Genomic DNA, 72,089 nt, shown 5'->3' on the forward strand with positions numbered 1-72,089 from the left:
GACACATCTGATATTCCACATGCTTTGACCAGAAATGTCTCTGCAGCCAGTTCACATTACACAGCGTTTCATGGAGGCAACACGAAGGGTATGCAAGTCTGTATCCTGGAAAGAGTTAATCCACCGATTAGAGGAGGTGACCATAGGAAGAAACTGCTGAACAGGGAATTATACTGGATCTTTCGAATGGGTTCCTGCATTCCGAGTGGTTTAAATCGCAGACACGATTTAATATTGCATTATTGATTTTTTAAATTTTTTCTGCATACTTGGTTATTTTACCTCTTTTTATACAGTGTTTTTTATTTGTCTTGATGTATTATTAGTCAATTACCTTGTGCGGAGGTGTGGCTATGACTGATTCTGGCCACCTGCCAGTTTTCAGGGGGCCTCTATTTAGTCTTGGTTCACACAATCTCTTTCTTGTCATGAGTAAGGATCTATATTGTCAGATCCGAAATGCGTAGACCTGGATTGTTTATGGTTTTATCACACTGAATTATTAAAAGATTCCACGTTATTTGGAAGCTGGACCTCCTTTCTTTTCTAAAGGCAAAGTCTGCTGGTGTGTTGTCATCAGCGTCTTCATTATGTTTGCTGCTGGACCCACGGCGACGTAATTAGGTCCTTACAGCAATAGGAGGTCTACAATCACCCATCAATTTTCCCCCAAAAAACTGCCTGTTTTACATAAAAAATTTCAACAATATAAGGATAATGGAATTCATTCATTCGGTTATTGTTCTGACGGATCAGAGGAAGGGCAAAATAATCAGTGAAGTCAACACAAACTTACTGCTGACACCCTCTCCACTCTGCCGGGGGGTTCTACTTGTATAAGCGTTTAATAGAACAGGTTCTATAGACATCTATGGGGAATCAGCTAACGACGGTTTAAAAGGCGTACGCTTCTTCTTGGCGCTAACACTGACCTGAAAGGCTGAGTTCATACTTCAGTTATTTGGTCAGTGTTGGCTCCGTGACTGCCCAAATAAGTGAAGTGTGCAGTGATTCTAAGAGCGACGCCTGTCGTCTGCATGTCATACTGACTCACAGTATTATTTCACTACCACAGCAGACTCCCTATGCGTGTTACTGCAAGGCACAGTGTTCTACACCCCTATAAAGGCAGCCAGAAAATAGCAGTTTTTTTACATAATTCACCGCAAATTTATTCAGATCGAAACAATTTTTTCCCAAAAAATTTGACGAACCAGTGAATAGAATTTTTTTAAAATTCGCTCATCTCTACATACAACGGCAAATACTTTTTTTTGTGGCACTAATAAACGCCAAAAAGGGCTTTAGAACAGATAACTGCACCGCTGAACAGAAAATTGGCCCTTACTTTTTTCGACTTATACACGCCGCAAAAGGCTTTAGAACATATAACTGCACCGTCGAATGGCAAATATATATTTTTTACCACTAATACATGGCAAAAAGGGCTTTAGAACATATAACTGTACCGCTGAATGGCAAATATATATTTTTTGCCACTAATACACACTAAAAAGGGCTGTAATTTTCTCACTTCACCACACAACGGCAAATACTTTTTTTGTGCCACTAATACATGCTAAAAAAGGCTTTAGAACATATAACTACACTGCTGAAAGCGGAAATTATATTTTTTGCTACTAATACACGCCAAAAAGGGCTTTAGAACATATAACTGTACCGCTGAATGGCAAATATATATTTGTTTGCCACTAAGGGCAGGTTTTCCGTGTGGGTGCAATGCGTGAGGTGAACGCATTGCACCCGCACTGAATCCGGACCCATTCATTTCTATGGGGCTGTGCACATGAGCGGTGATTTTCACGCATCACTTGTGCGTTGCGTGAAAATCGCAGCATGTTTTATATTGTGCGTTTTTCACGCAACGCAGGCCCCATACAGGGAGTGCAGAATTATTAGGCAAGTTGTATTTTTGAGGATTAATTTCATTATTGAACAACAACCATGTTCTCAATGAACCCAAAAAACTCATTAATATCAAAGCTGAATATTTTGGGAAGTAGTTTTTAGTTTGTTTTTAGTTTTAGCTATTTTAGGGGGATATCTGTGTGTGCAGGTGACTATTACTGTACATAATTATTAGGCAACTTAACAAAAAATAAATATATACCCATTTCAATTATTTATTTTTACCAGTGAAACCAATATAACATCTCAACATTCACAAATATACATTTCTGACATTCAAAAACAAAACAAAAACAAATCAGTGACCAATATAGCCACCTTTCTTTGCAAGGACACTCAAAAGCCTGCCATCCTTGGATTCTGTCAGTGTTTTGATCTGTTCACCATCAACATTGCGTGCAGCAGCAGCAACCACAGCCTCCCAGACACTGTTCAGAGATGTGTACTGTTTTCCCTCCTTGTAAATCTCACATTTGATGATGGACCACAGGTTCTCAATGGGGTTCAGATCAGGTGAACAAGGAGGCCATGTCATTAGATTTTCTTCTTTTATACCCTTTCTTGCCAGCCACGTTGTGGAGTACTTGGACGCGTGTGATGGAGCATTGTCCTGCATGAAAAATCATGTTTTTCTTACCTTGCAGACTTCTTCCTGTACCACTGCTTGAAGAAGGTGTCTTCCAGAAACTGGCAGTAGGACTGGGAGTTGAGCTTGACTCCATCCTCAACCCAAAAAGGCCCCACAAGCTCATCTTTGATGATACCAGCCCAAACCAGTACTCCACCTCCACCTTGCTGGCGTCTGAGTCAGACTGGAACTCTCTGCCCTTTACCAATCCATCCATCTGGCCCATCAAGACTCACTCTCATTTCATCAGTCCATAAAACCTTAGAAAAATCAGTCTTGAGATATTTCTTGGCCCAGTCTTGACGTTTCAGCTTGTGTGTCTTGTTCAGTGGTGGTCGTCTTTCAGCCTTTCTTACCTTGGCCATGTCTCTGAGTATTGCACACCTTGTGCTTTTGGGCACTCCAGTGATGTTGCAGCTCTGAAATATGGCCAAACTGGTGGCAAGTGGCATCTTGGCAGCTGCACGCTTGACTTTTCTCAGTTCATGGGCAGTTATTTTGCGCCTTGGTTTTTCCACACGCTTCTTGCGACCCTGTTGACTATTTTGAATGAAACGCTTGATTGTTCGATGATCACGCTTCAGAAGCTTTGCAATTTTAAGAGTGCTGCATCCCTCTGCAAGATATCTCACTATTTTTGACTTTTCTGAGCCTGTCAAGTCCTTCTTTTGACCCATTTTGCCAAAGGAAAGGAAGTTGCCTAATAATTATGCACACCTGATATAGGGTGTTGATGTCATTAGACCACACCCCTTCTCATTACAGAGATGCACATCACCTAATATGCTTAATTGGTAGTAGGCTTTCGAGCCTATACAGCTTGGAGTAAGACAACATGCATAAAGAGGATGATGTGGTCAAAATACTCATTTGCCTAATAATTCTGCACGTAGTGTAGAAGTGAATGGGGCTGCATGAAAATCGCAAGCATCCGCAAGCAAGTGCGGATGCAGTGCGATTTTCACGCATGGTTGCTAGGAGACAATCGGGATGGGGACCTGATCATTATTATTTTCCCTTATAACATGGTTATAAGGGAAAATAATAGCATTCTTAATACAGAATGCATAGTACAATAGGGCTGGAGGGGTTAAACAAAATAAATTAATAATTTAACTCACCTTAATCCACTTGTTCGCGCAGCCCGGCTTCTCTTCTGCCTTCATCTGTGAGAAAAAGGACCTGTGTTGACGTCACTGCGCTCATCACATGGTCCATCACATGATCTATCACCATGTACCAAACATGCCGATTTTTCTCCAGCCCTATTGTACTATACATTCTGTATTAAGAATGCTATTATTTTCCCTTATAACCATGTTATAAGGGAAAATAATACAATCTACACAACACATAACCCAAACCCGAATTTCCGTGAAGAAGTTTGGGTTTGGCTACCAAACATGCCGATTTTTCTCACGCGCGTGCAAAACGCATTAAAATGTAAAATCGCAAATTTTCCCGCACATGACGCCTGTGTGAAAGTGGCCTAATACACTCCAAAAAGGGCTTTAGAACGTATAATTGCACCGTTGAACGGCAAATATATATTTTTGGCCACTAATACACACCAAAAAGGGCTGTAATTTTCTCACTTCACCACACAACGGCAAATACTTTTTTTGTGCCACTAATATACGCCAAAAAGGGCTTTTGAACATATAACTGCACCGCTGAACGTGAAATATATATTTTTTTGCCACTAATACATGCCAAAAAGGGCTTTAGAACATATAACTGCACCACTGAACGACAAATATATATTTGTCTGCCACTAATACACTCCAAAAACAGCTGTAATTTTCTCACTTCACCACACAATGGCTAATAAGCCCTTTTTTCCCACTAATACAAGCCAAAAAATGCTTTAGAACATATAACTGCACCGCACAAGGGCAAATAATACAAATAAATATTTCCTTGTAATAAACCCTGTTAATGGCTGTAACACCCCAATAACAAGAACGGTTTGCTGGAATTACAGAGCTGTATAATGGCAATTTGGATCCCCAGTCAGTGCAGCAAGGTGTAATAGGATTGTTCCTATTACCCAGGCTTTAACAGTGGCGGATCCAGAGCCTGGTCTCGGGAGGGGCACTTCCAGATTATTTTCTGTCCGCCGCCACAAGACTATGTGTAGAGGTATACTGTATATTGTGTGGCACAGTGTAGAGGTATACTGTATATTGTGTGGCACAGTGTAGGCTATATGTGTATAACAAACATATTTCACATGAAAACTTACCGTTACTTGGCTTGACCCTTGGAGATCTCGGACGCCACTTCAACACTTTGGCCGGGGGATGGGTGGAGCTGATGTTGTGTTTTATCCTAATGAGACAGATTTCATAATATTTGGAGAAGGACAGAGGCAGGGCCGTTTCTAGGGGTGGGCGGGACGGGCAGCCGCCCGGGGCGCTGTCAGAAGGGGGGCGCCGGCAGGGGCGCCCTCTTGTCGTTTCTCGGCCGTGCGCCCTGGCTCCCTCCCTCTGACATCTCGCCTGACCTGCGCCGGAGTGCCGAGTCCTCTCACTCTTCAGACAGTGCGGGCGGCACTTACTGACGTCACGCGCCTGCTCCTCCCACTAGGCGGCACAGGCGCGTGACATACAGTGAGTGAGTGAGCGCCGCACTGCCTGCCTGTTACCGCCCGCCCTGAGCCCCTGAGCAGTGCTGATGCCTGCTGTGAGGCAAGTGATGGTCTGGGGGGGCATTAATTACAATGGGGGGGGGGGCATTAATTACAATGGGGGAGCATTAATTACAATGGGGGGAATTAATTACAATGGGGGGGCATTAATTACAATGGGGGGGCCACTGTGGGAGACATGAAAATGGGGGCCACTGTCACTGTGGGGGACATTAAGTTTAATAAGGATCACCATGGACATTATTTAGAATGGAGGCTGCTGTTGGTGTCATTACTCATTATAACTGTATAATGTCTGATAGGCCTAGTCCTGAGCTGAGTTATATTACCCTGCCCATGCCCTGTATAATAATGTACCCATCCCTGATACCCCTTAGTTATATTACCCCGCTGGAGTAATATAACTAAGGGGTATCAGGGTACATTATTATACAAGGCAGGGTAATATAACTCAGGACTAGGCCTATCAGACATTATACAGTTATAATGACATCCACAGCAGCCTCCATTCTAAATAATGTCCATAGTGATCCTTATTAAAAATAATGTCCCCCCACAGGCAGGCAGTGCGGGCGGCGGCGCTCACTCACTGTACCTCACACACCCCTCTAATTTGCCAGTAACAAGAGGCCCCCCCTAATGTGCCAGTAACAAGAGGCCCCCCCTAATGTTCCAGTAACAAGAGCCCCCCTAATGTGCCAGTAACAAGAGCCCCCTCTAATGTGCCAGTAACAAGAGCCCCCCCTCCCCCCAATGTGCCAGTAAAACTATTGTACATATAAAAAAAAAACACTTACACTCCATGTCAGCGATGTGATGCAGACCTCTTCTGGCCTGTGTCCAGCTGTACGGCGTAATCGCGCCGCCGGCGCAAGCCTCTGATAGGCTGCTGGCCTAGTGCCTGCAGCCTATCAGAGGAAGGGGAAGGGACACGCCTCTCCCTCCCCTGCCCGTTCGCTCTCGCAGCACAGCCATCTGTATGACTGTCCTGAGGACGGCGATACAGATGATACAGATACAATGGAAGCACTCTTCGACCTGTGCCCTACGGCCGCCGCCCCCACCTCTGAGCAGCTCGGGAGGGGGGGGGGCAAATGCCCCGTTGCCCCTTCCGCTGGATCCTCCAGTGGGCTGTAACCTCCTCTGAAGGACCCTGTTCTGCTTTAATATTGTGGAATGATTCTTTCCTATCCTTTCCCTGAACTTCTATACAGCAAAATAAGTTTTAAAGTCTTTCCTACCACTGTCCCTAGCGCCTGCTGACGTCTCTCCCTGCACCAAGTACACTGGAAAATAGCTGAATCCAAGATGGCTGAGGCTATTTATAGGGCTGTGACATCACAGGGCTGGCTGACTGCTGATTGGCTGCATGCATGGCATTGTGGGTCATCCCTCGTTCCCAGAGTTCTTTGCTCCATGTCCTAACATGTGCAGCAGCCATTTTAGGAAAAAATGTGATTCGTTACCACGAAGCGGGAGGAAAATGTGATTCGGTGCGAATCTAATTTTTCCTAAAATTCGGATCGAATTCCACTTTGTCAACTTCGCTCATCTCTAGTCATCACTATAAGATTGGTGGGGGTCTAACACCCGACACCCCCGCTGATCAGCTGAATGAGCTGAATGCCTTCTACTGTCTCTCTTCCTGCTCGCCGCTACTATTCTTCTCTTCATACAGCTGATATTAATTTAACCATACTGACCCACAGAATAAGGTTGTCATTTAATTTTTAATGCACAGTAATATAAAAGCAAAACCCCAGAATTGCCAACTTTCCAATTTCTCCGCACTTTTTGTACCCCCATTTTCGAATGCAAGCTATGGTAAGATAAATAGTGCCATAAAAAAAATACAACTTGTCCTGCAAAAACCAAGCACAGGACCTTAGATACTAATGAGGTCAGCTGATCAGAATTGCTCAATAGATGGCGGCAAAACCTCTGTTTTACACATTCTATTCCATAGTGTAATATATGTCCATCCCATCCTACCAAAGGTACATGACTTTCCCAGAGTGTCAGTATGTTGTCATAGTCTCAGTACTTATGGGGTATTTCCCCCACAGCAGTGCATATACATTTACCATTCCCTCGCTGACATCCCACAGCAGCTTAAAGGCACAGTACATGGTAACTCAAATATCATCACAACATGGCACATCACATTAGTGCAAGTGCTGGGGATATGATAGAATGTATGAAAATTATTGCAATGCTGACATTGTTATAGTTCACCTAGGTAGTATTACCACCACAACAGACTCAAAAGGTAACCTACACTCACCTAAAGAATTATTAGGAACACCATACTAATAGGGTGTTGGACCCCCTTTTGCCTTCAGAACTGCCTTAATTCTACGTGGCATTGATTGAACAAGGTGCTGATAGCATTCTTTAGAAATGTTGGCCCATATTGATAGGATAGCATCTTGCAGTTGATGGAGATTTGAGGGATGCACATCCAGGGCACGAAGCTCCCGTTCCACCACATCCCAAAGATGCTCTATTGGGTTGAGATCTGGTGACTGTGGGGGCCATTTTAGTACAGTGAACTCATTGTCATGTTCAAGAAACCAATTTGAAATGATTCGAGCTTTGTGATATGGTGCATTATCCTGCTGGAAGTAGCCATCAAAGGATGGGTACATGGTGGTCATGAAGGGATGGACATGGTCAGAAACAATGCTCAGGTAGCCCGTGGCATTTAAACGATGGCCAATTGGCACTAAGGGGCCTAAAGTGTGCCCAGAAAACATCCCCCACACCATTACACCACCAGCCTGCACAGTGGTAACAAGGCATGATGGATACATGTTCTCATTCTGTTTACGACAAATTCGGACTCTACCATTTGAATGTCTCAACAGAAATCGAGACTCATCAGACCAGGCAACATTTTTCCAGTCTTCAACAGTCCAATTTTGGTGAGCTCGTGCAAATTGTAGCCTCTTTTTCCTATTTGTAGTGGAGATGAGTGGTACCCGGTGGGGTCTTCTGCTGTTGTAGTCCACCTTTCCTTCCCATTCTGACATTCAGTTTGGAGTTCAGGAGATTGTCTTGACCAGGACCCCAACCCTACATGCATTGAAACAACTGCCATGTGATTGGTAGACTAGATAATTGCATTAATGAGAAATAGAACAGGTGTTCCTAATAATTCTTTAGGTGAGTGTATATTACCAGTTACTATAAAGGATACTATATTCCTTGTAAGATGTACAGGGCTGATTTCAAACCCTCTTACACACTGAGATCATTGATTGACTTCAGCGGTCATGGGACCAAGCCAGTTTCTGATCTGGCATCACAAGAAAATGGCCACAGCATGAAAAAGGCAGAACTTCGGACAGATGAGGTTTTTTTTCTAATTGGGCACTGGTTCCAAGGAGTGGGTTGGTTGGCTCTTAGGTTGGACACCACTTTAAAGTTAAATAAGCCTATAAAACACAAGTCCTTTATATAACTTTGGGACTGTTGTTTAAGATTTTGTATATATTCAAGGGACATCTAACTGGCAGGGCCACTATAGCATTATGGAGCGACATAGGATCCCATGTGGTTTTCGAATAGTTGGACCATCATTTGTTTTTCAACAGGACAATCGCCACAAACACACCTCCAGTCTTCAGGCTATGTGAGGACTATTTTACCAAGAAGGAGAGTGATGGTGTACTGCATCAGATGACATGGCCTCCACAATCAATTAACCAAATTGAGATGGTTTGGGATGAGTTGAACCACAGAATGAAGGATAAGCAGCCAGAAAGTGCTCATCACCTGTGGGAACTCCTTCAAGACTATTTGACAACCATTCCAGTTGATTACCACAAGAAGCTGATTGAGAGAATGCCTAAGTATGCAAAGCAAAAGGGGGCAACATTGAAGAATCTAAAATTTTAAATATATTCTGGTTATTTTACCACTTTTCTGATAACTACTTAATTCCATATGTGTTCTTTCATGGAATGAGTTTGACTGTTCAGTAACATTTAAGAACTGCATCTCTCATGTGAGAAGACTTTGGGGCAAATTTACTAATGCTAAAGACCCAAATATTTCACAGTAGCTTAGACCCGAGGACTAGTGCATGGCTAGACACTTGTATCTAATGCTATGCCAAGTATTTATTGGCTTAGTTTGAGACTGAAATTTATTCAAGAATGGTGGAGCAATTTTGTTACAAAAGACCACATATTGGGCAACACTACCCTTTTTACAGGAAGCAACTACCCTTTCCCAGTAAGCCAAACTCCCTTGTCAGAGTAGGCACAGATAATTTTTCTAAAGACGGGGCTTTAAATTGCACTATATTTTGGTGTAATTTATGCTAATATCTAAGTGCACTCACATTGGTAAATGTAACAGACAATGGATGTGGATCCGTTGTTCTAACTGATTTGACTTTGAGATAGACCAAAGGGTGTTATCCTGGCAATCTCCTGGCTTTTACTATTTAACCTCTATATAGAGATCTAGCCTTTGTTGCAGGGGAGCCACCAGACTGCTACCTCTTAGAATAGTCCCGATGTAGTTGGTGACTGAGCAATGGGGGCAGAGACACTGGTGTGAAGCAAAGAGGGACAGGCAATACTAGTGGTCAATAAACAGATAGAAGTTGGCTACATAGGCAGACAGACCAAAAGCACACCATTACTGGTAAACTAGCAAGCTAGGAACTTAAATCTCATGCACCTTTCCCTTGAGAAAGGCGCCTTAAGTACCCACACATATCCAGTCATTGGCTGAGGTTGGAGCAATTGTGCACTGGCCCCTTAAGAGACAGGAATCATGCACATTTCAGAAGACAAGAAGAGGCCTTGCAGTCTAGTGCAAGGACACAAAATTTCAGTGGCCATACCCTCTGCTGGAAGGCAGAGGGCGACCAAGTGATGACCAACCCGGGGCAAGAGCTAAGTGAGTGATTCGACGTCCGTGTCTGCCCCAGATAGAGGGAGAGCGGCAGGCACAGGGCACTGCCATTAAAATAAATATGGGCTTTGTGTTCACATTGTTGGCTGGGCTACTGTCCTTAAAGGGGTCATGCCATGATTGTTATAAAAGTGAAAATCAGTCATTACATAGTACATGGCAATCTCTATCAAACAAGTCCCAGTACCTCAAATGGATCCAGAGTTCTCTCAAATTGCTCTGCTAGATTTTATTCATTCTGGCAGTTCAAGGGGCATGCCATTTTAGGGGGCATGACCTTTCTGCTGCAGCTCTCTCCCTGTAAATGTTAAAGCTTATAAGAGTCAATACAGCTGGTAGCATTTAAAGGATGGTATAGAGAATGTGCATCTATGCACATCCCGCTCAGTAGGTGGACATGCACAATACAATACAGGTTAAACACCAGGGGGCCCACCTGTAATGAAGTAACTAATTTTTCCTTTCTGAATTATATGAAACATTTAAATTTGGCACAAGCCTTTTAATTAGCCACTTGTTAACCTGCTGTACCACTTAAAGTTCACTATTACTTGCTGTACCTGACTGCCTGCGGGCCATTTGTACTACGACTCACCTGCATGCTTACATCTGAATTGTCCTACACTTACATATAGCATTAGTCAGAAAAAGCTGCTGTAAAACTGTAAATCACTTTCTATATCAGAAAAATAAAATGGAGTCAACTGTCTCGCTCATCCTGACCCCACATATACTGCGCAGTAAGCACATGGGCTGTCAATCAGTGCAGACATTTCCGCAGTTTAACTAATGAAATACCCAGCCACTCACATGTATCACAGATCAACAGTGTTTTGCTTCTGGGTTTACACCTGGTTTACCAACTGGGAGAGCCATATCTCCTTGCAGGGTGTCTTTAGTGGCAAATCCAGGTTATGTTTGGGATCCCACAATGGTCAAGTTCGAGTATGGAGACCTTATGGTGAGCGCCTCAATCCTTCCTTTGCTGTTGAGGAACATACTGCCCCAACTGCAGGTGTGATGATCTGGGGACTCAATGCATATGACAGTCGGTCACCTCTAGTAGTGATATGAGGGACACTATGAGCTCAGCGATATATGCATGACATCCTAAGACCACATGTGTTCCTCTCATGGCAGGGCTTCCTAATGGCACTTTTCAGCAGAATGATGCTCACCCACACACACCAAGATTTCCTCAGGAATGTCTATCCTAGATTGTCACACTTCCTTGGCCTGCCTGGTCCCTGGATTTATCATCAATCAAGTATTTCTGGGACCAGCTAGAACACAAGCTTCAGCAACCTATGAGCATGCAGGATCTACTGGCTTAGCTGAAACATTTGTGGGCAAATGGCCCAGGATCCCATTTGAACCTGTATGCTTCCATGCCCAACCATATCCTATCTTATATTCAGGCTAGAGGCGGCCCAAATGGATACTATAGCCTCCATTCAATTGTACAGTTTTTCCCAATAAACATCCCCTTTTGTTCTAATATTGTAATCACTTATATATATATTTTTTTTATCAATGAGTGCACATGCAGAGGGCATGGTGAAGCTCTCAGATAGACGTGTTAAGATTATTATTACCTGACCAGTGTGGCCACTGTAGCCTTGACCATTTTGAACACAGGCATCAGGTTCTTTGTAGGACATATTTATAGATTGCTTGATGGTAGATGGATAAATAGATAATACTCTAATAGGACAGTCTAATATTAACTATGGGTCATATTCTGCATACAATGAATGCTCAGAAGTGTCCCCATGACCTGAACTCAGGATCACTTTTTCAGGAACTATAAAGAATGTGGTTAAGGAGGCTTCAACATTCATTGATCATATCAAACTAAACAAAGTGCTTCCAACCACTGGGAGAAGGCAAGTGTTTGCTTTCATGTGCTTCAAACCTGGTACAAAGGTAGCTTTGTGTACACAACAACCACCTCTCTCACCACTTGGCATAAGAATGTTTATCTGCAGACATCATAGAAGATGACTTTATTTAGAGACAAAAATACTGGCAACTATTTTGACTGTATGAGTAGTAACAGCGCAGACATTCTGGTAGTCAGATAAAATAAAAATACCTACTGGTGATACCTCCCCAGGTTTCTATTCTGAGACTGGATTCATTTTTGGTTGTATGTTTTTGACATGTGAAACGTATTTTTTTTTAAACATGTTTCACCTGTGAAATCCTAAGCTAATAACCACACCACAGAAGTGGCAGAATTCAAGACAAAATATGTGAGCTCAATGCTTACAGAACAATAATTTCACATGAAAACTGAAATACTAGAGTCTCATGTTAATGTATCATATGGTTTGTTATTTTCCCCTTTAGGCCTATTTTAGACTTTTAGACCTCTTTCATATGCCCAATAGCAAGCTTGTCTGTGTTCTGAATTGTGAACACGAGGCGAGATTTAAAATGGGCCGCACATGATATGGAGTCCATTTGAATGAATGAGTCTTGTTGGGAAAAAAGACAAATATAGAAAATTCTGCTCTTTTCTCTGTATGAACTGATGGTCCATGTAGAAAAATCATCCATGTGAAGTTCCCCATTTAATTGAAAGAGCCTGTGTCCAGTATGAGTGCTTGCAGCAGCTTAGAAGTGAGTGAAGGATGGGAATAGTGGTTTGGGGTCTGTGGATGGTAGTACTCATAGACCACGGTAGCTATCTCCACTCTGGCAGTCCCTAGAGTAGTGCAGTGACTGGAGGGATCACCCTTTCTTTCCTCGCGGCACACCCTAGTTTGATAGTTGGGGTGCCCTTAATATTGGATGATTTGCTAGTCAGGACCAATGAATGCTCAGGCCTGTTAGTTGTAATAAATAAAACCACTAAATTTACTAAATGAATGATAGTGTCACATACTTAGCTGTTTGTGCTCCTGCGGCGAATCTGGTTGCACTATGGTGACGCTGCCATAGTCGCTGTGTTGCTATGGCTGGTTGACCTATCAATGACCAGGGACACTGGGTCAATCAGGTTCAGCGCTGGTGTAATATATATACATATGGAGCCAGTATTTCAGGTGTCAGGGGCAGTAGGTGGTTGACATTTTGTTTATTTAGTGTAGCTGTGAATAGCTGATCCGGGACGGCTCTTACTGGGAGCAGTCATAGTGCTGGGTGGGCGACTACTCCCCACGTTCTAGGTTGAATCTTGACTGGCCTACAAAAAAAAGAGCCAGCAGTGTCAGGTGGGAGTGATTACCTCTATGACAGTGGAGCTCTGTGGAGTGCTGTGTGGGATCAGAGTCTGAGCTGGAGTTGCAGTGCCTGAAAGACTGAGGACAAAGCAAGGTCCACATACACCCCATGGGGTTACAGTACTGTGCAAAAGCATACCTGTGTGATTCTATAGATATGGGACTTTATTGTTTCTTTAAGGCCGGCTGGAGCAAGCCAGTCGCTACCGTTTACTGCCTTGTTTTGTCAAGAATAAAAGACAACTGTTGCTTTGCTTTCACCGCTAAAAAGCTGCTGCTGTGTTCTTATCTGAAGGCTACTATTGGGGCAGATCCCTAATATATATATTAATAGAAGCAGGTAAGGACGGGTGCAAAGTCCAAGTACGGTAACTGGAGCTTACCCACTTGTAGATAATGAAAAAAAATCGGACTGCACTCCAAACGGTTCTTCAGTAAAACAGTAAGTTGTGTTTATTCACCCATGTGGTGGCAAAAAAGCGACGTTTCGGCTCAACATGAGCCTTTCTCAAGGCTTGAGAAAGGCTCGTGTTGAGCCGAAACGTCGCTTTTTTTGCCACCACATGGGTGAATAAACACAACTTACTGTTTTACTGAAGAACCGTTTGGAGTGCAGTCCGATTTTTTTTTCATTATATATATATATATACACTGAACAAAAATATAAAAGCAACACTTTCGGTTTTGCTCCCATTTTGCATGAGCTGAACTCAAAGATCTGAAACATTTTCTGCATACACAAAAGACCCATTAATCTCAAATATTGTTCACAAATCTGTCTAAATCTGTGTTAGTGAGCACTTTTCCTTTGCCGAGATAATCCATCCCACCTCACAGGTGTGGCATATCAAGGTTCTGATTAGACAGCATAAATATTGCACAGGTGTACTTTAGACTGCCCCCAATAAAAGACCACTCTGAAATGTGCAGTTTAATCATACAGCACAATGCCACAGATGTCGCAACGTTTGAGGGAGCGCGCAATTGGCATCCTGACTGCAGGAATGTCTACCAGAGCTGTTGCCCGTGCAATGAATGTTCATTTCTCTACCATAAGCCGTCTCCATTGGTGTTTCAGAGAATTTGGCAGTACATCCAACCGGCCTCACAACCATAGACCATGTGTAACCACACCAGCCCAGTACCTCCACATCCAGCATGTTCACCTCCATGATCGTCTGAGACCAGCCACCCGGACAGCAGCAGCAACAATCGGTTTGCATAACCAAAGAATTTCTGCACAAACTGTCAGAAACCGTCTCAGGGAAGCTCATCTGCATGCTCGTCGTCCTCATCGGGGTCTGGACCTGACTGCAGTTCGTTGTTGCAACTGACTTGAGTGGGCAAATGCTCACATTTGATGGCATCTGGCACGGTGGAGAGGCGTTCTGTTCATGGATGAGCCCCGGTTTTCACTGTCCAGGGCAGATGGCAGACAGCGTGTGGATTAGGGCAGGGCATTGTGTGGGTAAGCGGTTTGCTGATGTCAACGTTGTGGATCAAGTGGCCCATGGTGGTGGTGGGGTTATGGTATGGGCAGGCGTATGTTATGGACAATGAACACAGGTGCATTTTATTGATGGAATTTCTAATGCAGAGATACCGTGACGAGATCCTGAGGCCCATTGTTGTGCCATTCATCCACGACCATCACCTCATGTTGCAGCATGATGATGCACGGCCCCATATTGCAAGGATCTGTACACAATTCCTTGAAGCTGAAAACATACCAGTTCTTGCATGGCCAGCATACTCACCGGACATGTCACCCATTGAGCATGTTTGGGATGCTCTGGATTGGCATATACGACAGCATGTTCCAGTTCCTGCCAATATTCTGCAACTTTGCACAGCTATTGAAGAGGGGTGGACCGACATTCCACAGGCCACAATCAACAACCTGATCAACTCTATGCGACGGAGATGTGTTGCACTGCGTGAGGCAAATGGTGGCCACACCAGATACTGACTGGTTTTCTGACCCCCCCAGCCCCCTCCCTGCCCACAGTAAGGAAAAACTGTGCACATTTCAGAGTGACCTTTTATTGTGGGCAGTCTAAGGCACACCTGTGCAATATTCAGGCTGTCGAATCAGAACCTTGATATGCCACACCTGTGAGGTGGGATGAGTTATATTGGAAAAGGAGAAGTGCTCCCTAACACAGATTTAGACAGATTGTGAACAATATTTGAGATTAATGGGTCTTTTGTGTATGTAGAAAATGCTTCAGATCTTTGAGTTCAGCTCATCCAAAATGGGAGCAAAACCAAAAGTGTTGTGTTTATATTTTTGTTCAGTGTATATAACAAAACAATATATGTAATAAGGTTACATAAAGGCTCAAAAGTTTCCATACGCATTGTTAGTATTTGGTGTCATTGCCTTTTATTTGCTTAAAGGGGGTTCTCTGGGAATTAAGAAAATGAAAATACTTAAATATTACTTTATAATAAATATATTCCCAAATACCTTTCATTAGTTATAATGGTTTGTTTTGTCTGGGGAGCATTCATCAGGGGAAACAAAATGGCTGCCATCCTATTAGTATACACAAAACTTGTCCTAATAATCACACAGGAGGACAAGTTACTTCAGAACACTGAGGTAAAGAGCTGCCTCATCCTCCTCTCTGCTCTGCTTGTTAGGGATTATGATCCTGAATAAAGTGGTTTACAACTTTAGCCAAATCTTTGGGAAATTTAATACAGAATGGATAGACAGACTGTGGTAATGTGAGGCTGTGGTAATGGAGACTGCATGCAAGTACTGCTGCTCATTAGCCACATCCCCACCCTCCTCTCATGTATTCTTCATCATCTCCATTCCCACAGAGATTCACCTGTATTCGGGATCATAATCCCTGACAGGCAGAGTAGAGAGGAGGATGAGGCAGTTCTTTATCTCAGTGCTGTGAAGTAACTTGTCCTGCTGTGTGATTAGGACAGGTTTTGTGTGTACTAATAGGACGGCGGCCATTTTATTTCTCTTAATGATTGCTCCCTAGACAAAAGGAGCCATTATAACTAATGAAAAGTATTTGGGGATATATTTATCATAAAGTAATATTTAAGTATTTTCCTTTTTTTTATTCCTGGAAAACCCCTTTAACTTGAGTCTAACACTTGGGGCATCTTCTAAAAGCTCCTCGCAATACTTTTCTGGATTTTCTTGCCATTCCTTCGGACAGAACTGGTGTCTGTCAGATTTGTGAATCTAATTGATTTGCCTTTTTTTTTTTTCAATCCAAATTTCTTTTTGGATTCCGATACTGGCTACTCCACTAATTCTGTCATTACTTTGGAGGTATGCCTAGAATCTTTGTGCTACTTGTAGCAACAATGTTTTAACTTTGGGTTTTGCTTCAGAATTAATAATACTGCTTCTTTATGATGCCTTCTATTTTCTGAAAGGCACCAATCCCTTTTCCAGCAAACCCAACCCTCCTCAGGATAGATCATCAATATCAGATCCCTCTTCCTACTCGCCCTGCTATGTCTACAGCGAGCAGGAAGAGAGACAGGAGACAGAACTCACGCATGGCGCATTTTCATCTCTTCATACAGCTAATCGGTTTCAGACCCCGCCGATCTGATGTTGATGACCTATCCTATTTACCTCCTTCACGAATTGCCTTTTTTACAGTAATATGTTGTAATTTTGATTTCCTTTTCAGTGAATTACACTTTTGGGGGATCTGATGCCACAGAATAACTCATTCAGTTCCCTTTTTTTCTATTGGGGTTGAGCTGAACATTCTCGATAATATGAATGATTATTGGTTGGTCTAAATCCACTTAAAAGATGCATTTACATGTGCCAACTGTGTAGGCAATTATCGGTAAGGGACTATTCTGCATTTACATGCAGCAATCACCTCCATTGTATACTGATGAGCAATCACTCGTCCTCATACAGATTCATTGTTTATGAGCAGCAGATCTATATTTACAATGATTTAGGTGTCTGCATAAATGATGATTTCACCCATTAATCAAGGGTTTTGCTTGTTCATCAGGTGATCTGTGGCCCTGGTACAAGGATTATCAGGATTGAGCGATAGAAAATCCAATAGAAAAATACTTATGATTGAGTGCATGAAACCCAGGCCATATTCACATACATGCAATATTTGTTCTGGATTTTTGGAGCAATTTCCATTGCAAAAATTCATTACAAAGTCCAAAATAATGCCTTAGAAAGCTAGTTTTTCCCCATGCAGTGAAAAAAACTATATACAGTACTGTAGGTTTGACAGCATGCTGCAAATTTTAAAAGCTGCAGTTTTATCTATTCTTCTGCACATTCTGCTCATTGGTGATTTTTTTAAATTAGGGAAATGAAACAATTCCATAAGATGGTGCTATCCAGACCATTATACAGCAGCACAATGAGTGCTTACATGACCCCATACATTACTCTGTTATTGTGCATGAGTCCTGTATTCACACTTGTCATTTTTGTTGTGGTTTTCCTGTGGTTTACTGTAGCAGATAAACTACAGGTTGGTATGGGAAAGGGTTTTTCCAGCTGTGCAAGCATTCATTGCATGACAGTAGCATAGTTCAAGGATTCAAGAAAAGCACAAAGAATGATAAAAACAATAGGCTTTTTTATTATTTTTAAAGCTCTATTATGGCAACGTTTCAAACAACATCCCATAAAAATGGCGAAAAAATAACATAAAACCAACTTAGCAATGTGCCAGTCACACAAGTGTGGTTCTTTACCTTATGTACATATTTAACACATAAACATTTAAAATTTAACATGTGTTGCACTTTGCACACATTCAACAGCAAATAGGTAGTGGGGTTATTTGCATTCTCTATAAAGTTCAATAATAAAGACCATTTTCCTGAGAATATTTGTTCTTGAAAGAAAATTACAATTAAAAAAAATAAACACAAAATGTTCATTTAAATCTTGTTGAGGAAATGGGATTGGGGGAGTAGGGGGCGCCTGTCAAAATTGGGGGAAAGTTAAAAAAATGCCAGCTTAACATTATTATTAAATTATTAAAGTACCATTAAGTTAAAATGTATACATTCCATACAAAAAGTTGTTAAATCTGACGTAAATGATTTAACACTGATTGCTGCAATGGCAATTGCACTTTTCTCTTTACAAAAATATTGTATTGTGGAAGAAAAAGTATCATTTGCTACCCTGTATGCACATAGGGACTGAACAATCCAGTCACATACATAAACCTCAAATAATGATAAACCCTCCACCCGAATGTTGTTTTTGGTAATTGGTACACTGAAGAACCTTAGATCGTGGTGCTTGATATCCCTTAGGCTTGGTTAGGAAGATCCACTCTTCTTTCCATCTTTGTAATCATAAATGAGAACAGGCCCTAGAAAAGGAAACAAGGTAAACTCTCCTCCAGAACCCTTCTAAATGTTTTGTATTGTCCACTATCGAGGAAGCCATTCTCATCTGTGGTGACAATGTACAGAGTGGTAACTTAGTCTCCTTGTCATAGACCTGAACCTAATTGACGTTGGTGTTGCGATACTAACAGAACTGATGTGATATCGTCATGTTTCAAGAAATAGTATATATTGTCCTTAATAGCTGCTACTATGAGATAGTTACTATAACTTTGACTTTACACATAAGGGGTGGTTGAAACATTTGTTTTGTCTCTTCATGAGAAAATAAAGGAGATGAATTGTGACAAAAGATGAAGAAAGTAAATAAGGATGACCCACATGATTGGTGGTAATCTTGGTGCAAATGTTGGCAGATGTTGAGTTTAGTGGGGTATAAGTCTTAAGTAAGGGTGTAATTAACACTTGCTCATGTACTACTATCTTCATTATATTTATGAAAGCTACTTTACTCTCACAAAAATTTGTATAATCCACATTTGGGAGAAGACAAATCTGATGGAAAACCGACCCAACGCCATTCCTGCTCACACGACTCTCATCAGCCCTAAACACATGAATATTTTTTTTATTGTGTTTCAGTTTTGTATGTGTGCATACACAATAGACAACCCAACAACCAGGAGGATATGCAGCTATTTATCCTCAAGACCATTTGGCATTCTCATAGCTAGCCTAGTTTGGCAACCAATGAATGATATCTGGTTTCAACAATCTGCCAAAGTCAAGTAAAGCTGTGTTTAATGTTGCTACAAGGGGAATCAGGCTTGAATTGTAGAAAATATAATGTGATCTCCTTCTACTGGATAGAGTAGGACAGGAGTGACAGAAGCAAAAACTTCTTGAGATGATTAGAAAAGTTGAAATAGTGGATTTAGGCATTTAAGATAGATGAGGGAATAAAGTGAGATTCACCAACTGGAAGCCTGTAAAGTAAAACTTGGTTCAAGTGTCTTTTCACAAGGCAGCATGTGTGATGGAGTATAAAGGCCTTCTTCTAATGAGGAGTAAATGCATCATCCATGTTAGGAAGTTCATTCAATAGTGGCTTCTTAGAACATGATCTCGAAAGATATTGGTCTCAATCCTCTTGCATAGATGTTTTACAAAGTTCTCCATAAATCTCCACATAAACCAAGGCACTAAGGATTATAAAGTCGTCTTCATGGAAATCTGCAGACTTGGCTTTAAAAAGTACAAGGAGGAGGTTTACTGAAGCAAAAAAACATTCCAACAGTTATCAAGCCAAGGCCAGGGCACACCAAGAATCTTGTCGGACAGAACCGCCAACTTCAGAGGGGGATCCCAAATTGACAGCTGAGTACAGCCCATCTTGCCCTGGGTACTTTAGTGCGTTGTTAGCTGGGCTTGTGCTCCCACTTTGCTGAGAAGACATTAACAATGATCCAACCTTAAAAAAGAACATAAAAAGGACACATATTAAAAATTTGAAATAGGTGATAAGACAGTAAGCAGTAAATATATTAACTTAGTTAAGACACGACATTCACAGGCTGTGGTATAGATGTTGTATCTATTCTGTCAACTATGATAATATAAGGGTAAAATGTGTAGAAAAGTGAAAATAGAAAAAGATACCTACAATCTAAACAGATGTAAGTATTTGCATTTCTAATGTGATTTCTTAAGTCAATGAGTTAAGCAGCTTTCTGTCTTATAAACAGGTGAATGACTCAACAGATCCTGAATTTTTTCCTAAAGTCTATATAATATTAATTTTGTAAAATAGTGGTAACAACGTAGGAACAAGTTTCTTCCTGGGTGAATGCAAAAACAGTTTTTTGCTATTTCATAAGAATATATACATTTTATAATAATAACAGTCATAGTAATAAAATTATTTACTTTGAAGGTTGCAAAAAAGTGAAAAAAAAATAGGTTGTGGACTGAAAATCATTGATTATAGTCTAAAGAAAAAAAAAAAGTTAATTACTTTATAAAGACACTGGATTATAATGGTGCAAATATGTCATAAAATATGGTGCTCAAACATCTGCCATATATTTACACATAGGGACAGATTTATCACTTCGCTATAAAACAGTGCCAGGCCCAATCTGATATTCTTTCTAGCCTATGCCACATTCATCAACAGGATATGTGCCTGCACACTGTTTGTATGGCATGCCCAGATTAATAAATCTGTCCCATTGTGCTAACAATCAACAGCTTTCTCTTAAAAAATAAATAAATAAAGGTTTGTTTGAAATAGACACAATACATCCACCGTTATTTAGACCACAATATGACCGCCTAGACTGACACACAGGATTTCCCTAAGGTTATGTTGCATCAAATAAAGTATCATGAGTGGTAAATATAATAAATATATGTGCGAGTTAGAATATGACCTATTATCTACATTTATTTATATTTATGTTCCTCTAAATATAGTTGTTAAGTTGCTCAACAATATCTGATACTTCAAGCAAAGGATTCCAAACTCAGAACTTCAAGATAGACGTGTTTTTTTTCCTCTCTGAGGAGCTCACAGAGCCAGACATATCAGGCGCTCTCTGCTAGGAATTCCATGCGGCTATACTTAAGTTGTCACTGTAAATTATGGCATCAAGATTTGAAAGAAGGATCTACTAGCTATGGAATTGCAGCCATCGGCCAATAATATGAAGTCACATAGTGCCATTTATAGGTCATTGATTAACTGTATTCCCCCACCCAAGTTCAAAAGGTAAAATAGTTACTTAAAGGGGTTGGCCACTTTCTACTTACTATTGACCAATGTATTTGTGAGATGATTATACGACACTTACTAATATAGCCTTTGTTAAAATTCTGCAGCATTTTCTATATTTCATAAGAAATCCTCCATGTTTACAAAGTCTTCTGTGCCGTCCACATAGAGGTCCTGTCCATAAAATGGCTGCTGATGGAGGGTCATGTGACCAGGCAGGTCACCTCCATGTGATGTCTCCTTCATTCAAACACATGGCAGGTGCAGTGTATTGGACTGGTGGAAGCATCACATGGATGTGATCTGCCTGGTCACATGACCCTCCATCAACGGCCATGTTATGGACAGGACCTCTGTGTGGACAGCACAAAAGACTGTGTAAACATAGGGGCATACATTATAAAATATAGAAAATGGTGCAGAATTTCAACATAGGCTATGTTAGTAAGTGTCTGCATTGTAAACGGCCCCTCTGCACCTTCAATACAGCGCAGCCATTAACAATGCAGACCAACTAAACAGCACGGTCTTCATTGGTTAACAAGATGGCATTCTACCACAGTGCCTTGCGGTTGTTCCCTAATGACCAGGCCTGGAAATGCTTTTTCATGATTTAACACATGTGGTGGTTTAACAGTTCTTACTTTTTTATTGTGTGACTACCAAAATAGTTTTTGTGTAATTTTTTATTTTATTATTATATTTTTCGGAGATTTTATAATTTTTTTTTAAAGCTTTATTTACAGTAAAATGTATACTAAATCCAAAAGTCAAAAAGTCTTTTTTTTTATTATTCAAACTATAGCTCTTTATTCTTTCAGCCCTGGATTATTATTATTTTTTTTTTTCATTTTTGCCTTTTTTTACATTTTTTACTCCCTGCCTTTCTAGTGCCATAACTTTTTTATTTTTCCGTTCACATAACCATATGAGGGCTTGTTTTTTGGAGGACAAGTTGCACTTTCCAATTCCACCATTTAATATTACATACAATATAGCAGGAATCTGAAAGAAAATCCCAAAGCATTCTCTTTACAGTAAAACTGACCAGTTACTTTCATTCTCCAAATAAGTTTGATTACGGCAATACCACATATGCATAGTTTTTCTTGGGTTTTTATACTAGAAAAAAAAAACTTTAAATGTTTTTTTTTTCGTTTTGTCTCCATATTCTGACTTTTTTTTTGTTATGTTTATGGAGCTGTGTGGGGCTCATTTTTCGTGGGTGATCTGTACTAGTGATGATCGAGCATGCTCGGCCGAACATTAGTTTGGCACTTCGCGGTATTCGGCCGAATACCACAAGTGCTGGAGCGCAATGCTCGAGTCTCTGCCCCGCAAGTTTCTACGCAGCCAATAAACGTGCAGGTAAGTACTGCCTTCACTGTAATGTCGCAGCCATGTTGGCTGCTGCCATTACAGTGATTGGCTGGCCGGAACGTGTCATCCGGTGCTATATAGCACCCGATGACACATGTTCGGCTCATTCTTAGTCAGGGAGTGCTGTGCTGAGGAAGGGACAGACAGTGTAGGGAGTGATTTAAGAAAATGTATACCACCAAAACTTTTCTGGGACCCAAAAGTCCTTTTCAGGATTATTGTGTGTGGCAGCAGCAATCTATATTTTTAGCGCAACCTGTGCTAAATAGCTAAAACTTTACAGAATCAAAAGTCCTTCAAAGGACTATTATGTGTGGCAGCAATATCTATTTTTATCGCATCCTGTGCTAAATAGCATACAATAGTTAGGCCGCTGCAGACAGCGACATTAGCTGCGCCAGATCTCCAGTGTAAAATGTGCGCATCCAAAAATAATCGATGACATCCAGTGTACTTTTCCCGTAAACGGTATCCGCTGCGGACAGTGACATTAGCTGCGCCACATCTCCAGTGTAAAGTGTGCGCATCCCAAAAATATCTGTGACATCCAGTTTACTCTTTCAATAGACGGTGTCAGCTGCGGACAGTGACATTAGCTGTGCCACATCTCCAGTGTAAAGTGCGCGCATCCAAAAAATATCTGTGACATCCAGTGTATTTCTTCAATAGATGGTGTCCGCTGCGGACAGTGACATTAGCTGCGTCACATCTCCAGTGTAAAGTGTGCGCATCCCAAAAATATCTGTGACATCCAGTGTACTTTTTAAATAGACGGTGTCCGCTTCTGACAGTGACATTAGCTGCGCCACATTTCCAGTGTAAAGTGTGCGCATCCCCAAAATATCTGTGACATCCAGTGAACTTTTTCAATAGACGGTGTCCGCTTCTGACAGTTATAGCCTACAACAACCCCAATAGCAATACCTAACTCCCCAACCTACTACAACTTATACAACAAAAGAGCGAGGATGTATCATGGTAAAAAATCGCATTTTATTCAATTCAAATGACATAATCAATACAAGTGAGAGCAAAGGGGACAGGACATGGAGATTGAGCCACAATAGGGCTCTACAATGTGGAGAATCAAATTTGGGGATGATGTGACCAAAAACAGCAGGTAAAACAACAATTTGAGCAGAGGCTATAGACACTGGAGTGGTTGCGGATGCAAATGCTGTTCCCTGGTAAATTACAACTGACTTACTCTCAGTCTTAGCATCTGACATATAGACACTGTGGGGTATTGAAGGACGGTGGAGTACTAATCATAGAATGGCATTATACAGATAATTCAAACCACTCGTCCCACCCTGCTACAGGTACCATGTTACCTACCCATGTTGCTGCTGTGAACAGGTGACACAGATCTCCAAATGCATCAACGTTGATCATTCTATGATTAGTACTCCACCGTCCTTCAATACCCAGTGTCTATAGCCTCTGCTCAAATTGTTGTGTTACCTGCTGTTTTTGGTCACATCATCCCCAAATGTGATTCTCCACATTGTAGAGTCCTATTGTGGCTCAGTCTCCATGTCCTGTCCACTTCTGACAGTGACATTACCAATGCCACATGTCCAGTGTAAAGTGTGCGCTTAAAATTTTTATCTGTGACATACAGTGTACTTTTTACGTAGACGCTTTAGACAGTGACATTACCGGTGGTACCTCTCCTGTATAACGTTTCCTCATCCCAAATACCTGTGACATTCCCTGCAATTTTTTATTAGTTGCTGTCGACAGCATTGACATTATCTGTGGTATATCTCCTGTGTGACGTTTCCACATCCCAAATACCTTTTAAAAATGTTTTGCACATACGCTTCCAAATCCTACGCTACTGTACGTGTGACATACTTTCAAGCATATATAACATTTAATATGAAGAAGGCGAGCAGTAAGGGACGGGGAAGAGGCCGTGGCCCTGGGAATATTGAAACTGTGCCTGCTGCCAGAGCACAAGAAAAACAATCATCCACAATACCTAGCTTCATGTCCCAGTTTGCAGGACACCACTTTTGAAGTCAAACCAGTGCAACCAGGTGGTCGGTTGGATTGCAGCAGATAATGCTTCCAGTCGCTTAAGCACCACCCTGTCTTCCACCAAGTCCAGTCTCAGTAGCCAAGAGTCTGCTCAACCCAATCCTGACCCTGATCCTCCTTCCTCCCACCATGGAGAGTCTGGGCAAACAAGTGATTCCACACTCGGATATTCTGAGGAGCTATTTTCTGCGCCATTCCTTGATTTGGCCCTCTCGCCAAACACGCCTGTAGAGGGACAGATCTTGTGCCCTGATTCCCAAACTCTTGAGCATCCCCAGTCACAAGAAGATGACAGTGGGGAACAGCAATTAGTGTTTAATGAGGTGGATGATGATGATGAGACACAGTTGCCAATAAGTCAACGGCAATTACTTTCTCAAGAGGTCGATGAAGAGGATGAGACACAGTTGTCAATCACTGAGGTTGTGGATAGGTAAACAAGTCACGAGGATGAGCAGAGTGAGGAAGTGGAAGAGGAGGTGGTGGACGATGAAGTCACTGACCTAACCTGGGAAGGTGGAAAGCCGAGCGAGGACAGTAGTACAGAGGGGGAAGGATCTGCTGCACCGCAACAGACTGGAAGAGGCAGTGGGGTGGCAAAAGGGAGAAGACGCGTTCCACACCAAACAGGCCCGCAACTGTTCCACGGAGCACCCCCTTGCGGAAATCTACCTTGCCAAGGGGTAGGTGTTCTGCAGTATTTTTTGAGGAAAGTGCAGACAACAAAAGAATAGTACTTTGCAACCTGTGCCACACCAAAATGAGCCGGGGCATCAACACTAGCAACCTCATCACCACCAGCATGATCCGCCACATGGCATCTAAGCACCGTAATAAGTGGGCCGAACGCCTGGGTCCACAGTCTGTGTCTGCGGGTCACACCACTGCCTCCTCTTGCCCTGTGTTACCTGCTGGCCAATCCTCTGTCAAAGGCGCAAGCCCGGATGCATCCCGCCCTGCACCTGGACCTTCGCAAGCACCATCAGCGACCACATCCACTTCCGTGTCCCAGCGCAGCGTACAAATGTCCTTACCGTAGGCATTTGAACGCAAGCACAAATACCCAGCCACCCACCCACAGGCCGTAGTACTAATTGCACAACTTTCAAAATTACTGGCCCTGGAAATGTTGCCATTTAGGCTTGTGGACACTGAGGCCTTCAGCGGCCTGATGTCGCAGTCCCCAGCCGCCACTATTTTTCAAGGTGTGCCATGCCCGCCTTACACCAACATGTGTCCCGTAACATCACACGTGCCCTGACCAACGCAGTTACTGGGAAGGTCCACTTAACCACGGACACACGGACAAGTGCATTCGGCCAGGGATGCTACATTTCACTGACCGCACAACATTGTGGAGGCCAGGGGAGCGAGTCGTACCCTGGGATGGCACGGGTGCTACCGACACCAAGGATTGCGGGCCCTAATTCCATCAGGGTTTTCGCCGCCACCTACATTAGTGGCTCCAACCCCCACTTCTCCTCCTCCACCTCCTTCTCCACTTCCACCTCTAAATAATCTGCGTGCAGCACCAGTCAGCCATCAGTCGGTAGCTGAAAGCTGTGTAGCACTGCAGTGGGGAAGTGTCAACAGGCCGTGCTGAAGCTGATCTGCTTGTGTGACAAACAGCACACCGCCACAGAGCTGTGACAGGGGATAAGAGACCAGACTAAGCTCTGGCTCACCACTCAACCTCGGACCACGCCACCATCCACACTCGGATGTCTGTATTTCCGTTCTGCAAAAAGAATAGAACATGCCCTATTATTGTCCGCATTACGGACAAGGATAGAATTGTTCAATTAGGGTCCAGCTGTTCTTTCCCGCAAAATATGGAAAGGACATGGACGTAATCCGTATTTTTTGCAGATGTTTTTTGCGGACTGCAAAATACATATGGTCGTGTGCATGAGCCCTAACGCTGAGTTCACACCAGTTATTTGATCAGTTATTTCCATCAGTTATTGTGAGCCAAAACCTGTAGTGAAGCCTACTTAGAGATAAGGTCATCCAAAGGAGCCCTGGTTACAGAGAAAACAGCTCTCCCTGTGGGAGCATTTGACACAGGCAGAGCTGATCAGGGTCTGCTAAGACCCAGCAGCTCTCCTGTGCCTGAGACATCCGGAAATCACATGATCACTGGGTCCAGTAAAGGAAGCGGCTTAGCCGACTCATCTAATCATTGCTTAGAGCTCATTGAGCACTATGCACCAACTGAAGGAATATATAGAAGTGGTAATAACACTGACAGCAGGGTAACAGTTACATAATCCCACGTTATACAAGTATAGCGCCCCCAGTTTCTAGCAACTAGTATCAGGCAGCTGCTGCCAAGGCCAATAAAATTATGGGTTGCATCAAAAGAAGGACGCATTATAGTCAATAGGGTCGGCGGCATTCCCGTAACATCTGCCAATGCCAGATACAGATAGCTCCGGTAGGCTGTTCTCTGCTGGAACAGCTTGCTGGAACTACGTGAATAAAGTTGGTGCATGGCAAGACATTTTTGTCTAACTTTATGCACCTACTGGTCGGCTTCCTTTGGTACAGAATTTTGTGCCAAAATTTTGGTGTGAAATGTTGCATCCTAATGGGCCCCCACACCCCTTTCCAGCAAGTCACACACTTTGATGGACAAGGAACAGTGGAATATACTTTTTGGCTCATTTGTCTCATGAAAAATGTTTAAAATAAAGTGCACCAATTTTTGGCACAGGGATGCTATTCAGGTGCCTATATACCCTGCTTTACTCTATTATGCGTTACTATAATACTGAGATTAAAGGCACACAGTCAATAGTCAGTGTGTGATAAGTGATTTCCAGTAGTGATTGTGAAACAAAACCAGGTACAAGTAAAAAACAGAAAACAGGAGCAAATCTTTCCATTATACCTTATCTCTGTCTAGCCTCTATTCCTGGTTTTGGTGCACAACCTTTGATGGAAATCATGGATCAAACACTGACTGTGTGAAAGTGGCCTTAGTGTGCCCTTTAGCAGGGTTGGTGCATTTTATTTTCCACCTCGAGAGACAGAAAGAATTATCAATAATCTTAATAATGTAACCATCTAAGTTTTAATGTAAATAATTCAATGAATTATTTTAATTATTGTGATGATGATCTCCTGCTGTTTTAATATGGATCAACATACAGCAAAAATCTATATTTTTGCCTTGGATACACAGCGAAGCATCATAGTGAATATGGTTTGGGCGTGTAGATAAAATATCTGTGGTATGAAGATAAAATTGCTGACACAACTTTCTAGTGAATAGATCTAAGCCAGAGTCCTTCAGTACTTGGAACTGTTTTGCAATAAATCCATTTAGTGCCCTAAACACTGAATTCTTTTAGCATTCCTTTACTTTTACTGAGCTCTGTTATTTGTATATGTCCATAATCCTGAGAGTCTCTATATGTATGAATAAAAAGCGTTACAGAATGGAATAAAACATGGAAGCATCACACTAAGGCCTCATGCACACGACCGTGCAGTTTTTTGCGGTCCGCAAAAAACGGAAGGCGCCCGTGTTGCCTTCCGCAATTTGCGGAACGGAACGGGCGCCGGCAATATAAATGCCTATTCTTGTCCGCAAATCGCGGACAAGAATAGGACATGTTATATTTTTTTTGCGGGGGCCGCGGAACGGAGCCACGGATGCGGACAGCACACGGAAGCGGACCCAAACAACGGCCGTGTGCATGAGGCCTTAATATAACTAGCCAATATACACATTGTAAATATAATGATGAATCATTTTTCTGTTTCTCTCATTGTCTACTTGTGCGATTCCTTATACAACATTCTGGATCCCCCAGGACAAGGGTGCCCCAGGTTGCATCCACATAGTCAGAATTTCTGAAGTTTTGGAAACCAAAATCAGAGGGGGATTAAAAAAAAAGGAGAATCCACTCCATACCCTTATAGTGTTATGGCGGTTCATCTCAAAATATTTGCTTCCTAGTACGTGATTTGGTTTGCTGATGACCTCATATAAGAATCATATCTATCTAAGGTCCCATATTTTTGATCCGCATCCGATCCACATTTTTTGCTGATTGGATGCAGACCCATTCATATCAATGAGTCCGCAAAAGATGCGGACAGCACACAGTGTGCTGTCTGCATCCATATGTCTGTAGTCCCACAAAAGATAGAACATGTCCTATTCTTGTCAATAGGTATTGTTAAAATGGATCCACAGGAAAAAAATGCAACATGAACGTCACATGGATGTCATCAATATTTTTTGTAGACCGCAAAATACATGTGGTTGTGTGAATGCACCCTAAACTTGCAATGAAATGTTTCTTAGTTCTCGTTGGTTATACAGTAGTAAAGATTTCTTAAAGAGGTTCAGATTCTTAAATTCAGTCTGTTATAATTTATTATAAACATAGAGCATTCATCTACTCAGTAGGGGACAGGACCATTAGTTCCCTTTCAGGTTAGAATCCAGCTAGCCCTGGAACCTGCTTAGGGGTTCCTCAGAAGACAGGAGCAGTAATAAATGTTACATTTGCAATAGGGTTTCCTCCATGATAAATCCATTTTAAAAGAAGTAAAAACCCATGAAAAGGATTGTGTCAAAGGTCACAATGTATCTAACAAAACCATGACTGTTTTAAAATAAAATATAGAAATAAAAAATGTCATTGTGTGTATGACTAGCAATCAGGCACTTATCTTTTAGATACAACTTAACCAAATTGAAACAGAATCCTACTTTTTATATTGGCTTTGTTATGACTTATGATTTTCTTGCATTCATGCTATCAGACATTGAAAGCTAAATGTTTGCGGAGATAACTTCCTCAAGATAAGATAGTGGGAAAGATAAGACGCTGTGTTGTATTCTTATGTTATCATATGACACTTACCCCAGAAGCTGTGCTCTGATTGTTAGGAGAACCGTTCTTTACACAGTCGTCAGAGTTTGTGGATGACGTTGTGGAAGTCGGAGTCATAGGGATTTGGTGGTTACCAGTACCTAGAAATGACATACGCTATAATAAGATTTTGATGTACGTGGTGGTTTATAGATATATCACAGGAGCTACAGGAAATTCATATATTTTTTTTATTTTGTCACCACTGTACATGGCTTAAAAGGGTTTTCCAGGATTTTAATATCGATTGCCTACCCTCAGGATAGGTCATCAATATGAGAATGGCAGGGGTCTGACTCCCGGCACCCCTGCTGAATCCTCTAGTGAGTGTTGCTGCATCCTTCCCGCCTACCAAGAACAGCGACGTCCATTTGATAGCAGCTGAGCGCCATTCACTTCACCTGCCATGTGACTGATTAACGTGAGCTCTACGGACTCTTTGAATAGCTGATCGGTAGGGTTACCGGGAGTCCGACCCCCACCGATCATCTTGAGAACCTATCCTGAGGATATGCCATCAATATGAAAATACTAGAAAGCCCCTTTCATCAGATAAAATGTGGCCAATAGCTTTGAACTTGAGTGCAGAATAATAGGTATGATTTACATGGGTTCTGACATTTTTGTATGTATATTTTTTCTCCAGCTATTCTGCCCCGATACCCTATCCTTCTATTTGCGTAGGTTTAGCACTAGAGAGATCAGTTGGAGATTATGAAGGCAAACCATCCATGTCAATACAAAGTGAAGACCGAGAACTTCCTCTGGTGGCAGCAGCATCATCATGCAAACTGAATTATAGGATGTCACAGTTCTTTAACAAAGGATTGGAACTGCAAGCTTCAACAATTTAGTAGGAGTAAATTATTTTAAAAAATGTTTCAAAAGGTTCCCTATTTTCATTAGTTTGCTTTGACGTGATATGTTTTGCTGGAACAATGTAGGTTTCAGTATTATTTTGGTTAGTTTTATTTTCTCTTCGTTGTATTTGCATTTAAATTTTTTCTACAAATTGTTTTTACATATTTTGTATTTCTTTACATAAAATATTCCCCATAAGAGGTCATAAACTAAATTCACACTTTATGTTTTACCATGCAGAGGAAAGAAGACGTCTACTGGGGCATTACTCTCTGACAACAATGTAAGATATTTCACTCCAATAACACACTTTATGTGATTATTTGTGAACTTTTTTTTATTTAATTCCATTCATTTTATATATATATATATATATATATATATATATATATATATATAAACGAAAAAATTCAATAAACGAAAATTTTTTATATATATATTTATAGTCTGAAAAAAGATCAGCAGCGCTCACACCTGCTATAATCACTTAGGAAGCATGGAAATGCCTAGACTCGGGCATACAAGGCAACTTGAAAATGAAGAGATTGAATCCAGCTACCAATAAAAGCCATGACCTTTATTCCTCCAAGCAGTAAAATTCAAGATAAACACAAAGCACAAACAACGTCTACGCATTTCAGATCATGGATTTAAGACCCTTACTCATGACACCGCTTTTAGTGGAAGATGGATTCAATGTCTTTATTTTCAAATATATATATATATATATATATATATATACACACACACACACGTACAACCTACCATTACTAGAAGAGGACTTTGACTTATTTAGATTCTTTGGCTTTCGCTTTCTAGTTTGGATCCCTTCTTTCTTCATAGCCAGTGGTCGAGGAACCTGCAAGAACAGGAATACAAGATTATTCTTCCTAAATATATAAAAGGGAATATAAATCTACAATATATTCTGCTTCCTAAATATATAAAATGTCTGGTTTTCCACAAATTGACTTGTAACCTGTCAATTCACCTTTGCAAAGCTTACACCCTGGAAGGGCTCTATTTTTCCCATAAAAATCACTATAAAAAGATTATATTAAATGTTCCCTAATTTTTTTTACATGGTCTTTGTTATGGATCATTTGGACTTCTACTCCAGGGGGGCAACATTGCTGATATGTCTTAAATCTCTACATTTATACAGAGCGTATTTGTATCAATAGTTGCTTATATACAGAGGTACATATTAAATATAGGAGGGAGGCACTGCTTAGATTTTTAATGACTTCCTACAGAACATGAAGCACAGACCCCAAGTGTCCAGGTGTAATACCTAGTAAATGTAGAAGAATCGCATAATTGACAATATTGAAAAAATTCAGTTGAACAAGTGATCACTAATATCATTTTCAAAAAAATTGGGAGTTAAAGGGGTTTTGTGAAACTTTTATACTGATGATCTCTCCTTAGAATAGGTCATCAGTATCTGATCGGTGAGAGTCCAACACCCAGGACCCCTGCCAATCAGCTGTTTGAGAAGGCACCGCTCACAGTCGCGCCACTGCCTTCTCTCAGCTCACCAAGCATAGCATAGTACATTGTATACTGGTTGTGCTTGGTATGGCAGGTCAGCCCCATTCACTTCAATGGGGCTGAGCTGTGCCTAGGCCATGTGACTGCTGAACATGACATCACTGGTTTAGGAAAAGCTCGAGAAGGCCCCGATGCTACTGCCAGTGCCGCGGCCTTCTCAAATAGCTGATCGACGGGTGATCATCAGTTAAATTTTTTTTCGATAAAACCTTTAACAGGCTCCAACAGCTATAATATGATATATGTTGAAAATTAGAACTTATAGCAAAAGAAATTTAGCAATAAAAAGTAGAACATACCCCATGTAACTTCATGTACAGGCCACAGGCATTGCATACAGGCTCACCCTCTGTATTCCTGCGCCATAATGTCGTAGTTGATGTGTGACAGTTGGCACAAGACAGCCCAATCCTCCTTGAAGAAGGCTGCATAAACAGGTAAGAAATAAAAGAACTTCCGTAAATTTCAGATTTCAACTGATTAAAGAGACAATCATTGGGCTATAACATTTGCTGCCAGGGTCTTAAATATTTCCCATAAATCTAATTAACAGCAGTATAAAGATCAATGGACCTGTGAGTAATAATGTATTAAGATATGTTATCGCTGTCTGTAAAATTAATGGTTGTTTTTAAAACCCAGAGATAAAGGTTGTAATGTAATAAAGAACAAACAAGGATTGATCTTATGCAATAGGTTACCAAGAAAGAAAGCAAATAATGGCACCACGGGTGATCACAAGGCCAATGCACCTCTTTATAATGAGAAGATCTCCAGACAGACCTCCTGATAATACAACATTTAGTCCTTTGACCCCTTATTTTGGTAATCTGTAGTCCAGGCTTATAAACCTTACCAGTGTTAGGCTAGGTTCACATCTTTGTTTGGTAGAGGAGTAGACTACCGAAATTACCGTATGTGGCACAGTTGGACACCTGTGGGCACCACCACACCCTCATTCAATATAATGGGATTTGGCAGGGAACTGGCATAAATTATAGAAAAAATACTTTCTGAAAGAAAGTTGGCATTGATACTGGAAATCCACCAGATACCTGCTGGATCCCTTTATAGTAAATGGGGATCTGGCGGTGGCCGGTATTATCCAACTATGCCAGATATGGTAATTCCGGTAGTCTGCTCCTTTGCTGGAACAGACCACTAGAATACCAAACCAGAGATGTGAACCTAGCCTTAGGCTGGGTGTACATACATCAGTTGTCTCCGACCACGATCACAGGTAATGTACCAGATTCATGAACAATCCTATAGAAAACTATGGGATCAGTTCTAGCTTCAGTTTGCCTCTGGTATTTTCTGCACCACCCTAGAAGGAAACTAATATGGATCACTGGATATAACTGAAGGGGCACCTAGTCTAAAGATCATAGATGGTGACTGCTGGCCTTAGGTGTCATAAAGGAATAGCAATGTAAGTAGCAACAGACCTCTTGTTTGCTGCTAGAACATTACTATAGGACGTGTGTTACACATTAATAACTATGTTGCATTTTACAAAAAGTAGACAGCTTGTTATGAAGCAAAGAATAATAAATGCCATATGGACAATGCATGATCACTTCTTAATCTGTTCTCAAACTACAAATGAACTTTTGGCAGCAAGGTCCACGTTGCAAATAAGCCCTTTATGACTCTATATCCCGCACTTTGAAGCCAAGGTAGAGCAGTCTCATATTAAAAGCAGCCATATAACAAAACTAAACACAGCTTTATTAGTGCCAGTGTGTACAATGGACAATGACTCTCTCGCAGACATAAAAGCAAACGGGTGTAATAACGATGGCAAAGGTACAAAAGGACATATTAAAAACAATTGGGAAATAACATGAACAATTCCTCATTTTATCTTCATGTGCTCTACTATGGAGTTATTTCATTACCCTCCACTGCTTACTCGTTAAATAATGGGATCATATCATGAACATAGGCAGCGTGGCATTTGTCCTCATGAATACGACTAATAGACCAAGGGATTTTCTGGGACTTTGTCACTGATAGCTTATCTTAGTATAGATAGGTCATCAGTGTTTGATTGGTACAGATCTGTCCAAAGGGATCTAAAGCTTTAATTATACTAAAAGACGGCGTCTCGCAGGTTGGTCCTCCACTGCTCAGACACTGATTGATTGGCCTATCCTAAGGTTAATGAGGTTGTCTGAGATATCGTAATTCAGGAGAACCCAGAAAATAGCTTAAAATTAAAGTGATACTTATCTGTTTCTCCAGTGCAGTTCTCTGAGGCGCTGGTCCGGTACTCCTCGGTCTGTTTGTCGATAAACAGCAGTGGTGATGTGCCTGGATAAGTCACATGACCACTGCAGCCAATCACTGTCCTCGGCAGTCTAGAGCTGAGGAGATTGACTACTGTGTTCTGGCACATCGCTGTACACATCACAGGATTTGGCACATCACCACTGCAGCCAATTACTGTTCTCTGCTGTTGACAATGATTGGCTGCAACGGTCACGTGACTTATTCAGGCACGTCACTGCTGCTGCTTGTCAACAAACAGCATGATGAATTCCAGACCAGTGTTACCGAGAACTTCACTGGAGAAACAGGTCACCCCCCCTTTTTTTTTAAGCTACTCTAGGGGGCTTAATACAACCCCTTTATGATACATATACAGTGGTCCCTCAAGATACAATTGCCTCAGGATACAATATTTTCAACATACAATGGTGTTTCCTGGACCATCTTAACTTGAAACCAGACTCCACATACAATGTCTCAGACTCAGACCCAACCAATCAAGACCACTTCTCTGGTAAAATAGATGGATTCGTTGCTGGTTAGCAGCTATTCCTGACTGTTATATGTAAGGGCTAGTTTTATCTGTCTTATTTTTCTTAAATCTTCATTTTCTCTTATCTTGTGTGACATTTTGGGGCTTTGGAATCGATTACTCAACTTACAATGGTTTCAACATACAATGTTCGTCCTAGAACCAATAATTATTGTAAGGCTACTTTCACACTAGCGTTTTTTGCGGATACGTCATGGATCTGAACGGATTTGATAGTATTATGTCTTCTATAGCCATGACGGATCTGTCAACAACACCACTGAAAGTCAATAGGGTACGGATCCATTTTCTGTTGTGTCAGAGAAAACAGACCCGTCCCCATTGACTTACATTGTGTGGATCAGTTTGGCTCCGCTTCGCTGCAGGCAGAGTTTTGGTGTCCGCCTCCAAAGCGGAATGGAGACTGATCGGAGGCAAACTGATGCGTTCTGAGCGGATCCTTTTCCATTCAGAATGCATTAGGGCAAAACGTATCCGTTTTGGGCCGCTTGTGAGAGCCCTGAACAGATCTCGCAAGCGGAAAGCCGAAACGCGAGTGTGAAAGTAGCCTAACTTGAGGGACCACTGTATGTGATAACTTCAATATTTTGTGTCACAGCTCTGCCCTAAAGCACCATTCTGTGGAACTGTGGCTGCAGGAGATATGGACAGTGCTTTCTTTTATACTCTCCTATTCAGATAAGGTATGATTCTGAATTCTACGAATTGTATGTCCCCTGCGTACATCTCTGACTTCATCTTCCATGTAATCTCTGCTCCTCACAGACCACCTTCTTTGCTCTCCTCTTGTTTATTTCTTACATCACATCATTGTCTCCAGGTTTTTTTCCCATGCATGCCCTGTACTGTGGCTGCCCCACACATCTAACATGTCTTCCACCACCGAACCTTCACTAACAACCGGAAAACCCAAGTCTTCCGAAAAGTTAAAAAAAAAAACAGTAACCCTGCTGCTTCTACCCTCCCTACCCCTCTGTCCCCCTCCCCTTATAGATTGCAAGCCCCGCAGGCACCGTCCTCTCTGTGCTACGCTGTCATTCATTTAGTTTGTTTCTTGTTGCTTCAGAATTAATACATAAAATAATAATAAAGGAAATGTTTTTTTTACAATAAATAAAATTATTATTATTAAAGGTATGTGAGCAAGTTACAAACAAATGTTACTAATGATACAATTAATGCTACTTGAATTTTAGCTTGTACATTTCATCATTTAGCTGCATGTCTTGAAACGGATACACACAATACCATGTGCCCCCAATTCAACTAGCGTGATGGTAGCATTCTGGTAAATGGGCATGCTCTATCATTTATTTCAATGTCTTTTTTTTGGTACAATATCAGATTATAAATGGAGATTGTAGAATTTAATTATAACAAACACAATAAAAAAATTGTAATATTTCCATATCCTGTTGTGACTGGGGGCACAGATTCTGATCGGTTGTAACTGCCTGTCTACGTAAAGAGATGAAAACTCTAATCATTGTCAGTTGTCTTTTCCAGTCAACTCATCATGTCAAGACATTGATCCTAAAACTAATATCCACCCCTTGAAGTACTTTGGGTGTTGGTTCAGCCTCCACTGTGTGCTGCTCCATTTGACCTGTATTTGACGACATTCCTCCATGGGGATTGCCCGCTGTATCTCTGGCAGAGGAGTATGCCAAAGGTGAACATGGCTGTCAGTTTTGGTTCATGAAAATGCAGGCCGACATCTGAGATCACCTCTACAAGTTCTGATCAAACAGACATTGCTGATATCACCACATATTTTACACTTTGCTCAATATTGCACATACCCTGTGAAACATAAAGGGGTTCTCCAAGTTAATTAAAAGCAATTAAAGGTTCTAAAACAAAAAAAAGGAGCCTATACTCAACTGTTACTCCCCCTGCAGCACCCACCGGTCCAGCTCGATGGCGCTTCATGTGCAAGGCTGCCGCACTGAGGTACCCGTATAAGGCACATGACCGCTGCAACCAACCACTGTCCTCAGCGGTCTTGTGCCATGTACCTCTGAGGCCAGTGACTGGCTGATCATATATAATGTCATATACAGCTATGTCCCTGCTAAAGCCTTGCACACAAGCACAGGTGACAAGGACCAGAGCTGTGGCACCACAAATATTGAGAGAGTGACGGGTAGCTATAAGCTGATTTTATTAAATTTTAGGACATTTGGAGACTTTTGGCAAGTATTTAACTCATATAACCCCTTTAAAGAGGTTTTCCGATAACATTGATTTTTAAGCAAGCGCCCGCAGCCTGCCCCCTGAAATAGAAGATTCATACTTACCTGCTCCATGCTGTTCTAGTCCTTTTCGCTGCCTCCATCTTCTGGTGCCCGCACTGTTTACCTCCAGCAGTGCATGGGCATGGTCACCTGCGCCACTCCAGCCAATGAATGGCTTCAGCAGTGATGTGGCCACAAGTGGGCAACAGAAGATGGGGGCAGCACAAAGGATCGGAGCAGTATGGCGCACCCTGCGGGCACTTGCTTTGAAAGCCTCTTTAATGATTGCACGTTATACAGATGTCGGCAGGAGCACAGGACTAAGATACTCCCAGAGGTGACAGAACTTTTATAATGCCATCTAAAGATGATGGCTTTATAGACCTAATCAGAATAAAAAAGTACATAATGTACATCTTAAAGCTCGGTTGAAACAAGGGTATTTTGTGGCATTTTTCAGCATTTTTAGCTTTTTTTCACTTGCATTTTTTTCTGATAAAAACACCCCCTCTAGATGTTAGCTGAATGTCTATGAAGGACACACAAGCATTTATTGGCTAGTGCCATTGTTTTTGTAGTTGGTGGCGTTGTTTGTGCCTCTGGCATTTTGAAAAACATGCAGTTGAGTTCACACATTTGTTTAAAAAAAAAAAAAAGCTCAGGCAGTGTGGAAAACACAATTCAAGTGTTTTCTAGGGCATTTTTTAATGGCCAGACAATGCCTGTGTGTAGGCTTCTTTCACACACAAATTTACTCTGACTTTATTTGACCACAAAAAAAACATCCATAGAAACCCCTTATGTTTTTTCCATACCGCATGCATTTTTGCAGTTTTTTTTATAATTTTTTGAACTATGAGGTTTTTTTCACACACTATTTTCCATATAGAGAAACGCCTGAAAAAAACATCATTGCTTCAAGATGCTGCATGAAAAAAAATGCCATAGACACAAAAAAGCCACACATTTGAAAAAAATAAATAAATAACATAGCAGTAGCAAAAAAAAAATCTTGTCTCCTGCCTTTCATATTTTCCAGTCAACTAAGGCCAAGTTCACACTTCAGTTATTTGGTCAGTTATTGTGAGCCAAAGGCTTCTTTCACACTACAGTATGTCCATTTCAGTGTTTTGCGGTCCGTTTTTCACGGATCCGTTGTTCCGTTTTTTTGCTTCCGTTGTGGTTCCGTTTCCGTTCCGTTTTTCCGTATGGCATTTTCAATAGATGGTTCCGCAAAAAAACGGAACGGATACGGAAGACATACGGATGCATTTCCGTATGTGTTCCGTTTTTTTTGAGGAACCATTGACTTGAATGGTGCCACGGACCGTGATTTGCGGACAAATATAGGACATATTCTATCTTTCAACGGAACGGAAAAATGGAAGTACGGAAACGGAATGCATACGGAACACATTCCGTTTTTTTGCGGAACCATTGAAATGAATGGTTCCGCATACGAACCTTATACGGAACGCAAAAAACGGACCGCAAAACGGAAAAAAAAAACTGTAGTGTGAAAGAGGCCAAAACCTGTATAGTAGTGAAGCCTGTATAGGAGAAGATTTGTAAGTATTTAGTGTTTTTGACCCCCACCTGGTTTTGGCTCACAATATCTGATGGACATAAATGTCCAAATAACTGAAGTGTGAATTCAGCCTAACATGTGGAGCTGGTGTTTTTGCAAGAAAAAATGCAGATCTAAAAAAAAAAAAAATCACTAAAAAATGCTAAAGTGCTATAAAAAAAACTGCCACAAAATATCTACAGTATGTGGGAATCCAGCCTCATGCTTCATTTTTGCAAAGTATTTGATAGCAAAAACTAATGCAGCATACAATGCCGAAGGGTTCCTTCTGGTGTCATAGGTGTCTATCATGTGATGGACACGCCATTGCTTCATAGTTTCCATTATTCACATAACCACTGACTACCAGAATAAAATGGTCTGACTCTGGGAAACATTGTAAGTGCCCTCTGGCGTGGTACTGAAAATAGAGTCACTTCCATACAGGTGAAACTCGGAAAATTAGAATATCGTGCAAAACTCCATTTATTTCAGTAATGTAACTTAGAATTAGAATATTGTGAAAAGGTTCAATATTCTAGGCTCAGTGTCCCACTCTAGTCGGCTAATTCCATACCCCCTGAGCAAAGGGGACCTGAGATTGTGACTTTGGGGTTTCATAAGCTATAAGCCATAATCCTCCAAATTATACCAAATAAAGGCTTGAAATCTCTCGCTTTGCATGTAATGAGTCTCTTATGTTAGTTTCACCTTTTACGTTGCATTACTGAAATAAATGAACTTTGCGCGATATTCATATTCGAGTTTCACCTGTAGTTTTCTAGGAGGTGTTCATATACATCCAGAACATCAGTTATGATGCCAGATGGCAAATAGCTCCAGACAGAAAAATGCTGCATCTTGCGTTTTTCTGTGCGCAAAGTGTACTTACACGTATCAGTTGTGTCCGGCTCTGCAAAAAAATAACTGGCCGGACGCGACAGATATATGTGCACTAAGACAGGAACACGTTGCAGATTCTGCAGCCTCACAATAAGGGCTCATGCACACGAACGTATTTTCTTTCCGCTTCCGTTCCGGTTTTTTTGTGGACCGTATGCGGAACCATTCACTTCAATGGGTCCGCAAAAACAACGGAAGGTACTCAGTGTGGATTCCGTTTCTGTATTTCTGTTCCGCAAAAAGGTAGTGCATGTCCTTTTATTGTCCGCAAATCACGGTCCGAGGCCCCATTCAAGTCAATGGGTCCGCAAAAAATACGGAACACACATCCGAATGTCATCCATACTGTAGAACTGCTATGCCCAGCCAATATTGCTCATGTGTTTGGTGATCAATAAGTTACTGTTTCCGTTTCCAATCCGCAAAAAACGGATCGCATACGGAAACCATACGGATATGTTTTGTGGAATAACGGAACAGAAGAGGACTTAAATCAGAGAGAAAAAAAAATTCTGATACGGAACAACGGATCCGTGAAAAACGGACCGCAAAATAACAACAGTCGTGTGCATGAGCCCTTAAAGCAAATGTGTTAGGCTACGTTCACGCGCTCAGGTTTCCCGAATCCCGCTGCAGTTTTGGAAGCCAAAATTAGGAGTAGATCATAGAAGGAGAGAAAGTTTACAACTTCTCTTTTTTAATTCAATCCTGTATTTGGCTTCCAAACCTGAAGGTGCACCCTTACACATATGATTGATTGAACCTCGGAATCCTATTTACTTCTGCAGGCTTGTCGGATTGTTAGCACGAATCCCAGATGGATTTGCTCATCTCTGAACTGAATCCCATATTCTAAAAGTTTAAGCTCAGCCCCAAATATTTCACAATAGCGCGCCGTCCAGTATTCATCCTCATCCGAACACAGACACTCCTCAACAGGGACAGGTCTAGTCCAGCTGTCAGCCGAGGAGGCCACTGTTCATACACTGTGGGGCACGGTGACCTGGAGACAATATTCCCATTAGCGGGACAAAGCACAATGGCTGCTGATACATGGCAATGGAGGTAGGACCACACCGTAAGGATTCCTCATGAAATAGAAAAAGTATAAGGGACAGATATGAAAAAAAAAAACATTCCCTGCTGTTTTTTTCTTCTAAAACTACATCAGGAAACCTGAAAGTGTGGCCATACCCTAGGGGCTGATGCACCCACCGTAGCCTGTTTTGCAGTCTGAAAATTGCAGACCCACAAAACATGGATACCGACCGTGTGCGTTCCGCATAAACAGAACGTCCTGCCCGCTATAGAACGGTCCTATCCTTGTCCGTAATGCAGACAGGAATAGGACATGTTCTATATTTTGTTGGGCCATGGAGCGGACATACGGATGAGGACAGCACATGGACTGTTGGCCACATCTTTTGCAGCCCCATTAAAGTCAATGGGTCCGCATCCAACCTGCAAAAAATGCAGACAAAAAACACAGTTGTGTGCATGAGCCCTAACGAGATGCTTTGCATCAGAAATACAGTCATTTCTATCTCTGTGTAACTGCTGTTTATCCAATGTATATAATGGGTGCAGAACGAAAAGGGCCCCAGAAACATGACTGCCGCCTGTCAGAAAAATGTAAGCAAGAAGGACAGAATATATGAACCTGCATGAAAGAGCATACCTGTATCCTTCATAGAGAAGAGGCAGGAATATGGGCATTGCATGGCTGATATTAGATATGGCAGTACAGTAAGTGCCCCTTGATATGGCAGCACAGTAAGTGCCCCTTGGTATAGATATGGCAGTACAGTAAGTGTCCCTTGACATGGCAGTACAGTAAGTACCCCTTGATATGGCAGAACAGTAAGTGCCCCCTGACATAGATATGGCAGCACAGTATGAGGACTTACCACTCTCTTCTGCGGTTTGATGAGGGGCCGGCTCAGGCCGTTCATCTTGCTGTACAGGCCGCAGGCATTACACAGGTAGTGGCCGGTCCCGTCCCGTCTCCACAGCGGGGTCTGCACTGAGCCGCAGTTCACACACTCGCGGCTTTCCGGCAGCTCGTCCAGCACGTCTGCGGGGAGGGAAGACGTCAGTATGCACAGCGCTCCTCACAGCCATCAGCAGGCAGATGGCACAGTTCACACCACAGAAAACAGCCGCAATCAGTGCAGAAACCGATCTACAATTCATTATAGGAGCGTCCTTCTAGTTCTGATCACATTCAGGGCAGACATTGTGATATTATAGTATTTCCTGCATAAAACATGTCTAATAATTATGTGAAGTAATATTTATCACCTTCTATTAGGCGGGATCAGTACAACATAAACCATAGGAGCCCTCTGCTCTGCCACATGTAAGGAGCAGCTCTCTACCTGATCCTACAACTAGGTTTCTTATTCTTATTTCTTTCAATCTTTATTTGTTTTTTTCTTTTCTTTCCTTTCTTTCTTTCTCTTTCTATCTTTATTTGTTTTTGGTTTTTATATCTCTTTTCTTTCCTTTCTTTCTCTTTCTATCTTTCCTTTCCAGGTTTCTTTCTATTTTTTTTTTTACTTCTCTCTGGTTATTTCTTTTAGATCTTTAGTGTTATTATAGATAATACATTCGGGGCATTAGATTATGGTGACACAGTGTCACAGAAGCCACTGGTGACCTCCAGTATTTATATATAATATAGGTTCGCTCTTATGATTCCAGCCATTTACTATATCCTAAGGGGGAAGGAAATAGTTTTTGTTTTTCATCAAATAACACAACTTCGTTTGAGCTTTTACTATCTAGAACATTGCAGACTCCAAGGACACTGGAATTAACCAGTTAACTGCCGCAGTCTGGGTGAGTCCCTGCTGTGTTGCACAATGCAATGACTAATAACATAGAACCAGTTGAGGAGCTACAAGAAGTTGACCTTTTGAGCAGTAAAGAAAAAGTTATATTCATTGTTCAATGAAACATAATCCAAAATATGACTTCACACCGTTCTCCATAGTTTATTCTTCAAAATTAATGTAATTCATACTTAAACATCTATCTATGAATCTATCTACAGTATCTATCTAATGCTATCTACCTCTAATCATCTACCTCATATTAGTAATAAATTACCATTATGTCATTATTATTTATTTATTATTATTATTCATTTTAACTATAAATATTTTTTATATTATACTATTCAAAATACTCATGCTCAAAACACAACAATATTGTGATATAAATCATACAGAACATTTTAAGCGCAATACACTTATTAGTAAAGCAAAATATGAATTTTCTAATCTGTAGTTATTTTATTAGAAACTATGTTACTAGAGAACTGTAATGCAATAAAAAAATAAAATGAAATGAAATGGGATAGCATTGTGTTACTGAGCTATGTAGATGGGGGCTGTGTGTCCAGGACAGTTGGCCAGGGCTTGAGAACTACAGGTGAGTTATTTAAAATAATATTATCTGCACTGAAGGGAATACAAGATTTCCTGTGATCTTAATCTCTAATCTGTAACAGAAGGAAAATGTTTTCTTTTAAATTGTCTGCTCCCTTGATCCTGCCTGACTGTAAGAAGAATCTCGGAGGAATTTTATGATAAACAGGCTGTCAGTGTGCTCCACATTAATAAATCTCTGGAAGTGGCACTAGACTCTGCAGTGTGCTCCTCCATCCTGTGTGCTCTATCACTGCGCTCCCTCCTTCCTAGCACATTGTGGTGAAGTCCCAAAAGTACAGGAGGGTATGAGATGAAAAAAGACTGAGATTCCTCACTGGTCGATCCCTGACTGAAAAGATGACTATATTGCCTGTAGTGTCCTGTAGTACAGGCTCTGTGCATAGCTTCAGATCCAAGATCCAAAGTCCCTTTTCTCTGTTTGGGGCAGCACAGTGGCTCAGTGGTTAGGACTGGTGCCTTGCAGCGCTGGGGTCCTAAGTTCAAATCTCATCAAGGACAACAACTGCATGGAGTTTGTATGTTCTCCCTGTGTTTGTGTGGGTTTCCTACAGGTACTGCGTTTCCTCCTACACTCCAAAGACCTACATACTGATAGGGACCTTAGATTGTGAGCCCCACTGGGGACAGTTGGTTGCTAATGTCTGTAAAGCACAGCGGAATATAGTAGCGCTATATAAGTGTGAGAAATAAATAAATAATACTATATGGGGATCAGTCTCTGTACAGCATCAGGCCTCTTGCAATCGACCATGTGGCTTTTTCAGTGTGCATTCCAATTTTTTTGTGGAATGGTACAGCTGGCCCCTAATAGAACAGTACTATCCTTGTCCGTTATGCGGACAATAATAGGACATGTTCTATCTTTGAACGGAACTGAAAAACTAAAATTACGGAAATGGAAGGCATACAGAGTACCTTCATTTTTTTTTTTGTGGATCCATTGAAATGAATGGTTCCATATACAACCCGTATACGAAACGCAAAAAAAGGAACGTAAACAGAAAAAAAAAACGTTTGTGTGCCTTAAATTGTATGAGTTATCATCGAAGTCTTGTAAGGTGAATATCTTCAGTATTTCATTATTAAACTTGAAAACAATTTTAAAACAGGTATCTGAAGTCAGCTTTGGCCCCAACTGGTACCTCGGTACAGAGGCCGACTTCGGAACCAAGTTTTAAAATGGTTTCCAAGTTCAAAAATCCCGAAGTTATTCACAGAAGTCCCGCGACTCCGCCTTGCATACAATTTAATGCTATACAGAGACAAAAGCATTAAAATGAGTTTTGGAGTAAAGCGACTCGGATCTTGGATCATCCCTAATAGCGAGTATTGAAGGTGATTAGAAGTCTGAGTCCTTTGGGAATTAAATTCTCTTTCTTGCTCTTGGATAAAAAGAAAATCTCAATCTGTTTTCATCTTATATTTACTCGCTAACACAGTAGAAATTTATATTTATTACTTTAACATTGGGGTATATAAAAGCTACCAGTAGGTGGCAACCTCTAGTACAGGGCCCTTGTTATATGGCGAATCAGCTATCATTTCCACTTCCCCATGGGCATGCCCAGACACCTAGGCCAAATGGGGGATATCATTTTTTGGAATGAGGGAGGTAAGTTCTTCACAATAATTACTAGTGCAAGATGAAACAAAGTTTCAGAGAGCATAAAGCCAACCTATCCAATCCCTCTTGGTAGACTGTCCAAAAATTTTGAAATCATATAGAAGGTATCAATAGGTGTGTTTATAGAGATTTGTTTTATATATATATATATATATATATATATATATATATACACATATCCCTTCATAGATAAGACATTATATATCATTCATCATTCTTATTGTGATGGCGGAGTGTTATAATCATACAGTCAAGGGTATCCTCAGACAACCTAGTGACTTCTTCAGCTCCACTGAATGGAAGGATAATTCCCAGTGTTTATACCTAATTGTGTGATTCATCAGATTTATTAATGTTCTACATACAAAGACAATAGGAAAAGAGCCTTGTAACCCATCTGTAAAACATTTTTTTTAAGCTGCTAAGAAATAAGCCCCGCTATTATATAAAGCTGTTTTATGTAGCAAGCCATGTAAGATATTGGTGTATTTAATCCAATTGCCATGGTTATGTCTATGGACTATGTATGCATATAAGGGTAAGTTCACATGTGACAGAACTGACTTGTGACTGCAGAAACCTCTACATCTTACAGAGCTTTAAGAAATCCAGGCGCACGCTGCAACAACTAACCCATCACTAGCGGCAGGGGCAATATTCGAATTTGCGATATTTTGCGAATATTTGGGCGATTATTCGTCAAATTTGAGAATTCGTGATCTCCAGTCATTATTTTCTTGATTGTGAAAATCGGCAATCAGAAAATTTGCAATCAACACTATTCTTAAAGTCAAAGATATTGCAGCCTTAAAATTGGCGGACAAGCAAGAAGCAGTGAGGGTTCATAGGCCCTGATGAAAAAAAAATCTAGAATATTCGTTATTACGAAGATATATTCTAGATATTCGCGAATTCCTGAAGTGTCAATATTCGCAATAAAAATTCACAATTAGAATATTTACAATCACCACTATCCATCACATATTTAAAAAGGATTACTTTTGTGTGTGAATATACCTTAATTCAGATTTTTACTATAAAATATACATACACAGACACAATTAGTGGTGATACTATATGACCCTGGATGGAATCATGACAACTGGGATAAAAACGTTTTTTACATTGCCAACATATTTTACTGAACTGGAAAGAAAATGCTACACAGTTGGGGAAACTGTTATATTACACAGTTATATATTTATTATATAGCCAAACGGCTCTGAAAAAATATGCCTTTAAGCCTGGGTTAAGGGCTTAAAAAAACACCTGCAATTTCTAGCACATTTTTTTCAGGCATTTTTATTGTGTTCTGTTACATTTTTTAAATAGCTGTTTCTATGTAGGCTCTTTTTTAGGAGTTGAAATTAAGATTTGTTGAAAATCCTAAACCCTAAAAAATACTGCAGCAAATGCTTCTTCATGCCTAAAGTCAATGAAATACTGGATACTTCCCCTATCGTTCAGTGGAGCTAAGGAAGCCTTTTTTTTTTTTTTTTACATTATATTTATTTTCTGTATTTTGCAAATGCTTGGCAAAAAATTGCACGACAAGCATTTTCCATAGCGTGTTTTTTTTCCAAGAATTTTATGTGATTTTTTATTTTATTTTTTGTGAAATGCTCCCATGGGAATAATGGAAGAAAATAATACTGTCCCCAGGACAGGTTGCAAAAAAGCCACAGACCAAAAATGTTGTTAAAAATTATAACAAAAAAAGCTACAAAACGATGCGTGAATCCAGAATTTGCCAACTTTGCTAACCAAGGCGCCAGGTCCCCATTTCCCAGCACAGGCTGGGTGTTCAAGTGTAGTCACCCTCCATTAAAGTACATGACAATGGATGGAAACCTTTATTGTGAAGCCCCCTTAATCTACAAACGTGTTACAAAAATATGGTTTTACGAAGGGACCACACGTTTTCTGACATAGGATGCAAAAAAAAGTTTGCGGCCAGCTCACCCTTCTTTGTGCTCCCAGGATCCTTGCTGCACGGACTCCACTTGTAAACGTGGAAAACTAAAGTATAAAATAGTCCAGCATCTCTGAATCAATAGATATACAATACAATTCATAGATTGTAAGCTCTTGCGAGCAGGGCCCTGACTCCTAGTGTTTCAGTCGCATATTAGCCAGTTACTTTTGTTTTGTATATGAACCCTATGAATTTGTAAAGCGCTGCGAAATATTGTGGCGTTATAGAAATATATATATATTTTTATTATTATCAATAAAACGGGGCTTTATTCAAGAAAATTCATACATGACACATGGTTACAAAAAGATCCAAACAATTCCTACGCGTTTCAGACAACTTCTGTGTCCTTAAAGGCAATGCCATGAGTTAGGCCGCGGAAGTTGTCTGAACCGTGTAGGTTTTGTTTGGATCTTTTTACAGTCACATGTTATGTATAGATTTTTTTGAATAAAGCCCTGATTTATGGATTCCGAGATGCTGGACTATTTTATGCGACGGTTAGGACATGTCTGCACTAGCACTTTATTGCAGTATGTCTTATGAAAATTGCAAAGGGAAGGCGGCATTTTGCCCTTTAAGAATATATAGGATATATCAAAATAACCAGTGTCGGACTGGGGTACCTAGGGCCCACCAGTAAAATGTATTTTGGGGGCCCACCGTATGGATACATTCAAATATAATAAATAATTTAACAGGTTTTTTATATGAACATAGGCTGGTTGAGGTGCTGTACATTGAATATATGTACGTAGTGCAGTAAATCTACTGTGTTATGTGCCACTTGTGCAGGGGGTGGGAGACTAGGGGCCCACCTAGCTCAGGGGCCCACTAGGGGATTCACCTGTACTCCTGTGGGCCAGTCCGAGCCTGATAATAACCTATAACTATAGAATCAACTGGAGTCTTTCGAATTGATATGAAAATGCTAAATTAATGTTTTTAAAATAATCATTTACTGTTGGGCACATAAACAATGCACTTAGAGGTGTATTAGTTAACTCATGAATTCACAGGCCGGAACACAAAGACATATGTACAGTCATCTAGCCATAGGCATGAGACGGCTATCTCCATTGACCTCCCTATAAACTACTCACTTGATTGAGACTAGAATGCATGTTTATTTCAATAGGGAAAAGGAAGACAAGCCACATCCAGACACTTTGAAATCCAACATGCCCAGTCCTTGTTTCCCTAAACATTGCCTTTCAGGGAACAGTCATAAATCAGGAGTCTAATGCGTTTCAGTAAAAATATATCCCATCAAGAACCTTTTGTTATGTACATTGAAGGGGCTGTATATATAACAGTGACATTTGTGCTCCACTCTTTTTTTTATGGCAGTCCCCTTGATTCAGCAAAATGTCTGCATGCCACGTCAGAAATCTGTTGCATCATTCACTATGGTATAGTCTATGGCACAGGTGAGGTTTGCTGGATTTGCATGCATTTGGTATACTACTGTCATGCTGGGGGGAATGAATGTCAACATATTAGTAACAATTTGCCCTCTAAGAAATAGAGGAAAATTGTTGTATGACATTGTTACTGTATGACATATGTTAGGAATCAATGGCGTTATTTTCACTTTGCATTTTTTGGGCCGTACTTAGATGTTACCTGTAAAAATCAACCACCGGAGAGCACAGTGGCTCAGTGGTTATCTGATACCTTGCAGCGCTGGGGTCCTAGGTTCATATCTGACCAAGGACAATATCTGCAGGGAGTTTGTATGTTCTCCCCGTGTTTGCGCGGGTTTCTTCTCACACTCCAAAGACATACTGATAGGGAACCTAGATTGTGAGCCCCACTGGGGACAGCGTGATGCTAATGTCTGTAAAGCGCTGCGGAATATAGTAGCGCTATATAATGGAGTAAGGTATTAACCTACAGATTTCTGACCAGTCTTACAAATCATGAAATTGGCCTGAGTGGTCCACATACACACAGCTACCACTCTCACCCATTACGATTTCCTAAAATAAGATCTTTCTATTACACACTACAATGCAATTTGTATTGCACGCTACATTATAATCATTATGGTTGTCAGACAAGTATTACGGATCTGATATTACTTTAACTGAGAAAGCCAGTGGGATAACTGGCGAAACGTCTTCAAGAAAAAAAAAATACAGCAAGTTGAGTTTTTCTGACTTATTAATACTGATATACCATGACCTGGAGGAATGAGAAACAGACACTTCACAGATGCAAGATCAGTTTTATAAAAACTATTTTAAATTGACAGATATTGGTCAGTTATCTGCAATGCTAAATAATTCTCTTGTCCAAAGGTGGCCATAGACAGCCGATCTCTGGTGGAATCCACAGATTCAGGTGGTATAATAACAACATAGTTACATAGGCTGAAAAAAGGCACAGGTCCATCAAATTCAACCTTGCTCGATATATGATTTTGTGGCCTAGTGGACAGGTCACTGGTGACTACTGTTGATGGGAAAGGGGGAGAGTTTATTTTTTTTTTACTTGTACAATTTTATTTTCTCCTTTGAGATAAGCGGTGTCTACGATGCCGCTTCTTTCTTTTGCCCTATTGAAATAACATGCAGGTTCAGTTCGGCCAAACGTATTACTGGCTAAGAGGGGGATAATAAATTGTCTATGCTAGTTTTAGACTTTGACCTAGTTAAATTGAGTTACTATTTTGCTTTTAGATAAATTGCTGCCCATTGCAAAGCAAAGTCTGGGCTTTCCTGATGTGGCATGGTTCTTCCAATACTACCAGTAATATTACTTCCAATGGCAATTAGAAGAATAGTAATATGAACAATTATTTTTAGATAATGAATGTATTAAGATTAATATGAACTATTACAACTTTGTATGTCTATTACTATTCCAGAGTGATACCATGGTCAGTTAACAGGTGACAGCTGGAACTGAGTGCACTCAGCCATGTGACACATGGCACCATGGAGAAGCAGCATAACAAGGTCTTGGAGAAGTAACATCACTAGGTGGTGATGCAAGTCTCCATCCCTTCTGTTATTCTATAGGATCTTCTAGCAGAGTGGTCTTATCAGTCTGATTAGACAACACCACATGATAACAGAGCAGATGAAGAATGCCCTGACTGTCACTGGAAGTTTATATTGCTCCTGGCTCCACTTACTTTACAACCCTGGGTACACATCACTCTATTTTCAATATATTTAATACTTTTGTAGGCAACATGTGATTTCAGGGCTGTCAAGAGCCTACAGGAACCAACCTACTGTTTTGCAATTTGCAGTTCAATAACATTTAAATGAATTGATATTTATTATTAAAAATAATAATTTTGTACTGCAGCTGATAAAATATATGTGCAGGTCATGGAATCCACTAATAATCCCCTACAACACATCTCAGTTCACTTTCATCTCTAAAACTTTGCACCCTCCCCTTTTTACAGTTATAACATTGGGCAATTTCCTTTGACCATTGTGCAGTATAATTTGCCTAAGCAGCTAGGTGCCCATTATGCAACTGGCTTAACTATTAACATAAAACACTTTAACAGGCCATGTTGCAAATGCTCTATACAAATCAACATTAGACAGCCATAGTCTGTTTAGCCACACTGATTATATTTGAAGATAAGGTTAATGATATGATCATAGGAGCAAAATATTTTAGTAGAAGGGCAATGGCCTTACCTCCAGGATGTCCTCTCATCTGGAGAGGTGTTGTTCTTCCTTGAAGACTGTGGAGCATGGAGTTGTCAAAAGGTCCAGCAGGCCAGGCTGTAGTCAGAGGTGGTGTCATGTAAGATGTGTAGGGGTTAGGGTAAGATCCACTGAGCGATCTAGCAAGAGGTGCGTATTGATCTCTGCCATTCACGTTCATAGCATTGTTGTAGCCAGAGTCCCTATTGCTTCCATTGGCCATGGGAGGACTAGGAGAGTAGTGGTATCTGCTGGACGTGTGTGGACTGTTGCTGCTGTATGAGTTCTCCGAGGCTGCCTGGGACCACACTGGGTGACTGTTCACAGAGTGGGAGGCCTGGGAGGGTCCGCTCCCTTGAATATAGGAGATGCTTGTAAGCATGGGTCCAACTCTGGTGGTGGGCACATAAACTGGAGAACTGGCAGCGGAGTGCATGAAACTTCCTGGAGATCCATCGTAGCTGACCGGTCCCTGAGCCGCAGTGATGGCCAAAGTTTGGTACATATCCCCTTGTGGTTCAGGCAAAACGCTAAACCTGGAGTCTCTGTTGGGTAGGATCAGTTTGTTGATGTGATCTAAATCCCTAAAAAGTATAATATCTTCCGGACCGGGCAAGCTGGAAAGATGAGTGACCCCAAAGTGGTGGGCAGAGGTGGACGACCTGCCCTCCTGTACAGGTTGGTTCCTTTCCGTGTGAGGCTGGTGGTGGGGTTTGGAGGAACTCAGTTCTCCAGCTTGAGAGCTGGAAGATGGAGATGAAGACGAGCTGTCAGTTCCTTCGACTTTGATGGGATAGAAAGAGCTCCCCACACTGAGTCTCTTGACATCGGACCAGGTGTCCTCAGGAAGGTCCATCCAGGTCGGAATCTGGTAAGAAATGGGGACTTGGAACCTGGAGTCCTTTAAGCACAGCACGTAAGGAGGATATATAAAAAGGGAAACATAAGCACAAGGTTAGAGAGCAACAACAAAAAAAGGACAATTAAATCCCTTTAATTAAATTAATCAGGCTGCTTCTAGACAAAAGTCAGACGTGTACTATGCAAAAGAAGGGTTAAATAACAGGATAAGACTCATTAACCATGAACAATGAGGAACTTCTGGAAGTGAAATGATTATGTTAACACGCGAAGTCCTGAATGATCATTGTCAATTCTACAATAATCTAGAACCCATCCAGGGGCCACCACATCTTCCCACCACAGTCTTTACCATATGTAGTCCCTGTAGACAGCTTGGCTCTTCTCCCCTTGTGTAGGAGAGAAGCTAAGTGTTCAGCTTTCATCCACACTGACTCAGTCCTATGGGAGGAGGGAGGCAGGGAAAGCCAATCTTCAGGAGAAGGTCCGTGCCAGTCAGCACCATTTACTTAGGGCCTCCCAACGTTTACATTTGGTTACATGTTCCAACACACCTTACGGATGGCAGCTCTCCACTGTCAACAGTATGAGTCTCAATGAGAGGGCAGCTCTCCTAGATCACCCATGGGTTAGGGCTCTGGTGTGAGGTGAGGTCTCACCTGAGAGAAAGGAACAAGCAGAAGAAGGAAGTGATAAGTGTGTAAGTCACAGGCAGCTTTATCTCACTATACTTTAACCCCTAACCTCCAACACAGCAGTCACCTGGTCTTTACACCAACCAGAACCCAGATCCTATGCATCTATATAGACAAACCAGGACGCCTTAGTCATTGGCACCTCTCTCACTGTAATAACCTGTAGCCCTCTACGTAAATATCCACCCCACAGGAGACAATGCAAGGAAAACGGCAAACCTAAAGCAGAGCTGTGTCCATGGGTCTTGTGAGTGCAGCCAGAGCTTCAGTGTGACAGAGGAGATGTGTCTGGATAGAGCTATCAGAGCTACAATGTGAGGAGGAGGCGCCTCTCACAGATCTGCCTGAGCACTGCAGCCACTCAGGGCTGGACTCCTGCAGCTCTGAGCAAACACTGCTCTCCCCAGGGTGCCAGTCTGAGCTCTTCACATGCCACATGCAGACTGACTGCTGGACACTGTGTGTATCTAAACCAACAAGGGGCTACACAAACACCAGCCTCTCCTCAAACACATTAATGACTAATGATCAAAGGTATTATAATAGCTTTACTGCCCACTTACTGCTGTTCTAAATATTTATATACCTACAAATACACATGTGGCACACTACTATAGCTGCAGACATTCATAAATTCTATACCACCAGAACTGCAAACTTATTTTTAGAGGAAAATTTTGGAAAAAAAATGGTTCCTATTACAAGTTGTGTGCAGTGGAATATGAGCTCCTCCCAGTGACTGTGTACAGGTAAGTCATAGGGAGGTCACCATTATAGACTGCTGCTTCCCTGACACCTGGAGGAGCTACTAGTTATCTCTCATGTGGACACTGATACCATGCACACCAGGAAAGTGGTTGCATATAAAGTGACTGAGGTTATCATAGTAGATCTGTCACTAGCACAGGAGGATAGGTCTGTTAGGACATGGTCTCTACATAAATCACAGGCTGATATTACCATGATACATAAATGAGGGGTGAGTATAAGGAGCACAAGATCACAGGCAGGTATATGCAGTATACAGCACACCTCTGTACACACAGTCTAATATAAATGTCATCGTTCATGTCTGCCTTATAGCACTGCTGTATTTGTAATTCATGTGTAGTATCTTACCGTAAATTGCTTTACATTTCTTCCTATGGGATTAATGCAAATATCGCTGACACTTTTTGATCTTTTGATGTTTGGCATTTGTCTTGTTTATGTGTATTGTACCTTTTGTATTTTTGCAGGTTCGATCTGATTATTGTAAAGCTCATTTCATGTTGATTCAGGGTTTGTTGAGGCAGCAAAGGAAATAAATCAATAAAACAAAAATAAAATTAATAAATAACATAATTCCATAAAATAAAATAAAAATGATTGAATAAAAAAGAAGGAATGACTAAATAAAATATATAAATAAAAGAAATGAATAAACAAAATAAAAACTTAAATGAATAAAATAAATGAATAAATAGTTGGCATTCTGTGAAAGAAAAAGAAAAGTTGAAGGAAAGCAGCAATTTATTCCACAAATGTCCATAATGCTATTGTGATACCCCTATTAATTGATTACTAATATGGTTTGTTTCATGGTTACCAAGGTTACAGGAGAGATATGAAATCGGCGAGTCAGTGTGATATTTTTATATACTATTAAATTAGTACAATGGGAAGGACAATACACAAATAGGTAAACCTCTCATTTGCATTTACGGATTGCAGTATGATTCGTTTGTCCATAATAATTTCTGAATTCAAACTCTCTCTCTCTCTCACTATATATATATGATATGATATGTGTATGTGTCTAGTCGATGGCCGATCCTATAATTTCATTAATCACTTGTATTGTTGATTTGCAGACTGTCCACATGGAATTAGCCATTTGTATCTAGACTGGAGATAGGCAGCTAATTCACTCACATGGGGAATAATACACTAATGGCATTGTGACACCGACTGCTAAACAATTGGATTACTGCAGTTGTCATTTCTAGAAGTAACCTAAAACTACAACCCTCATAGAAGGTGAGGCAGACAAGGCAGGCTTGTTTCAGCCCTAACAGTTTAAATACAGTGATATAGAGGAGAATAGTAATAGTACTAATAATAATTAAAATAGTACTAAAACTACTACTACTTCTACTAATACTACTACTTCTATTACAACTATTAATAATAGTAATAATACTACTACTAATAATAATACGTATATTGCTAATACTAGTAATAATACGACTACTAATAATAATGGAAATGATACGACTACTATTACTACTAATACTACTACTACTTCTATTACTACTGCTAATAATAGTAATAGTGCTGTCTGTGCTTTTGGAAGAGTACACTACCTGTCACATTAAAGAGAATCAGTAATCTGGCATATGGCAGAAGCTCTGGGAGCTTTAACCCCTTTGCTTCCCCCTATTTATTGGACAGGGTTATTCCAGCAGGCACTGTGCATACAAGACTACAAGCTGCAGGTTCTACCTTTATTGAGCTTTTCTGAGAGATCAGCAGAGCAGGATCTCCTGTGTTCATGGAGCTGAAATAACGTCTTATAAAACACTTTGCCCTTCTACTAACAAACAATGAAATGTACACAACCTGTAATATTAGAATACCATTTTATTACATCTTCGTGGACATATCTTCTGTACAACTTTGCAAAGTTTCACAGAATGGGGTAAAGACAATGCAAAAAACAGTTTTAATAATTAATAATAATAATGTTATCATTATTATGATGATTATTAGTTTTACTATTATTATTATTATTACTTTTTTTATTTTTTATTTTTGTAGTAGTAGAAGTTTAAGCTGTAATTCTTTCAGATTTCAAATGCTTTAGTAATGATACACACCATCCATAGTTGAACAGGGCAAAGATTGTAAACTGGTTATATTGGGAAGGATAGTCTTGTCCACATGAGCTTACAATCTATGCCGGACTGATAGTAGTAGACGTGGGCGAAGTAATTGTAACCTTGTCAGACAGGGGGCACAGGGGAAAAACAATGATCTTACTAACAATAATAATAAAAGGATAATACATTGTGATAGAAATAGTCAGGCATCGGGTGACAAGAATAATGAGGGGAGGATATTTTACTCCAGTTTTAATTTAGATCCATAAGTTACAGTTACGGCCTCTTCAGTCATTCAGAATTTACTATTAAAAAAAAAAATATATATATATATATATATATATATATATATACACACACAGAAACACATATAATATTATTACACACACATATGTTATTATTCTTCTACACACACATATATGTAATTATTATTACACACACACACACACATATATGTAATTATTATTATACACACATTTCTATTAATAATAATAATAATAATAATTATTATTATTATTATATTACACATATTTTGTGTGCAGATCTATACAGTTATTATTACATTATTTAGGCTGATAACACCCATATACTGGATTATTTGCGGTACAGTCAGGAATCTGCTATGATGTGAGGTTGTCATTAAACAAGTAAATACTATTGTCCCGTTGCTGTCGTCTGGGTGTCTCCAGGCCGGTGATAAATCCTGGTCTATAGGGTCTGACTGGCTGCTGACCCCCCTGTTATCTGCAGACACCTCCATCCATACACGGTCAGTCAGGGCTGATTAGCAGTCTGTTTACCAGAAATTACCATATACCAGGTTTAAAGGCAAATGTCACTGCAATGTCACCAGCCTGCCCCTCTCCAGAGCTCAGCAGGGGCCCTGACTAATGCAATTGTCACCCTGGCGCTGGAGTCTCTACCTGATGGGACTGGGACTATCACTTCATCTGTGATCACAGACCCCCCCATATACAGGTCTGGCACCCCTCCCCCACTGCCCATCATCTGACACATGCCACAATACACACATACATCTATCAGCTACACTGGCCAAACCTCTCCGCACATGACTACTGCCCTCAACATGTTTCCTATTGCTACTGTGGACTCACAATTATTTAACTATTCAGAAGAAGGCATAAATCTATGTCCGATTTCTTTGTATCATGTGTTGTATCCTCTATTCACTAAGGGATGGATGAGCATAGCCAGTAGCAGGGGTAAATGATACATGTAATCCTTACCTATGGGAAATATATTATTATTATTATTATTTCCCAATCATCATCATTCAGATACTGAGGCAATAAAAGAATGGTTATTTTCCCATAGATTGCAAGCTCTTGGGATCAGGGCCTTCACTCCTATTGTCTTATTTTGTAGGCACTGGCACAATGTGATTTATAAAGCGCTGCTGAATATATTGGAGCTGCATACAGATTATTATTATTACTATTTGTAGTACTATGCACCTGACTAAATGGTAATACCCACACATGCACTGGGCTATTGGAGGTACATATATATTTTTGCAGATGATCTAGGTCTAGTTTTGCCTGTGTGCAAATCGGTCCAATGAAATGAGTCGTATGAAATGATTGAGGCCACTAATGGCAGAGATGAGGAGAGCTGTCAGGAAGACTGGGGTACATGGCATTCCCTCCATGCTGTGTTTATGTAACTCCATGTACTTTATACACTGCGGCCAGGCTGATAAGAGCTGACTCCACACACTGTCTCCCCCTCCTCCACACATTTTTCTTCTTATTCCTCCTGCTCCCTTTTTTTTTTAAATCATTTTTCACTGGGATTGTATGCAGAATGAGCAATGACTTTGCTATCTGGTAACAGAGGCATAGCTAATAAATGAGCTGTATGTAACATGCATGACACAAGTAGCTTGGTGGTAATTGTGGCAGTGTAACAGTTGTGCAGCACTTATTCTGCAGACCTTGTTACTGTGATGTAGATAGTGACATGCCATGCTGTGGTTACCATCCCAGCAATAACTGGTTTCTAGTCACTGGTTCCCTGGCTGATGAGCGCATACTGCCATGTGATAGGACATCTAATGTAGTGTGATTGTCAGCCTGGAGAAGATAGATATCATTTTAAAGGCCACCACTACTACTATTGCTGCTGCTAATACAATGTATAATAGCAGCAACAATGCTAACATGTCTTAGGCTGGATATCACAAATCAGAGGTGTGATAATAACTACATAGTTCATAATAGACAATTATTTATACCTCTTTTATGTATTATTATTGCTTGGATAAAATATAATATGGCTATTATTTTAATAATAATAACAACAATAATAATAATAACAACAATAATAATAATAATAATAATAATCTTATATAATGATAAATGATATCATTCATTTAGTTAGTTTTAATACAGCGTAAAATTAAAATAAAAACTACAAAAGCGGTATTTGTCCATTGCTTGTGAGCTATTTAGGGGTGTACAATAGTCCGGTATATAACACAGCTCCCATGCTCCTGAGCCCCAGTTGGCCACCCTTTTAGGGCTTGTTCCTATTTATCCAGAGGTCTGTTATCTATTGGTAGTGAAATGGCAAATGCAAACTGATAACAGAATTGATCCCATTGAGATACTTTCTGGCATCCAGGGCATCAGTAGCAATGCAGAATGACTCCCTGTGCTACCCCTTTTCTGTCCAGCTCATAAAAATGTATTCAGTTAGGGAAGGCTTAGGCATCAAATAAATGGCTGGACACAACTGATATAAAGTAGATGAATCTAACCTTAGAGGTTTGGTATTTAGTTATACAGCAAAGGAATGGAGTAAATATGTGAACAAGATGGAGAACAACTTTCATAACAGTGAACAAAAAATAAATAAATAGGAAAAGCATGTTTTTTTTATATAAACCTTAATTTTGTGAATTTCAGGTCACCGGAGTATAGATTGGGCAAGCAATCCTTTGGTGGAGTTCATGCAGTTCTTCTGGCTGAGAATTGATATTCGTGTACATTATTTTTTGGAGCAGGTCTGCTAGGATGCCAAAATCAAATGTGGTGTCTTTTGGACCCAGGAAATGTGATTACATAAAAGAATTGAAAAAGGATTACAAACTGATAGAGTTTCATGCTTTTCCCCCCTAAAAAGTGTCCCAATGCTAGCAGTCCTGCCTGAGGAAACATTGTGTCATAAAGTTCTTAGGCAGGACTGTACAGCTATTGTCCTGCTGGGTAGCAAAAAAACATATGGGTCTGCTATAAACATATGGAAGGCTATTTTACAGGCAAAGGAAATGGATCCCCCACCTCATATATGTGCCCCTCAGTTGGCAAAAAATGCAACCCCCCCCCCCCAAAAAAAAAACGGTTCTAGAATTGTCATACAAAGTTTACTATATTTTCCAATTGTCATGATTGGTAATTTCACATATTGTATTCATTTAAATGGGAATCAAACTATGTCAAACTGATGCATCTGTTTAGTTTTTTTTTACAGATCAGTTTATTTATTAGCATTTAGCACAGAGCAAAAAAAAAATATAAAAAAAATACTGTAAATAAGTCCTTATACACAGCTCTTAGGCTACTTTCACACTAGCGTTTTTCCTGGATCCGGCAGGGTTCAGCAAAAACGCTTCCGTTCTTGACAATACAACAATCTGCATCCGTTATAAACGGATCCGGTTGTATTATCTTTAACATACCCAAGACGGATCCGTCATGAACTCCATTGAAAGTCGGTGGAGGACGGATCAGTTTTCTATTGTGGCAGAGAGAACGGATCCGTACCCATTGACTTGCATTGCTCCGCATCCCAGGACGGAAAGCAAACTACAACTTGTTGCTGTTTGCTCTCCGGTATGGGAACGCAACTAAACGGAACAGAATGCATTTTGGAGCATTCCGTTCTGTTCAGTTCAGTTTTGTCCCCGTTGTCAATGAATGGGGACAAACCGGAAGCTTTTTTTTTCCGGTTTTGAGACCCTATGACGGATCTCAATACCGGAAAATAGAAACGGTAGTGTGAAAGTAGCCTTATACATAGTCCTCATGTCATGTTCATATTGTCAACTTGCAGTCATCACACGTGTTGTAGAAATGACACAATTCACTATTTAAGTAGGGCTGCCAACTGTGGAACCCGGGCTTTCAGTAAAAATATGCAACTTTTTTCCAGGGAAAAAATTGAAGTATAAGTGTAGTGTTTTTTTATGCATGTATTTTTTTATTTATTATTGCTATTATTATTATCCTTATTGTTTTATTAGCACAAATATCAGAGCAAACAGCACAAAATACAAAAGTATGATAAACATTTATAAGCTAATTCAAAGACTCATTGGAATGTTTTATATGCATTATCCAGACAATTTAGCAATTTATTTTAGTAATCCACTAGTAAGGCACGAGCCCAAAACATATATATAATGTCCCCACATCTTTTACATCTACAAGGAACATTTTATTAAGATTTCCTGAAGTGCATGTTTTTTATTTATGTAAAAAACTGAACTGTTGGAAGACTTGAGTTTCAGAGATTTTTTTACTGACCTCCACTGTAGTTGAGATTTAGGCCCTAAGACCTGTTCCTATTTAAAAGGCTTCTGTCACCCCACTAAAGTAATTATTTTTTTTCCGGCTACTTAAATTCCTTATACTGCGATATATCAATATATAATGCTCTTACTCATTTTCCTTCAGCAGTTTCTTCAAAAACTGACTTTTATAATATGTAAATGACCTCTCTACCAGCAAGTAGGGCGTCTACTTGCTGGTAGCAGCCGCATCCTCCTTTAATAAAGACGCCCCCTCCTCATGTTGATTGACAGGGCCAGCGAACGCGCTCGTCCTCTGGCTGGCCCTGTCTGCGTTCAAAATCTGGCGCCTGCGCCGTACCTGGCAGGCGCCAGATTTTGAACGCAGACAGGGCCAGCCAGAGGACGAGCGCGTTTGCTGGCCCTGTCAATCACCATGAGGAGGGGATGTCTTTATGAAAGGAGGATGCGGCTGCTACCAGCAAGTAACCGCCCTACTTGCTGGTAGAGAGGTCATTTACATATTATAAAAGTCCAGTTTTTTAAGAAACTGCTGAAGGAAAATCTTACCCTCTTTGAAAAAAAATGACTTACTCTATATAATCAAAACTTTACCTACAAGTGATCATCTTAAATCTTCAGAATTTCTAGAAAAAGGCACCATCCCAAATAGGGGTAAAAGATAGGGAACCATGAAACAAGCCTAAATCTTGCAACTTTTGCCAGCATAGGTAAAGCTTGCCCAATAGACGGTCTCTTGTTAGGGTCTCTTGCACACGAACGTTGTGTGCCCGTGGCCATATTGCGGCCCGCATACGGTGGGTCCGCAATACATGGGCACCGGCCCGTGTGCACTCCGCATCACGGATGTGGACCCATTCCCTTGAATGGGGCCGCAATCACGGAGATGCGGAACGGAAGCATGGATCGGAACCCCACGGAAGGACTACGGAGTGCTTCCTTGGTGTTTCTGTCCGTGCCTCCGCATCGCAAAAAAATTTAACTTTTTCTATTTTTTTGCGTTAAATGGGTCTCGATCCGTGCCGGCAATTTGCGGTCCCCAATGCACGGAACGGATGCACAGCATTCGTGTGCAAGAGGCCTAAAGGGGTTTTCCAGGATTTGGATGTTGATGAGTTATTCTCAGATTGGTGGGATTCTGACAACCAACAACCGCACCGATCAGCTGTTTTGGGAAGTCGTCAGCACTCATCACCAGTAACTGTGCAGTGGACAAAAGGCTCCACTGAGCTGCAGTAACCTGGCATGGCCACTATCCACTGGATGGATCTTCTGCTTCCAGCTCTGTCCACTTTCTAATTCCTGGAGCTGGCAGCTGGCTGAAACAGCTGATTGGTGGCAGAGGATATGTCATAAAGTATGATACATTTTTGTGCTCCATAAATAAGCCTGTGGATGGATCTTCTGCTTCCAGCTCCGTCTACTGTCTAGTTCCTGGAGCTAGCAGCTGCCTAAAATTGCTGATTGGTGGGGGTGCCGGAGGATATGTTATCAATACCTAAGTTCCAGAAAACCCCATTTCCAACAGTTTCTTAAAGTTTGACACATTTTTGTGTTTCATAAATAACCCTGTAAAGAAGAAGCATTTAAGCCTCATTCATGTGCGTGCTCAAATCTGCGAAAAGGTGGTCAGTGATACCTCCATGAAGATGTCTGTCTGTGTGTCCATTTTTTATGCTTTTCCAAATACATCTTAATTGAAATATAGGCTTAAAGGTGTTGTGCTGAGATTTAATATTTATGACCTATCCTCAGGATGGGTCATCAATACCTGATCGGCGAGGGCCCGACACCCAGCAGCCCCAGCGATCAGCTGTTTGAAGGGGAGGCGATGTTCCATGCGAGTGCTACTACCTCTTTATTACACTACATGTCGTCTCCCTTGCAGATCCGCCATAGTGTAATTACAAGTACTTGTTCCATTCAAATTAACGGAGCGAGTACTTGTAATTAGACTGCACTTCCAAGATGACGGGCAGTGTAATGAAGAGGAAGCAGCGCTCACTTGGAGCGCCACCTCTTCAAGCAGCTGATCGGTAGGGATGCCGGGGATAAGTCATCAATATAAAACCCCTTTAAATAAATCAAGTTAGGTAAGTAATACTTCTAGTATATTTTTAATTCATTCTTGTTGGACAGCATGTAAAGAAATACAGCCACCCTAAAAATCGGACCTTTTTTCCAGTGTTGTTGCGTTTGCGATTTTTTAAAGCTGGAGCAGTTTGTGTAGCTGGTGTTCATATCAGTATCCTGAGCTATAGACACACATATAACTTATAATCTTTAGGATTTATTGTGCTTTTCTAATTTGTTCGTAAAATATTAGCTGTCTGCAGAAAAAGAAATAATCAGATTGACAACCCTGCTATTTCTTGCTATGATCCCAATCTTCCCAGTTATCAGAGCGTGGTAGTCACATTACCAATTAACCCTTCAGTGGTGTAGTCAGGGGTGAGTCAGTGATTTGGTGTGAAGCAAAATTCTATTGCTATTCATTTACTACTTTTTGTTTTACCATGATTACAGCCAATATACTTATAGACTCTCACATTTCACATGCAGATATATCAGTTACTTGGTTTATAAATGTCATTTATTTTACCCTTGTTTAGCATGAATGTCGTGTATAAGTATTGCCACAGCTTTTACCAACACAACTTTTTAGTGTCCGTCCAGGCTGTTTTTTGGAATTATTTTTTTTATTTATAATATTTTTATTTTATTTAATCCAATAAAGTACAAAAAGAGCAGTAGTAATACATTTAACAATTACATAATAAAAACATCAGGCATCAGCCAAGAGGAAGTAAGAGTGCTTAATACAATTGCACCGACAGAAGTAGTAGGGTATTCGTTCCCCTGCCACTAAAACACCCCCTACATGGAGATACCGGACCTATCCGGTACATTACAGTAAATAGCACATTACTTATATTACCTTTAAACATTTATTCCTTATTTCCCCCCTCCCCCCATGCCACCTTTCCCAAGCCCATATCCCCCCACCCTATATCCACCGGGGGGCGGGGAGGGGGGAGGACAATAAATAAAAAAAAATGAAAAAAAAAATATATATATCTATATCTATTTATTTATATGTTTTAGCCACAGATTTTTTGGGGAATTTATTCTCTTCTTCTTAGAAAAGCAGTGGTGAAACTCGGTTCAGTAGTGATGATTGTATTCACCAAGGTTTATATGCAGTATTAGGTAATATAGCCCTCACAACCCGATAATGCAGACTAGCATATCACTCAGCCAGTATGACAGTCTTATGTCTTCAGTCGCTGTGTAACTAAAAAGAGCTCTTTCCCCATTGTGCCTAGAACATCCCTGAGCCTTGTTGGTGTGTATACTTTTATGGACAAATAAACAACCATTTATTCAAAGTAGAAGTCCCAACGTGACATCTGAAGCAGTGCCTGATCTTCATTCCACTTCTTTCAACATCTAGGGCAGTATACGTTTAAGGTGGCCATAGACACTGCTATCAAATGTATGACACATTGTGTATCTGAACTTTTGCCCATTATAGGTACCTCCAATCGATTCCTAAAGGCAGGGCAATTAATGAAAATAAAAACATAGCAACCTGATTTTGGGCACAAAATAACCAAAAAGGCAAATCCGAATTTCAAAAGAATGTTTAGGAGTCAAGATGAAAGCACTTGACAAAACTCAACTGTTGGCAGATACAGCCAGAAATATTAGTTCTGGTTGATAATTCTCTAATAATAATGGTAATAATAAAAAAGGTTATGCCACCAAAAGTATCACTATGCAATGAACGGGGCATTTTTAATTAAGTATTATTGTAATACACATGCAATAAAAATATTGTAAGGCTTTCTATGTACATTTTCTTATCTGGTAGGGCCCCTGTTGTTTCTCCTGTGGTTGAAATTCTAGTCCACCTTCTACAGCAGGCACCCCTTCCCTCCATGCCAGTGAAGTGATCGCATAATGAAGTGACCCACACACCATTCATTCAACTAGACAATCATTGAATGTGTATGGAGGTGTTCCTACTGGTCCCACTACCAGGATTATGGTGTGGGGTGGCATAATATATGATAGCCGGACCCTTCTAGGCTTAATTTTAAGGTACACTAACAGCGTTATATTGATTTGGTTGTGGAACTAGCGGTACGGTCATTTTTCCAGTGGAGAAGTGTTCCAGGAGCCATTTTTCAACAGGACCCCTGTTGTTTCTCCTGTGGTTGAAATTCTGGTCCACCTTCTACAGCAGGCACCCCTTCCCTTCATGCCAGTGAAGTGATCGCATAATGAAGTGACCCACACACCATTCATTCAACTAGACAACCATTGAATGTGTATGGAGGTGTTCCTACTGGTCCCACTACCAGGATTATGGTGTGGGGTGGCATAATATATGATAGCCGGACCCTTCTAGGCTTAATTTTAAGGTACACTAACAGCGTTATATTGATTTGGTTGTGGAACTAGCGGTACGGTCATTTTTCCAGTGGAGAAGTGTTCCAGGAGCCATTTTTCAACAGGACAACAAGAGGCTGTATGTTGCTTGTGCTACTGTGAGTAGTCTGCATGGCCTAAATGTGCTACCATGGCCTGCGCAGCATCTCTAGAATTGTCTCCCACCGAGCACATCAGGGATGTCAATGGTCGTCAATTGCAAAGGGAGCTGCCAGAAGTGGATCTTGATGATTTGCATGCCCAAGTGCATTCAGAGTGGAAGAACATTCCTTAGAAAACCATTAATAATCTCATTATAGTATGCCAAGGTGTGTTAGTGTGTGTGTTTTTGCATGTTGCGCTCATACTCCATACTGAATAAATTGAAATGTTGTTTACATTTCTATCGATCCTGTGAGTTCCATAATTCCACAGCTTTTCCTTTTTGGTGTTGCAATTTCAATGTTGGGGAATGTACAAATCAGAGTTTACTAACTTAATCCTCAGTTTTTCCTGAGAAAACAAAAGTTTTGAGTATCCTGGAAAACAATCTGTTGGATCCTTGCTTACCCTAATGGGAAGAGTTCAAAGATCATTGGCTAGGTGTTCTAGACATCACATTGTTGACAAAGCTGAAAGAAAATGCTAATGGCCTTAATTAAAGAGGCTTACAAGAAATATTAACTTTTAAGGGAAGACCCCCCAGTCCGCACCGACTTTCAAAACATTCATACTTACCTGACTTGGGGACACATCACTGCTAAAGCCAGTCATTGGCTGTAGTGGTGCGCGTGGCCATGTACGTGCTACAGTTGGAAGAAAACACCCATAGGCCAGAAGATGGAGGAACGGAAGCCATGCGTAGGACCAGATCAACAGCGACCAGGCAAGCATGATTGATGAAGGTTTGGGGCTTTTCCTGAAAAGTTTATATTAATAGAAAACATCTTTCAGCTTGTTAGCAAACTCAGCTAAAACTGGACAGATTGACTAAGTTTATGGCTACTGTGAAAACAATTTACTTGGTCTGATGGAAAGTGAACAGGTATAGCAATAATCTCTATTTCTTCTTGCATAAGACAATCATTTTTATCCATAGGTTAGTCAGCATGCTGACAATTCACTTTTTAAACTACTTTTCGAGTCTCAGTAACAATGATACCAAAAAGGCAGGTAGGGTTGTTCAGGGGGATACCAATTCTGGAGTGGTCTAATATAATGATATAACACCATAAGGTCTAAATTAACTTAAACTGCGGTGACTGGGATACTCAAGAATTCATATCTATACACCACAAAAGAATGAGTAAACTGATTTCCCATAAAAGTACTGTTTATTAAATAATGCCATTAAAATCACATAGTATTTTTAGACAATAAGTACATATTGCATTTTAACACTAGTAGAAATATCTAATATCTAGCGCCACCTTCAGTAACGAATAATAAATAATGACCAGCTATCTAGGATGATGTATGAAATGAATAGTCAAAGCAGGCTGAAGTGACAAAATCAGCTCCTGCACCCATCTATAAATGTTCAAATCCTAATGTCTGCTGTGTAATTTTAAAGAGTAGTAGTAAGGCACATCATACCTTTGCAGTGATTGGTGGAGTGGCCGCTAGCTCCTCGACGCGCGTTTCGCCGTCTCGCTTCCTCAGGAGGAGTTACAATGTTTCGATAGTTGATATATAATGATATCAACTATCAAAACCCTAAAGGGGTTGGCCGATCTCAGACTGATGGAATATTGCTGAGATATGTCATCAATGTCAGACAGGTGCGGGTCACTCCTCTGGGCCCTAGTCCTTTCTCTAGAATGGGGCCTAATAAAATGCTCTCCATTCACTATTATTGGAGTTCCGAAAATAGCGCTATTTTCGGAAGAACTATAGTAGCAAATGAAGAGTGCACCATGAGTGCACGGCTACCTCTCCAGTCACCCCAAAAGGACTTCTGGAAATAGCCAATCCAGTGCTTAGCTATTTTCGGAACTCCCACAGCAGTGAATGTAGGTGGCCGCGCTTGCACGGCGCACTCTCCTTCACTTTGGGGGGGACCTGTTCTGGAGATATAAAGGGGTCAATGTCTGAGATGGGAATACCCCTTTAAGCTGCCCATACACATTCAGTATCTGTTGAACAAACATTAGTTCACCTGACAGCTGTCTCTCCCAACTTCCCTATACTGTTCAGCTGAGGGTGTTATATTTTTTAATAAAGAGAGAGGAGAAAGCCGCTGCCAGACACCTCCCAAGAGGACAAAGGAACCGGGCACTGAAATTCAATGCACTCAATCCTTCTCTTCCCTGGGGTAGAGCAAAGAGCTCCCCTTACACGTTAGATTGTTGGCCGGCCCATCCCCAAAAAATGGATTCAGCTGACAATACTCTAATGTGTATGGGGGCCTTTAAGCACTAAATTAATATGTACTAATGGTGACAAATACATAGTCAGTTCTAAGACCTATTATTATGGTATTTTTCAAATGAATTTTGCAATCTTCAAGAATCCAGCATGTCATTTACTTCAACTAGTGCAGTGGCGTAAATACCGGGGAAGCAGGGGAAGCGCCTGCTTCGGGGCCCAGGCTGACAAGAGGCCCGGCGCCCGGCAGCATGTCAGTCAACTCAACTTAGCTGCCTTTAAGTTAGTTTTTCAGGCTAGGCCCCTTCACAGTGCGGCACCGGCGATATTGTGGGCCTGGACTGTGACCTGTCAATCATCATCCAATCCCTCCCGGGCCCCCCCCCACCGTGACAGGATTCAAGCCGGAAGCCGCTCTGTTCTAGTGAGGCACAGCACAGCGGGGGAAAAGCTCAGCCAATCAGGCAAGAGGAGCAACACACAGGAGCGCAGATCAGTGACTGATTCACTGGGCTTTTCAGGTATGTGTGCCTGCTGCCTGTCTGCCCCCCATTGCCCATGTGTGCCCTGTGCCCACTGCCCGCTGCTTTTGTACCCCCTTGCCCAAGTTGCCCTGCCGGGCCCCTGTGACTGTGCCTCCCTAGGCTCCCTGCATAGCTCTTTTAGTAGAGCAGTGACTGAGGCTGACCATTATGTGTGCCTCCTTTGTCCGTGCCCACCCTGGCCTGTGGCCCCTGTGCTTGCTGCCTGTGTGCCCCCCTTGCCCAAGTTGCCCTTGTCAGCGCAGCCCTACCTGGCCCCTGTGACTGTGCCTCCCTGGTTGGCTCTTTCAGGAGAGCAGTGGCTAACCATTATGTGTGCCCCTGTGGCCTTTGTCTGTGCCCACCCTGGCCTGTGGCTCCCAGGCCATGGGCTGCGCCTTCCTGTCCCCTGTCTGCGCCCCTGGGCCCTGGCCCTTATCTGTGTCCCGTCCCTGGCCCTTGTCTGTGCCCCTGGCCCTTATCTGTGCCACCCTGGCCCTGGCCTGTGCCCTCTCGGCCTCTGTCTGCACCCCTGGGCCCTGGCCCTTATCTGTGCCCCCTCCCCCTGGCCCTTGTCTGTGCCCCTGGACCTTATCTGTGCCCCATGCCTGGCCCTTATCTGTGCCTCGTCCCTGGCCCATGTTTGCCCCCCCTAGGCCCTTGTCCGCACCCCCCGGCCCTTGTTTAAGCCCCCCCCAGTCCTTGTCTGCGCCCCGCACAGCCCCTGTCTGTGCCCCCCTGGCCCCTGTTTGCGTCACCCTGCTTGCTGTTCTGCCATCTGCTACTGCTTAGGGCTCATTCACTCAAACGTGTGCTGCCCGTTGCCGCATTGCGGACCGCATTTGCGGATCCGCAATACACGGGCACCGAACTTCCATGTGCATTCCGCATCATGGATGCGGACCCATTCACTTCAATGGGTCCGCAAATCCTGAGATGCGGAATGGAACACTACGGTAGCACTAGTCACAGGAGTGTGGGGGTTGCATTGGAGGAGACTTAAGACTTTGACAGGGACCCCACAACAGTATTATACAATGACAATACATGACAGACAGTGTGTGTGTGTGTATATATATATATATATATATATATATACCGTATATACTCGAGTATAAGACAAGTTTTTGGGCACATATTTTTGTGCTCAAAAATGCTGCTGCATTTCCCACCCTAGTCTTATACTCGAGTCAATAATTTTTCCCATTTTTTGGGGGTAAAATTAGGGGCCTCGGCTTATATTCGGGTCGGCTTATACTCGAGTATATACGGTACATACAGTCCTGATCAAAAGTTTAAGACCACTTGAGAAATGGCAAAAAATCATATTTAGCATGGCTGGATCTTAACAAGGTTCCAAGTAGAGCTTCAACATGCAACAAGAAGAAATGGGAGTGAGACAAAACATTTTTTGAGCATTCAATTTAATGAAAACAACGAATAAACTGAAACAGGGTGTTTTTCAGCTGATCAAAAGTTTAGGACCACATGCCTTTAAAAGGCCAAATCTGTGCAAAGATGTGAATTCATTGTCATTTTCTGTAAGGTAGTCACACGTTGTGATGGCAAAGGCAAAAAAACTCTCCCTTTTTGAACGTGGTCAGGTTGTTGAAACTGCATAAGCAGGGTCTCTCACAGTGCGCCATCGCTGCTGAGGTGGGACGCAGTAAGACAGTCATTTGGAATTTCTTAAATGATCCTGAGGGTTATGGAACAAAAAAGTCAAGTGGAAGACCCAAAAAAATTTCATCAGCACTGAGCCAGAGGATCCAATTGTCTGTCCGTCAAGACACTGGACGATCCTCGACCCAAATTAAGGCCCTTACTGGTGCTGACTACAGCCCCATAACCATCAGACGGCATCTGAGACTGAAGGGCTTCAAAAACAAAAAACGTCTTCAAAGACCTGGTCTCCTTGAACGCCACAGAACTGCTCGTTTGGACTTTGCAAGAGAGCACCAAACATGGGACATTCAAAGGTGGAAGAAAGTTTTATTCTCTGATGAGAATTTTTTTTAACCTTGATGGTCCTGATGGTTTCCAACATTACTGGCATGACAAGCAGATCCCACCTGAGATGTTTTCTATGCGCCACAGTGGAGGGGGCACCATAATGGTCTGGGGTGCTTTTTCCTTCAGTGGAACAATGAAGTGCAGGGGCGTCAAACGGCCGCTGGCTATGTCCAGATGTTGCAGAGAGCATTCCTCTTGACTGAGGGCCCTCGTCTGTGTGGTAACGACTGGGGTTTTCAACAGGAGAATGCTACAGTACACAATGCCCGCAGGACAAGGGACTTCTTCCAGGAGAATAACATCACTCTTTTGGCCCATCCTGCGTGTTCCCCTGATCTAAATCCAATTGAGAACCTTTGGGGATGGATGGCAAGGGATGTTTACAAAAATGGACAACAGTTCCAGACAGTAGATGGCCTTCGTGCGGCCGTCTTCACCACTTGGAGAAAAAATTTGCTGTGGGGCCCAGTCACTTTTAGTTACGCCCCTGAACTAATGATATTAAAGACCTCGTCTTAGGCCATCAATTTCAGATGGTGGGGGACCAACTCTTGGCATCCTTGGAGATCAGTTGTTTGAAGGGGCCATGGTGGTCATGCCAGTGCTGCAGCATCGTCAGTGTTTACTTCATCCCATACACCAGAGCTCCATACTTAATACTTGTGAACCCAGGAGTGGGTCTGCAAGTACTTGAAGGCAAAAACGGAAGTGGGACCTTAGACCCACATTAGACCCACACAAATTTGTTGTGGTGTTTCTTGCGCACTAAAAAATGCCCCCTAGGGGAATTTTTTTGCATCTTTGCAGCTTTTGTGACATTTTTTGCATGTCATTTTTAGTGGGGTTTCTGAAAAAAAAAAAATGCCAGCTTCAGATGATGCCCTCTGGCCGCCACGGACCATGAGAGCAGAGCCCGGTCCAATAGGAAGGTCCTTCCGGGTGACGTGTACACATACCTAGTTAGGTAAGGGTTTTGACTGGTCCAAAACGATCGCTAAGCAATCCGGAAGTTTTAAATGCCCTGGCCCCGCCCCCAATTTTCAGTACCTGTGCTGTTTTCCCCTGAAGAAGCCGAATAGCTTCGGCGAAACATGTAGGGAAGCAGGTCTATAGCTTTTAGGCAGGAAGGGTAGATTCAGACATACGTATCATTAAAGTATCAGAGTGCGGTCCCCTTCCCCCAATGGGGAGGATATGAATGCACATGTGAAACACGCATCAGCAGCAGATTCATTCACCCTGGAATCTACCCAGACCTGATAGTTTTAAATGTTTGTCCCTAAGTGTACATTATACATTTGTGTAATCTAAGGATTTCAATAAAGAATTATTATTAGATTTAGTTTAAGTTATATTATCAGAGAGGTTGCAGACACACGCTTCAGGTCCAAGAGACCATTTAAATTTTATGTTTATCAAAAATTAGCGTGGTAACCTCCTGCGGGATTTTTTGTTTGTTAATAATATCAGCTTCAGATGTTAGCTCAAAGCTTCCGGGAATAATGAAATTCAGGACATAGACGTGTTTTCTTCGCAGTGGTGTTTTTACAGGTTGGCGGTTTTTGTGTCTCTGGTGTTTTTTTGTTTTTTATACAAAGGCATATGTTAAAGCAATACTACTTTTTCAGGTTTTTTTTATCTTCTTCTCTAATGAGATAAAATGGCTGACAAAAAATATCATCCCCACATAATTTTTTTGAAAAAATACATCAAAAGCGCATGTGGTATAGAAAAAACACAAGCAGTTTTTACAGCTTTTTACAGTAAAATAACATCACAACAATTTTGGGTGTGAAGGAAGCCTCATGGAAATAATTGTGCCTATTCGGTGTCTTGGACCCACTCACTAAACACACTAGGGAAAATCCTGACCAAATCCTGACCACATAAAAGTGGTCAAGGAAAGTTCTGGAACCTCATCCTCTACAGCAGATGGGATAATTCGGGGATTGGAACCTGAGAGCAAGTGTTCATTTTCCCTGTAGCAAGCAAATAAAGCATTGCACAGTTACTATCGATGGGCTACACGCATGTGCTGTATTCTCTAATGTTACACACTTTAAAACTCTGGGTTAAGATGTTTGTCTCAACCGGAGACCATCTTCTTCTATCAACTCATAAAACCCCCACCGATCGCTAAAATGAGGAGAAAAAAGTTCTCACATAGAACGTTGTCTTTTTTCAATACAAAATAAATCTATGTGGGTTATTTATTAAAGACTGGCGAATACGCCTCTTTAATAGCCTCTACGCTGCCAGAGGAAGCGCCTAAGGGAGAGAAAAACGGATTCTGTAAAAAAAAAAAAAAAAAAAAAAAGATCCTGTGCATAAATTATGTGCATTTAGCATCCGTTTGAGCCATTTCCATCTGAGGTCCGTTTTTTAGATGGGGAAAAAGTACTGGATGCAGTAGTTTTTTTTTTCATCTAAAAAAACGGATCTCATGCGGAAATGGCTCAAATTGATGCCAAATGTGCAAAACTGATGCACAGAATCCGTTTTTTTACAGGATGCTTTTTTTTTTTTTTTTTGTTCTTCGATGGATCAGAAGAACTGAAAAATAATAGTGATGTGAACTCTCCCTGATTCCGGACCAGGCGTAAATTAGGTGCGTCCCCCTGCAGTGCATGCGCTTAGAGTGAATGCTACTTTAGTCTCTGACTGGAGAAGATTTCTGACATTATTTATGCCTGTTTTATGCCGGAATTTGCAAGGGCCAATGGCATATGAAAGGTTTTTCAAAGTGCAGGTGACGCTTTAGGCTGAAGATCATGGAGCACCTTTATCAGTAAGTCACTAAAAATATTAAATTAATCACTCAGAGAATGTCAAACAAGTGAGACATTGGAGGGAGGATAAGGTGCATTGTCCCACAAGAGAATAATCCCAGTCTGCATTTCCCATGTCATCACCCTTGTGGTCATCTGCATGACTTCCTTGTAATACACACTCTGGTATCTGGAGGACTTGTGGAGTTATTTATTATACTGCTGTCTGAGGTGTGTCCCACCACCCCAATTAGCCATGTCCATATCACTAGAGAGTCACCAAGGTCAGCAGTATTGCTTTCTGTTCAGTAATGTCCATCTCTTCTAATCCCACCAGACATGTGTCAGTATATTGATAATAGCAAATTACCAGACTGCATAGCTGTCTGTAAACCTAAAACTGCTAGCAAATTTTGCTTTGTAGTACAAAAAAATGCTAAAGGTACGTGCAACAGAGGCGGTGTCAACAAGGGGTCCCTTTAAGATGAGATAAGTGTTTTGTGATGCCAGTTGCCAGAGTCCCTTTAAGAAATGGTGTTGGTACCC

The 72,089-nt window shown here is 41.2% G+C and overlaps 1 protein-coding gene across 4 annotated transcripts; it reads right to left on the reverse strand.

Moving 5' to 3' along the window:
- Nucleotides 1–17,953: 17,953 nt before the first annotated feature.
- GATA6 (GATA binding protein 6) lies at nucleotides 17,954–52,423 on the reverse strand. Of its 4 annotated transcripts, XM_044293552.1 has the most exons (8): nucleotides 52,247–52,423; nucleotides 51,887–51,991; nucleotides 50,463–51,372; nucleotides 41,648–41,814; nucleotides 32,506–32,631; nucleotides 31,418–31,511; nucleotides 29,783–29,892; nucleotides 17,954–20,171 (listed from the first exon to the last, which is right to left on the reverse strand). In XM_044293552.1, exons 3-8 carry the CDS (start codon nucleotides 51,325–51,327, stop codon nucleotides 20,001–20,003), a joined length of 1,533 nt encoding a protein of 510 aa, XP_044149487.1. In that variant the 5' UTR covers nucleotides 51,328–51,372; nucleotides 51,887–51,991; nucleotides 52,247–52,423; the 3' UTR covers nucleotides 17,954–20,000. The 4 variants fall into 4 exon arrangements, with proteins under 4 accessions (XP_044149487.1, XP_044149488.1, XP_044149485.1 ...); XM_044293553.1 differs by lacking the exon at nucleotides 51,887–51,991; XM_044293550.1 differs by lacking the exons at nucleotides 51,887–51,991; nucleotides 52,247–52,423 and adding an exon at nucleotides 51,685–51,862.
- Nucleotides 52,424–72,089: the final 19,666 nt, after the last annotated feature.

Source organism: Bufo gargarizans, chromosome 5 (genome assembly GCF_014858855.1).
Source record: "Bufo gargarizans isolate SCDJY-AF-19 chromosome 5, ASM1485885v1, whole genome shotgun sequence".
Taxonomy (NCBI): Eukaryota; Metazoa; Chordata; class Amphibia; order Anura; family Bufonidae; genus Bufo; species Bufo gargarizans.

Bases quoted from the DNA above. Each gene is read 5' to 3' on its own strand.
- GATA6 (XM_044293550.1), bottom strand. The intron at 31,512-32,505 runs GTATGTTCTACT...CTGTTCTTGCAG, and splicing joins TGTACATGAAGTTACATGGG to GTTCCTCGACCACTGGCTAT. The intron at 20,172-29,782 runs GTAAGTGTCATA...TTCTTTTTTAAG, and splicing joins ATCAGAGCACAGCTTCTGGG to GTTGGATCATTGTTAATGTC.